This window comes from Eucalyptus grandis, chromosome 5, assembly GCF_016545825.1.
Source record: "Eucalyptus grandis isolate ANBG69807.140 chromosome 5, ASM1654582v1, whole genome shotgun sequence".
Classification (NCBI taxonomy): Eukaryota; Viridiplantae; Streptophyta; class Magnoliopsida; order Myrtales; family Myrtaceae; genus Eucalyptus; species Eucalyptus grandis.
This window is the reverse complement of record NC_052616.1, coordinates 20,688,406-20,759,653: the sequence shown is the minus strand read 5'-3', so window position 1 is coordinate 20,759,653 and position 71,248 is coordinate 20,688,406. Positions and strand designations below refer to the sequence as shown.

Sequence of the window (71,248 nt, the reverse complement as noted above, 5' to 3'; positions counted from 1 at the left end):
CTTAACTATTTGAGAAAATAAAAATCTGGACTGTTAGATTGTTGATGGTTGTGATGAATGGAAACACTAATGGCAATTTCATGATATTGAAAATACCTATTGCATGTGTCTACTAAAATCTTATAGTATATAGATAAACTACTATTTACTGCTGAATGTTATAGTTAGACATATGATGCTCACATCCCTTTCCTATTATAAATTAAAGTAGTTGCACTTACCATTGATTGGAAAGATCTCCAAAGACAATTAAACTCATTCATTTAGCACTCATATTGCCCGATATGTCTCAATATGAGAGAATTAACAATAGAAGAGCAAGCAAAGAAATAGATGCGGCGAAATAAATTTGTCTATATAATTCACTGTTAGGTAACCATAAGTGTTGCATGTAGAAATTATGTTTTCCATATATAATGACTGTTTATTCAATATATATTAAAAAATTTAGTTTTATTGAATGTCAATATGAAAAGAAGCAACTCTTATATGAATGGAAGCATTACTCTCCAATAAATATTACCCTTGACAAGAAGACACAACCATATCGGTCAACTTTGAAACACATTATTTATAATAACAATAGAACAAGATATATAGACACGGAAAGTCATAAATGGATTTCAAACATTATATCTCATGGTTATTTCATCTATCCAAAAGATGAAGGTAAATTTCAAAGAACATTGGAAACAAATTAACGTTTCTAATTTCGACGTTTAAAAAAAAATCTTAATATTGAGCTTATATTGATAATTTAAATCGAGCAATGTCAAAATTTTAATCAATATTATTCCATTGAAAAGATATATTCCTCCGACGTAATCATATCATATGCCTATGTCACTCTTCAATAATGATAATGAATGGAGAAGGCCTCACTTGTGCTAATGATCTTGTTGCTACGCAAGCATCCTTTCCTGGAGCTATAATTCCTCATTGTGGAATTGCATATTATGTTTCGTGATAGATTAGATATTCCTGTAAAGTCAAATTGAAATCTTAAAAGGGACAGGAACAATAAGATGAATTGGCATAAAAATGAGCATGTTTTCCTTCAAGTATTCCTAAACACAGTTTTATCTCTGTGGCTAGCAAGTCAAAATAGGCTTGCCTAAAGCAGTGGAATGCTGAAGCGCGGTTATCTCGTTTCTGCTTCTATAGTTTTCTGCGGTTGCATTCTTGAATCAAGCGACGTGTTTTAATTGCCTATTAGCAAGCACATCTGGCAGCATCCATTAGCTTTATAAAGCATGATAAGTGGGGAATAGAATTTTGAGTTTGATCGACTCAAAAGGGCTTTGACAGGGAACGCCTTCCTTCTTTGCTCTTGAAGTTGGCTTGGAAAGCAAATGCAGACCATGTTTGAATTTCTAACACTACTAAGTCTCACGATACATCCATTTCTCGTTCAGGTGAGTTTGGCTGGCTCCTGTCTGTGATATTAAGAGGAAGAGAGTGACATGTCATTTAAACGAGTCTTGTGTATTAGATGGGGCATTTCCATGTAATCCATTCTGATGCCACTTTTCCGATATCCAAGTAGGAAATAGCCATCCAACTTCCTTTGGATGAACTAAGAAACTCATTAAAAGAAAAGGAGAACCAAGTACTAACAGAAAGGAAAATACCTTCATCTTCTTCATCATAATTATCCATATCAAGCTCCCTCAAACCATCCGTTATATCATCAAAACCAGATCGAACTTTGTCGTTTTGGAACTTCTCCCTAGCACAGGGACAGGATATAATGCACTGGAAACTTCATCAGCGTTTTCAAGAGCAACCGCATCCATGTTTTCCATCATCCTTCTCACCGTCAGCGTCTCCACTGCATGGAAATAAAGCACAAACCATAACTACAGAATATTTGCAATTATTGTTTCTCTCTCAACAATTTCACTGAAGCAAACAAAGCTGTCTCTCTGAAATAAGTTCTCCAACATACATTGGACAGCAGCATTGAGCCAGAAGGAAAGAGAATGCAAAGACTATCCCCATAAACTCTATCATGATAATTTTGGCCTCAGTGCTCTTGGAAATATATGATGTTCTTACATGCCCAAACAGGCTGAATATTATTCTATCTTAATTAACTAATATAATATACATAAACAGCTTTATTGGGTACTCCTTGCTAATTGCTAGTACTTCAATTCCACTGCACTGTTCTTGGTCACCGATTCAGCTTCATTTCACTGGACACAAAACAAGAATGACAGTCCACCTTAAAGGACAGCATTGATCTAATAAGATAGTTCAAGAACTTCACCTGAAATACAAGGGCCAAACCTTACATTAGTCGTTTGCACCAACACACCTTCAACTCTAAAAGGAGAGACCTTTTTTTACCTTCTTTCCAAAACTCCACTTGTCAAAATCTCTCGAACTTCCTCCTTGGAAGGCCATTCAGCCACCTCAGAGACTGCCTTGAAGCTCCTATAGGGATCCAAGATATCACCAATTTCATCCCTTTAAAAACGAATGACCTCAATTCTATAGATGGAGCACCTTCCAAAATCACCTCACTCCAATACCTCAGCAATCAATGATGAGTACAGAAACCAAATGTAACACACAGTTCAAATGGAGTGCCTCGTCGGCTTGTGGGTCAACAAGAACGAGACCAGCATTCCACCACTGAAGAGCCAGATGTGGAGTTCAGAGAACGAGAGCCAAGAGGCAAAGGTTTCCAAATGCCACAAGGGTTTTAGTCTATGTGGCTGGCAAAGGTTGTAGTAAACTGGGTGGACATCGAACAGGTCTCTATGCCGGTTGGCCCAGAGCAAATGGCAAGGAGTTGAGAGAAGAGACTTAGTGGGAACAAGTGGAAATAATGCTGAAAATAAAAAATTCAACACTCACAATTAAGCGTGTTTGAGTTCAATATTCATTGAGGTTCATTTGAGTTAAAATTCACTTGGGATATCAAATAAAGGAGTTTCTTAAGTTTATTCAATAAGAAGAGATTACTGAGATAGTACTGAGTGCTGCGGGTGAACATATCTCTTGGCTCAGCCTCTCTTCAGGCCATGCTTTTTCCTGAAAAAAATATAAACAGACAAAGCTGTGCCAAGCTTTTGTAGAGAAGGAGAAATCATGAGGAAAACTAGAAATATACTCCAGAATCTGCTGCTCCATACAAACTATGATCTGGGTCATTCAATCCTGAATCGAACAACATTGTGGAAAATTAGAAAAGACCAGAAAACTTTGATTTAGTTTTCCGGTCTTTTCTGGCATTATCATGGTCCAAGTCCAAAGACCATGATAAGACCATGATAATGCCAGAAAAGACCAGAAAACTAAATCAAAATTTACACTCAAACAAGAATCAACTTCAGATCAAGCTGCTGCTCATGCTCACAAGACCAGTCATGGGGTGGCATCAGAGTCAAAATTATCAAATGCATTGGAATCCTTTGGCTGGTAAAGTATCTGATCAAACATATCCTTTAAGTTTTTGCTGGAAGTCATCTCCTCCAAAATTCTGTCTTCAGCAACCAGACTGGACATTGTTCCATCACCAATTTCCTTGTCAGCTGGGGAGAAAAACAGCTTAGACAATCTCTCTTTCTCCATCTGTTGGCTGAACTTGTTACATTCCGAGGTTCCTTTCATGATCAGATGGTAGGTATAGACTACCTTCTCCTGGCCAATTCTGAAGGCACGGCTGATTGCTTGCCTCTCAACCGAAGGATTCCAAACCACATCAAGCAAGACAACTCTTGATGCTCCGACTAGACTTATGCCCTCAGAGCAAGCCTTAGTTGAAGCTAACATTACTCTTGCTTGGCTCTGTGGGTTGTTGAATTTTCCAATCAAACGTTGGCGTTCCCTCAGATTGAGGCTCCCATGCATGTGTAGAAGCTCTTTTCCTGGGAGGACCACTGGAAAGTCAATCTCAGTTGGTCACTGATGAAGGACAATGGCTCTTTGTATTGGCTGAAAACCAGAACCTTCTCACCGAGTGCTTCGCTGAGCCGGATTAACTCCACTAGGAACCTCGTCTTTATCCCAGCATCTGTGTGAGTCTTCAGATCTTCAAGCTTCTGACGCTCATGACAGATGAGAGGTTTTTCATTCGCATATGCATTGCAGCTTAGGATCAGAGAAGGGTGGATGCAGGCCAAAGACAGCTTGAACTCATACTCAAACGTGCATTGAGATCTTTGAATGTTCTCGACTATCTTCTTCTGCCTATCCCCTGGGTTTAACACCACTATGCACTCTTTTATACCAGGAAGATTCTCTTTAAGAATGCTCCCTTTGTGAACGTGAACAAACGGAGCCATGATAGACCGGAGATTCACAATTGCATCATCAGCCACTTTGTCATGTGGCTGAACAAGGGAATTGATATCATCTGTTTTAGCTCTTTTCCATTGTGTTGTCTGGCAGAATTTCTTGAGACTCAGGGGTAGTTCGTTGGCCATTGTGGGTCTCACTAAGCACAATGTGTTATAGAGCTCTAGAAAGTTATTCTGGAAAGGGGTGCCCGAGAGGATGATCCTCTTCTCAGTCCGAAGTTTTAGCAGAAGCTTCCAAATGCTGCTCCTCTGGTTTCGCGGCGTGTGCCCTTCGTCAAGAACCACTACACCCAGCAAATCAAGAAGAATCTTTCTCATCTCTTCATCTTTCTTTTCAATCTTTGCCTTCTTCACTGGATCCTTTGTGCCTTTCCTATTGTGTACTGCAAGCTTCTCATACAGATTGTAACTGATGCCTAGTATGCTGCTGTTCTTACTCCAGGAATAGACCTTGATCACCCGCATCACATCGCTACATCGCTTGAGGTGGCTATTTGCCTCCACCATTCTCACAGCTTCTGGATTTTCTGCCCCGGAGAACTCCGGATTATTCAAGTTGTGGAATAAAATGCTGGTGTCCCATTTCTTGTTCCACTTCTTGAACTCTTCTTCCCAAGTGAGAAGCAAGCTTGCAGGAGCAATAACCACAGGCCGGGAATTGGGGAAGAGTCTGAGATACGTGTGCAGAAAAAGTATGGTCATGCAAGTCTTTCCTGTGCCTGGAGCGTGAGATATGATGCACCCACCAACGTCGTTAGGCTCAGAGTTGGACAAGTCTTTTAGGTCAGTAGACCCTGCTATGTTCTTCCACATAAACTCAAATCCCTCCAGCTGGTGCGGATACATTTTACTGCTGTCGCAGGGGATGAGATCCAAAACAGAGCCGTTCTGATGAGAGAGTTTGTCAGAGTCATCTCCAGAAGGCTGAAGACAATCCTCTTCAGACAAAGACACATTCCCTCTGTTGAGTGGTATTTTTGTGCCTGACGTTTCAATGGAGAATTTTTCCTACAGAATAAAAGGCAAAAAAAAAATAAGGAAACAGTGGTTTTCGAAGATTCTAGAGCATAGACATACATTGAGGATGGCAGTGACAGAAACAGTTAATCCAGGGAAGTGAGAGTCGATAACATAACTAAGCCAACTGTGAAGTGTGGATGGTGTTTTGAGAATGGATATAACAGTAAAAGCCACAGTACTTGGTAAACCAACAGAACTTACAAAAGATGGTAGAAATGGTGGCAAGACATATTTTATCTCAAGCACTATCTGATCACAGAAGAGGCAAATTAAACCAATTTCCTCATCGCAAATGAGCTCATGCTTTCCTCCTGGACAAAGGGTGGCTTGACTAGTTTCAGTTTCCTCCTGAAGAGAATCACAATAACACTTTTAGAACAACTAAAAACGCAAGAAATCTCTATGAAATTATGCTGTCAGTCTTATTTACTACTTTCCTATAGCTATTTGCCCTAGAAAAAGGACCAGTTGTAATTGCAAGAAAAATATATTTTTGTTTATGCTCTAGCAGCGTAACTGGAAATTATTTCCAAACTAAGAAAATGGCAATGTCGATGCAGAACAGCAATACAACAGCAATAAATATGACAATAATAGGAGTAGATTCATAAAAAGTAAATGGGATCGAGCTAAGACAGCTGGAAACAAATTATGCGAGATTACGGACCGCTTCAGATTGATCATTTAGTTCGAATTGGTCACATAATCATTCAACTTTCTTAGCTACTGAGTTTGATAGTCTCAGATATTCAAACCATGTGTGCATTGAGGATCAACTATCAAGTAAATAAGAATCTTTCTCATGGCTTCTTCTGTTTCTCATCCTCTTCCTGTGTTTTGCTTCTCATAAGTTCTCTTCTTGAAAAGTTTCCACAGCAACATCTTTGAATTTATATGGCTCAAAAAGAGACGATACAATACAGCACAAGCAAATGACGTCAAGTTCATATGGCTTAATATGAAAGGGTATTACTGTATTTTCCATAGACCGAGGAAGAATGCAATAATCATCAAATGAAGAGCATCCTCAAATATGATTCGGATGATATGCACATCAACATCAACAATGGAAAAGGAAGGCAGAAATAAACACAGCTCACACATTTTAACTCTGCAAAAGCAAGAGATGAGAATCTGGGAGTTGCGAGACATAGAGAGGTTGTTATTTTCTAATTTAAAGGATGAAATCCCATGATCAGTAATCTATAAAACTCTCTTAGGCCAAAGAGAATTAATTCAATCAAGCCACACTTTGACATTTGCAAACACAGCAAGAAAGTTCCTATATGCGGAGCTGTGACCTTATGCTACACATTTTTAGTCATAAGAGTGATGAAAAAAAAAATCTGAACAAAAGGATCAATCACTTCAATAGTTAGCAATCAGGTATGGAACTCATGATGGGCAGATCACAGCACAACCGAAATCGAAAAAAATTGTCAATTGTCTTATACAGACATCTCTGTTCATTTTGAGGTGAGCTTAGATGTAGTACTTCTCACTCAATCATTAGCTCGAACTTATTTTGACAAGGTCACTTCAAAGGACCATATTCCCGTATAAACAAAGTAATGTACATGTGCTTAAACAACCAATTCACTTCTATGACAATTAATTCGCATTGGTACCTTAACAACATATTTGAATATACACAGAAAATTCAGGACAGGTCAGTACTCAGCAGATAAGATTAAATCTATATTCGGTCTGTTTTTTAAGAAAACCCACTCATCTTTGATGTGCCTTTAGGTTGCTAGCCGGTGTCATGAAACTTACCAGGGGTCCAGAAGAACCAATTTCACCAGCTCTAAGATAAAATTCCATCTGGCTCCACATCTTGTCCATCTCCTTCTCTGCTTCAGATTTTGGTGCCGGTTCTGGTTCCTCATCACCCCAGAAGAACTTCACAGGAAGCGGAGGCACTTCCACCCGTGGCTCTATCCTACTTGCTGTCTCCCACACAACTTCCTTCCGACCAGCATCATCTTTGTTATCTCTGAATTTCTGAGCAGGACGTTTGAAATATTTGAGTTCTTTCGAACTACCGGATCTCTCCCAGCGAATGTGATAGTCGCTGGTGCTCCTACAATCTTCTCTCACTTTTTCCTGATGCACCCCCACACCCTCTTCATCTGACTTAGTCATGATTTGACCGACTTTCTTCAGCTCGTACATATTATTTGAGCAGTCTCTTTTGATGTTGCTGGCTGTTGTGCCAAAAGTCTCGAACCCTCTGTGCTTTCATTTCTCTCTTCTTCCACGGCACAGTCACCTGCAAACTGTTTCTCCTTCTCACTTTCCTTCTGTATATTGTCTTGAAGAATCTCATCCTTCCCCCATATGCAATCGGCGAGTTTGGATAACGTATTTTCCCTTGATTCACAAGCTCTCTCTCTCTCCTAGTTCTGGATTCCCAGTTGCCCCTACAATCATTCCTCACAGCCTTCTTGTTACTTTTGCAATGGTGGCCTATAGAACTATTCGCAGCATTTGTGCTGGCTACCTTGCATGGCTTGCTCAAGGTTTCACTGGCTGTCCTCAGTTGCATCACGGGTTCAGCACCGCTTCTTATTCCTGTGGCTTGCTCCCCAAGCAACTTAATTACCTTTCTCTCTTCCTCCATAGTACCATTTGAAGCCGACACTTGCTCTTGCTCAGCATTTTTGTTCACAAATGCTTTCTCGCTGCTACAATCCTCATATTTCCTTTTCTTTTGCAGTTGTTGGATGCTACAGGACATGCCCGAATTCCTCTCCTTTCGACCTTCTACTTTAGAGGAAGTCGCGTATCTAATGACAGAATCAAAGTCTGACTGTACATGCTTCCCATGTCTTTTCTCCTGCACTCTCCCGTTCTCATCATTGGAAGGACAGTCGATTTCTGCATTTAATTGTTCAGCATTATTCGCTTCTTCCCCTTTCAACTCCTCCAGCAACCATTCATTGACCCACAACACTCTAAATTCCACGTTCTCTTTCCTTCTCACATCGTCAATCACTGGATTACCCATGCACTCAATATCATGCTCAACATTAATCGCTTCTTCCTCTTTTTCCTCCTCCACATCATCCTGCAACCATTCATTGACCCACGAAACTCTACGTTCCTCATCCTCTTTCTTTTCTGCATTGTCAATCAACTCACTATCAAGCTCCCTAGTAGTTTCCCTTGCCCTGTATAAACTACTCAACTCGTCCTCGTTTTTTATCTTCTTCCTTATCTCAAGAATATCCTCACACTCAGTGCCAGACACGTACTCTTCCGTGCCCGAAGAAGTTTCTCCATCTGCGCTCAAGCTTTCTTGCACATTTGCGATGAAATCCTCATCGCTGGTGTTGTCAGCCTCAGTTGATCTCGTGGATGAAGAGGACAAATAATCTAAGCTAACATAGGTCTCACGACCATCATCAGTCACTGATGGAGTCCTCTTCCGGGACACATTTGGCGCATAATCATCATTCTTTGACCGACCAAAAAAATAATTATTCTTTGATTTGAAACTTCTGTCATTTCCCTCACCCTGTTCGCCCAAAGCTTTCTCCTTATCGGAGCACAGCAAGTCATCATCAGAACAGGCATTAGACAAGAACTTGTCACCCCTAAACCTCCCATTTTCACGGCCACCTACACTCTCGTCAGACTCAAAGTCTGTGCTGTCCTCTTCATCAGAGTCAATCCTACCGTCAGCAACAACAGCAGTTTTTCTACATTTATGAAAAACCCGGTTAGGCTCAAACCTCCGTGCTGTCTGAGGTCTGTAATCGCCGGACTCTTCTTCCTCCTCACCACTTCCACTCACGGAAATAGTTTTGTCACTGCCGTCTTCACCGTCTGTAATAACAACGACCTCATGGCTGTCATCACCGGCACTACCTCCGCCTCGGCCTCCCAAAGCACCCGAAATAGAAGAGACTCTTTTTCGAGGTCTGCCTCTGCGCTTTTGCCCCGAAGATTCGCTCTTCTGTCTTCCAGGCGAGACTCTTTTTCGAAGTCTGCCTCTGCGCTTTGGCCCCGAAGATTCGCCCTTCTGTCTTCCAGGCTCCGCCTTGGAGAAACGTTCGGCAAAGGAGTCTTCTTTCCTTATACGGGCTCTGGTCCTTGATGCTACAGGAAGGCCAGAAGCCATGTTTTTGACAAATAAGGACAACATACTCGGAGAGCAAGAAAAATGGAGAGAGGAGCTACGTTGATGCAAACGAGAGAGAAAGAGAGAAAACGAGAGAAAATGAAAGAACTGCAAGAGACAGAGGAGAGGGAATGTACTCAGATAGAACAGGCACTGGTTGGCTTCGCATGGAAGAGAGGTTCAAAGTCAAAGAAACAGGGGAGAGAATATTAAAGCTTGTTTCAGACCAAGTCTTTCCATTTTGGGCTACAAAATATTTTCTTTTGCTGCAAACAAATAAAAAGCAAGAGATCCTGGGAATTTATCAAATGTACAAGTTAATTTTTTTTTCTCAGTCAGGGCATTGATAATCTCCTCAGTTGTTGAAATGCATCATGTATGATGCAGATCACATGCATGTTGATGTTGTATTGATGGTTAATTTTGGAAGCAAAAATAAATAAGAATAAGGAAAATGGTCTTTGGGTTACCATTCGCTTTTGGTTCGATTCGCAGGCTATATCCACAAGGGCAATGATCTCGTTTTAAGGCAAAGTGTCTCTTAATTTAGCATATCGTGCTATAATGCAAATTACTTTATATTACTCTGTATAAAGTCGTAGAACAAGTTCGTTTACTTACATGGACTTCAATTTGTCCGACCATCTCTCGTTATTGTCTTGATTAAATAGCGATATACATAAACAAAATATATACAAGGCAATCTTCCTTCTTCTCTTGTAGTTTGGCGAACTAAACAGTTAAACAAAATTGCTCAACATTAGTGTTATTGAAAATAATTAGAAATAATCGTTGTTGTTTTGAACTATAAGAGTTCACTCCACTTGTGTATTAATTATGTATGCTAAAATTTCGTATATAACTCTTTAGGAAAGATAGTTTCTTAGCTTGGAGAGGGGGAAAAACCGTACATGACCCATTTTTATAATTAGTATCATCTTCTAGTATAGAAACTAGACCGTATGAAAAGCAAAAAAAAAAAAAAAAAAAACTATACTATAAGGGGTTGCTTAGCATTAAAATTAATTTAAGATTACTTCTATAAATACAGGTAAGTTCAAGTCATTTTTCGGAAGCTAATGCTGTGGCATAAGACTTGTATTTGGGAAATTATTTTAGAAGTTCTATTGATATAGCACTTTGTAGTAATCTTTTTCAATAGGGGTCATGCATGCACGGAGATCTTATTCATCGTCGTAGTTGGTAGGCCCCCACTGATATTGTACGGTTCTTTAGTGGAAAGGAAAGGAGCGAAGCAATAAAGTAATAATTATTATTTAGTTTGGTTTGCAAAATGAAATTTTATTTCAAGACCATACTCTCGTTTGGTCTGCCCTTACACCGTAGAGAATAGGCAGGAATAGCAAAGAATTCTCATAAAAAAAAATTGATGATAGATAGTCAAAGCCCAATGTCTTTTATCATCATGTTTTTAAAAATCATGAACAAAAAGATATAACAATTAATGTTTAATACGTGATATTAACTAATTATAATAACGTTACTTGGGTATAATAATATAGCTATATTTTAATTACGAAAAATAATATCGCTTATGATTATAGTAGGATACCATCTCATAATTAAATAGTATTTAAATATTAGTACAATAATGCAATTATGTTAAGTTATAACTAACAAACCTAAATCATTTGTGGATGATTTTGATTTATTTTAGATGCAATTAATATATTAACAGTGCAGGGACATTTATGAAATGCAAAATGGAAAGCTACTCCTAGTTGCAGGATAGGAACAGCTATATTTCACGACATGAAGCTTCACATGTTCTTCATCCAATTTCCATTTCTGCGCCTGAGCCTTGTCAGATCACAGATGGTCTCAGGGATAGCGGATGAGGCATTCGGACAGCAACATTAACATGCGCCCTAGAAATGTACCTTGCCTAAGACCAAAAAGGAAAAAAGGATGGCAGTGAAGTCAGACATTCAAATTAAGATGGCTGGAGTTGGCTTGAAACCAAATCGATTTTTTGCAGCCTTTTATTCTCGACTCGCAGTCGACGCTTCCTATATTTATATTTATATTTATATTTTTAAATTTATGTGGGAACTCTCATGACATGCTTTTTTCTTTTTTTTTTCGGCTTTCCATTTGCTAATGGGGAACTTGATAGGAAGGTGAATGGAAAGAGACAATCAAATAGATTGTAATGTCGTGTGGACATTATGATTCGCAATTGTGGCTTGTACAGCTCTCCATCGAGCAAGTCAACAGCTTAAACAAAATAAATAAACCGACCTTTTCCACCTATCAATGGGGCAAGTAATAGGAGAAATATCCGAATTCGGTGATAGTGAATGGATGAGTATACGTCTGTAGTTCTCATTTAATTACATTTTTTTTCTTGCATGAAATCAATAGTTCTTAATGCGAAGTTTTTAAAGATTTTGCCTTTTCGTGTACGGTCGCGGACATAAATTTATGTGGGTTGATTTTTACAGCACAAGTAATAAGCTCTTTTCTCTTTTTTGTTATTCATTTTGGGCTCTTCAAATTTGCTGATGAGGCTATATATATAATTGTTGAATCTCGCACTTCTTATTCATCTGAGGAAAGCGTGGGTAGGATTCTAGGAGCTAAAAGAAATCAATTTCGTGAAGATAATATTTATGATGTTCGTAATTTCGGAAAATTAAAAATAATCGTACACGCTTGTAACAATTGCTTGTATTCTGGTCCTTTTTTATGCATAATAACCTTGTAATGTGGGGGCTGATTGGGGAGGCTAATTAACAAGAGTAAAGAAGCATGGTGCCATAAAAGATGAAGGATTGTATAAATAGGCAAATATATTGGCCATACTCATTATTATTGTGGATAAACTTGCACATTTGCATTTAATACATATTTCCATAATAGCAATTGTATAAATGGTAGGTCTATCAGAATGGTCCAGTCCAAAAGGGTGTTGCACATTTATTCATTGATGTATATTTAGATTTAAAGGAAATTTGACTACCAGCCTTAAGATTTCGAGAAATCACTACATGGTAATTCGACATATTCGACATGTAAATGGAATTAGTACATAGTATACGAGGTAAAAATGGATGTTTTTATCTCTGCAAATATTTCACTTGTTCTATAGGGCTAATTTAAACAATATATTATGTTTTATGCAACTAAAATGTGGACTCTTTTGTGTTATATAATATAAATGATGAACGATATCGTGCATATCATTATTTGTGTTCGAGTATATTGCTGAGTTCAAATGAAAAATCGTTGCATGTACTTGATATTTGCATTGTACGTCCATTTGAACTTGCGGTCTAGTTTCCAATTGATATACATGAATAATAGAGGGGTTTTCTTATATTGTAAACCAACATTTACTAAAACTAGAAAAATTATGTCACATATTATTTAAGTTCCTTCTAGTTTGAATTAATCAAAAGTACAGATGGGACTTCTGAGCAACATAATTAGGAGAGAATTCACATCGGATTTTGTTGATTGGAAAACAATATGAAAGAAAACATGTGCCAAGATCGCTATTGCTTCAAGATTTTGCTACTGTCGCAGTATTAATAGGATAATTGCTGCAGATTCAGGTCACATATTTCATTAGCGACTTAGAAAATGTTGGAACAACACTAATCGAAGATTTGCACATAATACAAGAAAGTAGATGGATGTTCCGTGTAATAAAAATTTACTTCAAAGTAACGCAAAAATCAAGGGAAGCTTACTCGCTATATCAAGCTCTTATACAACTTTACACGTAATAATTGCAAGTGAATTTCACCCTGAAATAGATCCTATGTTCTCTTCCCCCATCTATCCATTGAAGGAGTTCGCTTTGCAAATCGAAGTTCCATTGGGACAACGTAGAATCTGCACATACTTCACTCGCCTTCAACGGAAGGCGATTTGGAGGAGAATTGGCCACGGGCATGGTAAGGAGCCAAGGTGGAGAGTCGCCAACTACGGTGCCCTCGATTATACTTCAAAACTTCTTTCCGGTTGATTGTATCTCAGTTCAACTCTTAAACACTAAGTCCACCTAGAGTGAGACACCACAATCTGCAATTTGCGAGTGATGAAAAGTTAGACCAATCATCCAAATCGCACGTAGGAACAATATTTAGTTGGATTGAGATAAAAATAATTTAAGTTGAAAATTTGTCACTTTTTGGAAAACCATACCTTTAACAAAGCCAACATTGAAAATAGATTATTTTGGTAAATCATTGATCCGACTTTCGAGGTTAAAGCATTTGACGATGCATCTCCTATCGAAATCAAGAGTGTTTTCCATATGCGGGCCATGATCTTTGACGAAGCAAATGGATTGTTATTTAGATGCATCAATGGTTTCTCATGGAAAAGACTACGGTGGTTGACTGGAAAACTTCATCAATTATCAAAAGAGATAGTCATATATGAAGAGAGTGGTGAAATTGTGGCCCAACAGGAATTAAATATTGAAGCTTGGAGCATCACAAGATGAGAGCTGTATAAATAGGAAAAAAAATTGGCTAGTCCCATTATTGGTGGATACACTTGCATATTCTGCATTGGATTTATTCCCATACAAAGAAATATGATAAATGGTAGGTTAGGTAGGAATTCTGTAATCCACTAATGTGTCAATGCATATCCTTTGATCTTTACTTGACTTTTATAGAAAATCGATGTGTCAAACCTCATTTTGTTGATACTTTTACTTGATTGAAATTGCTGAGATAACTCGATGATCAATATTCAATGTTGTTATTGGATACACCAATAAAATGTTGAAAGCCACGTACTCAACTTCAAGGTTACTATATGCAGCTAAAAGCCGTAGATTGTCAATTTGTTTTCTAAGTACCATCTTTGTGAATTAGAGGATTTCCAACATCAAATAAACTCATCGGTCTTGCATATATTAATCGCTATTGGTCCGACATAGGATGGAGAGAAACTCTAAAAGCATTTAGCGACATATTTATGTGAGAGAGAGCATGCGATGCTAATATCAATTATTGGCAAAAGAAAACTTCACATCTTTTTTAGCAAACGCAAGGTAAACATATCATTATGATGTTATTACATAAGCAAGCACGTTTATCTTCATTTGGGATTTAACAATTCTAAGGTCGTAATATTTTTCTAAAAGAAGAAAAGGTGTTTGTTACTTTGTGTTTGCATATTGATTGGGTTGAGGAGAGTAGGGAAGATCGAGCTTTTTGGATCAAGGTGTGCAGCAAAAGTTTTGTGAATTCCGCTTATATTTAGATTAATATTTCACTCTCAATTTGGGTTATGGATAAGAGTATCAAAAGTCCTAAAACGTATCAAGAAAGTGCAATTGAGTCCTATAAATTGCAAAAAATACAATCAAATTCTAAAACTTATCAAATTTCTATAATCAGGTCTCTCCTCCATTAACTCCTTCTAAATTAGTTAACGGAAAATACTGACATTACTTATTTTAAAAATTTCTCTCTCCTACATGGTAAATGACTTAAGTGATGAACTCCATGTGTGTAAAACGTTGTTGTTTTTGCACTTTGCCTTGAATTGAACATTGAGCCCCGAATCATAGGTTTGCCCCGAACTTGTTCACCTTCTTTGTTCAAGCTGTGGTCTTCTTATCGATCTTTCGTTTGTGTGAGATCTCTTCGTGCCGGTTTCGTTCTTGTCCGAGTCCTCTTCTTCATCTACATATTGCCCCAATTTTTGTTCTTCGTTCGAGTCCTCTGCTTCGTTTGAAGGAAAAAATTTGCAGATCATCGACATTGCCATCGACGAAGCTGCAATTTACGAAGGTGGAGATCATTCAAAGCGTCGTTCTAAGCCGACGAAGTAGTTTCATAGTTTGCTTCCCGTGTATGGGTTTCCGGATGTGCACACGGAGGACTTGGTGTGGCGATTAATTTTTACCTCCAATTTCTGTGGTCATACTTGCCAAATCTTCCTTCTCTCAAATGGAAAGCTGGTTTCTTTTTCCGAGAGGTTATGTACTGGTAGGGAAATGACTATTTAAAATTTTACAGGGTGGCTGAGGCACTGGCAAGAGTGAGCCTCCTCAGTGGTCAGCAAGATTGTCCTCGCCGACCCGAGGCTCTAAAAAGGAAGGAGGAAAGAAAAAACAAAAAAGACAAAAAAGGAAAAAATAATAAAAATTATTACGTCAATGGCGGCCGGATGGCCAGCGCCGACCTACGTCCACGTCAATGCCAGCTAGCTAAAATTGAACGAATTGACTGAATTAACACAAATGCAAAAAATTAAGAACTGAATTAGCCAAAAAAAAGTTTATGATTAAATTTGCACAATTGTAATAAGTTTATGACTGTTTTGGTAATTTTTTCATTTTTTATGTGTCTATATTTTGTCATTATATTGATTGTACAAAATGTGAGAGTTGGTGGGAAGTTTTTAAATCTTCCATATTTCCGAGTTTCTAAGCTGGTTTTGTTACAATGCTATATACTGCTGAATACAACAGTGAATCTAAACTTCAACATTGCATTAGAGGAGACCATCACACTCCATCAAATTGTATTCTAACTAATAAAAGCTATTGCTAGTACTCGAGCGCAAAGTTACAAAGAAATTGAGCCGAGTTATAAAAGGATTCCACGTCGAGCTTGAATACACATCAACTGACTTTGAACGTAAATGATTAATTGAACTAGATACGACAGCGCTTTTCGAAAGCCGTACGCCTTGCCATGAACCATGATAAAGCTGTTCTGTCTGACAACTCGAGAGCGTAGTCATTTTTAATTTCAAGACCTTATCCAAGTACACAATAATTTCACATTTCCAAGAGGAAAAGGCCCAACTTTGAACGACCAGCTTTCGACAGAAGAAGATGAAAAGCGTTTTTATGAGGGGGCCACAAGTGAGCTTTCCTCTAATTGAAACTCAATTTCTAGAACCGATTCGCAAGGGTTCCTGAATTTAGCACGAATTTGCCGAGTTGAGAAGACAAGGTACGAAAAGCATCTCACTTTAAAAAAAAAAATTCCTTTCAAATGAAAGAATTTTTTTTCTAATTACCTTTACAAAAGCTGTGCACGAGGTATTCTCATTGAAGACTCTTCTAATTTGTGCTCAACTGCTATTATTCAGAGATCTAGCTACAATAGTGGTACAAATTGTCATGCTGCTATATATATACATATCAACATTGGGAAAGTGCTGTTCCAAAAAAAAAAAAAAAACATTGGGAAAGTGAAAATGACGGCTCTATGAGTCGTCTCTGCTGAATGAACACGATCTTGCTCAGCTTGATGCTACCTACACCAAGTGAATTGGTCCGTTGTCCATATCGACATGTTCAACACTCTTATCACCAAACTTCATGTCCACTTGAGAAAAAAAGGCAGAGGACATGGTGGGGTCTCTTGTTGATGTTCTGAAACTTTCGCAATGCACAGCTCCTGAAGAGCTCTTTCAATCTCCTCTTTTTGAGTTTTAACAAAATCACAAGTGAGTAAATATTACTGCTTCTGCTGGATGAAATTAAAGAGGGAAAAACAATAATTTACAAGACAGCAAGCAACGCTTGGACCTGTCTCAACAATTGACATCTGCAGGATGCTGAAGTTCAAGTTGGCCTTTCTTTTGATCCTTTTGGAGGTGAAAACTAAGTGCTGAACCGAGTATGCTGCGTGCACATCCAGAAACCGATATTTGGGAAGCAATCTACAAAGCTGCTTAGTTGGGGTTTGAACGACCTTGCCTTCATAGATTGCAGCTTCGTCTATGGCAATGTCGATATCTTGCAAGTTTTTTTCCTTCGGATGAAGCAGAGGACTCAAATGAAGAACAAAACTAAGGACGAAGAACGAAATTGTCCCAAAGAGATCTTGGACAAAAAAAAGATCAACAAAGAAGAACACTACTCGAACGAATTTGGGGCAAACTTGTCATTTAATTATAGCAAAACATTTTTTCTATTATTTGAACTGAAAGCATGTACCCTTGGTTAAGTTCACGCGACAAAAGTCGTAAAAGTAGCCAAGAAATGTGATTAATGACCATGTACCATGTGATAAAATTGCGTTGACATAAATAAATCGATTGTCATCCAATGTTATTTGCAACATCCTTAACCGTGAATGTCTCCCAAGTCTCAATCAAGAATGAGAAAATCAAGACTAAATTACTTGCAGAAATTGCAGTATGCTCTCATATCCTTTATTCCATGTCTTGAAAGATTTTGTTTTTTATGATGGCATTGCCCCACGGAAGTATGCAAAACCCGTCATTGCCACCAACCGCGGAACGGTTTATGGCCTAGATGTATATCCACCACTAGATGAATCGTTGAATCCAATGGTTTCTATATATAGTTCATACTCATTTGGATGTATACCCCAAGAACATCTTCGGAGAAGATATTTGATGTTAAAGAAGTTAAAGCTGGGTCTTTAAAATCGTGGATAGCCTAATATTGGTCCTCAAGAACATCTTCGGAGAAGATACTTGATGTTAAAGAAGTTAAAGTTGGGTCTTTAAAATCGTGGATGGCCTAATATTGATTATTCTCATTATTATTGGTATGGATACACTTCCTATTTTATATATGATACATTCTAAAAACCGGAAATAGTATAATGGGCAGGGTTTGTTATAATTGATTTACTCCGCAAACATGGCAAGATACATCCCAGATGATTACTTAACTATATGAGAAAATTAAAATCCAGCCGCCAGATTGTTAATGATCTCTATCCATGGAATAACCAACAATAATTCAACAATACAATTTTGAACATTGTTATTAGGCGTATCTAGTAAATATTCAAAGCAGAAAAAGTTAAGGAGTAACATTTCCAGCCAAAAATTATAAATCGTGATGTCAAACTTGCATGCTTTTCTTATTATATATCAAATGTAACAATGCTAAGTATTTTTTTTTTTTTTTTGGGACAAGAGGAACCAGCTTGCACCGGCAGTGCGCCGTAAACCCCCCGGCGACGCTAGCGGGGAAACCACCACCCCGACGTCACGCGTAAGTCACCTGTAGTAGTTAAGCCTGCCTCCCTGCATGCAGGGGATTCGAACCTTGGCCTCCACCGGGGAGGTCCAAGGCCCTACCAGCCACGCCACCTTGGTCGGTGGTAACAATGCTAAGTATTGATCCAAAGGATTTCCACAAACCATCGAATTCATTAATACATCTAGCATATGTTATTTTCCTATCGTACTTCACAGGTCATTTGTCCGATGGAAAAAATTCTCAATGTAAATTAATATAATCAATTGAATATTACTTGCAGAGGAAAATCTAATAAAAGGTCATGGTAGTCCTACAGGGTCACAATCATTCTCCTCATTTTCTTTTCCATGATAATTTAATTTCTACGGCCAAAATAATATAGGAATTTCTAATATTCTTTGAAAAAAATATCAATTCAAATTTTAGTGTTTCCAAGAATATTTCCGATTGCAATCCGAAATGCCCTCAAATGTGCTGACTTTTATTAATGGTGGATGAGGCCGCTTTTAAAACTTTATATTTAGATCAGCGGTGTACCATTGATATTAATCCTATTTCACATAAAGAAACTAAATTTGCATTCGATAATACTTCTATTCTTAAACATAATTTATTTTCATAAATAGTCCTTTTCTTTATCTATTCTCTAGAATAATTTCTAGGTAAAAGAACGCATTTGAGAACTACATAAAATTTATATTTTTGGAATAGAAATGTGTTTGGTACAACCTACAAATTTTTTTGTAACTTAGATTTTTTTTTTTAAATTTCTAATATTTTTTTTATATTTTTCTTGTTTTCCTCTACTTCTTCTTCTTGCTCCTTCTCTAGGAGGTGGTGGCCTACAGTCACTGACTGGTGGCAGGTGATGGGCGGCAAGAGAGAAGAAGAAAAGAAAAAAGAAAGAAAGAAAATGACTTATTTGTAAAATTGCTCTCGGAAATAAGAAGTTACTTTTTTTCTATTTCTTATTTCTGTTTAAAATCTATTCTCCGACTACTTTTTTATTCTAGGAAATAAAATAAAAAATACTAGTTAAAATTACCGAATGAATTTATGTTCTTTTTTTTTTGTTTTGGAGAACAAAAGAACAAAAGAGTAGAGAAAGTTGGCAAGTTATAATGCAAAGCCTAATACTACTGAATACTAAATCTATATGAGTCCAACCATTTCGATATTCATGTTAAACTAAATAAATACAACTAATTCTAAGACGATGTGCAAATCACACCAAATATATATATATATATATATATATATATATATATATATATATATTCTCATATCTCCCAAAATTGTATGTACTAGGAGTAACGCCATTTAGTGCATGGCTTGTATTTACATGATACCACAACTAAGGGTTTGATATGTTAGTCTCATAAAATTTTGCAATAAAAAAAAATAAGAATCCATAAAAATTTATTGCCTTCGAAGAAAAAAAGTTGAAACATGAATTTTAATAGGTAATAAAAACATTGATTCTTTAATTCAACTTTGCTTCTTCTTCTTTTCAATTATATGATTTTTTTTTTTCAATTTTCTGAAAATTTATGTTTATTTTCAGGAAATTTGTTGAGTCATAATATCAAATGTTGAAAAATAACACCGCCCAGCACATTAGAAGTTAATGGCAAGTCATGAAACGTTAATAAAAAGGGTAGATTTGCTAAAATAATATAATTTTCAGTGTGCTTTTAATACATTTATGTTCGTTTTGTGGAAAATGTGGCGCTTTTGGAAAATATTTTCCAATAAAACATTTTCAAGAAAATATAATTATTTTCCAATGTTTAATTAAAACCTGAAAATGAAAAAAAAAATGTGTCTGATATGGAAAATGTTTTTCTCTATGCATTTTTTTGATAATTTATTATTATTTTATTTTTAAGATCAATTTTAATAATTTTTTATTTTAAAAATCAATTTTTCATTATTTTTCTTTTCTTTATTTTTATCTTCTTCTTTTTTGGCTGGTTGCTAGCCGTAGCAATGGCCAACGACCGGCCGAAGAAGAAGGTGGAACAAATAACGGAAAAAAGAAAAGAAAAATAATTAAAAATTCAAATTTTTAAAAAAGAAAAAAGAAAGAGGAGGGGCCAATAATGTATGAGATAAGAGTGAGTGAGTAGGGAAAATGTTTTCCCCAACTTGAAAAGTGAAAGATATGTTCCCCTCCTTTAGAAGACTTTTTTTTCTTCGGTGGAAAATGTTTTCCACAAGTAGTTCATTTTCCGTAAGACAAACATCGAAAAATCCAGAAACATTTTTCTAAAAGTTATTTTCCGCAAAACGAATGGAGCTCTTTTTCTTTAAAGGTGCAAAGTCCTTAGACTTCATATTTGGACTGAATTGCTCCATTTTTTTTTTTTTTTGGTTATTTGTCATACTTTTTTTTGGTCGAAAATACGGATGAGATATATTAATTAACCGAGTACTTGGTAAATACATCACGAGTATCAGCACATAGTAGATCTAAAAGAGCAAATGTGGGTTGAGAAACCCAATTTGTCATACTTAAGAGTCCTTATATTCTTTAGTACTCAATTCTACTTTGTTGAAGATGTATATATATTTTGTTATACTAAAACTAGCAAACTTGTGATATAATGTTAGGTTTGGTGAAAAAGAGCAAAGCATGACAACCATAAAAAGAAACCATTTGAAAATCTGCTAATGAGGGCCTAACGACATATCAATAGAACTCAACCTTGCAGGAACATTTCCGTCGAGGAACCGTAATAATTTCTTGGATTTTTTCCCTTTTCCTAATCATAAATTTTTATGACAAAATATCTTCATATTCTACCCACAAAAAGTAAATGGAAATCCAAATTGCTCGATTTTACATACGGAAACGTAAAGATGTATTTATTCAATGTTCAGTGAATTATGTCATTACCAATAGTGAAAAAATAACTAGAAATTTGACCATGAAAATAATAAGGTGGAAATTGTTAGAAATATGCTGTAAATGCAGTGTGAACTCATTATTTGACAACTTAGGACTTTTTTACAACAGTTTGTCGAACATGACACAGGTCATGAGTTTGTCCCTCAACTTTATTATGCCTATTCTATTTTCCTAATCATTATCGGTTGACTTGTCGATATACTTACAATGAATTGACTTAATCAGATGACTTATATTGATAGAATTAGGGGATAATGACTACAGGACTCCTAAAAGTTGTGTCGATTGAGCAATTAATCCTAAAATTTATTTGCGTGCAGCTAAGTCATAAAATTCAAATACTTTCGCATCTTAGGATCTCTATTAAATCTATTCTTTTCGTGCATTTAAGTTCTAATGGAATGACTAAAAAGTCAAGCAAAACCAAGTGTTCGAGCTGAATCGCACGGAAGGAAAAAAAAAATGTTTAGAACTAAGGCGCCTCCAACCGCCACAATTTTCAGACTTTGTGTTTTTATCCCATAAAAAAATCGTACTCTTTTTTTATATTTAAGGCCAAACCTCTGAAGCAAATCTGACTTCACATCTTTTATAAAACACATATCCTAAACTTTAAAATGTACAGCGAGGACCCTCAAAACAACTACCCCTATGAGACCGTTAATTGCTATATGCAGCTGAGATGACTCATTATTACCATCGTCAGTTGTCAGACACGAACCTTAAGATAAAACATTGAAAATTGAAAAAGAAACAAAAAGAAAGGAAGAAATGGAGTGAAAACAAAAGGATAAAAAAAAAATTAAACAGGAGAAATAGGGAAGGCAAAGGGCTGGTGGTGGCCGATGACCACCTCGGCCGCCCTCGGGGCTGGACGGCGATCAGGCAGCCCTCGTTAGCCGGTTGGTTAGGTGAACCCTCGCCCCACCACAGTAGCGGCCGATGTTTACCGGTCTTGGTGAGAGTCATCTGCAGGCGACGGCCGTTGCCCTCCTCTTCTTTGCTTCATTTTTGAGTATTTTGATTATATACATTTTGGGATTTTCTTTTTCCATTTTTCTAAAATTTATGTTTATTTTCCGGAAATCTTTTTGAGTTATAATATCCAAAAAAGAAATTATAACACTAAAGTAATGATAGGCCCCTGCTGGCAACACGTCCTAAGTTAATGGCAATCTATAAAATCGAATAGTAAATTTGCTAAAATAATATAATTTTCGCGTCTCTTTAATATATATTAAAGCTCAAATATTTTTCATTAAAAGCAAAAGTCCTAGAACTTCACATTTGGGCTGCAAATTGCTTCGTTTTTTTAAGAAATATGTCATACTTATCACATCACAAATTCTAATTTCATTTTCATTTTTTCGAAGAAGAAAAGCTACTTCAAAATCAAGTGAAGGAAATAAAAATGCATTTAGTGAACATGATTTATGTGCTAAAATGTATTTAGATCGCTAGATTTAGTGTGATCCACAATTATCAGTAGCATACTTTTCATAACATTAATAGAAAAGTTATAGTTTTTTGGCAGAATTCCCAATTTCATGTTTGTTCTCCATGTAACCACGTTCCAATCGAAGAGATGACAAACGTCTACAGTTTGCTATACATATTTCCTTACAATAATTTCACATTCTAAACGGGGTTGTTCTCGGGGGATCCCATATCGACACGTCGCCATGTAATTGCAGATCTTGCGGAGGATATAATGGGCAACGTAAGTTGTAGGACAAGGTTGTCTTTTCACTGGTTCCAACCACCGTTTCCCCCTCCACTTTATATTCTCCCCTGGCCCTTTTTGAATTGCTCATTAAGGAAGCTTTTAATCAAACTTAACAGACTTATTTTCGTCACTCGATTTTGTTGCCTAAATTATACTTATGGAGACCGATCCTTGGCTTCCTAAATTTGAATATGACAAAGGAAATGCATCTGGTAGGACCATTTCACAAGGCTGATGAGGAGCGTGACATCATAGCATTCTTACTAATTTTGTTTTCTATATGGCAAAGCAAAGATTACCTTAAAGTAATGACAAAGCTTATATTTAGAAATTTTTCACCTCACGATTGAAGCATGATAAAGCTTGGTCAAAACAACAATTTTCACTAAACTAAAAATCGATGATCATCATTATAATCTATTAATAAATAAAGGAATAGAACTGCGAGATAATCCATTAGAGCATGCATAAAAGCGAAATTTATAAATAAATGAATAAAAAAGGCGTCATTCGCCACAAAACAACGGTCTTGCATAATTTGGTAACCAAAATCCGATGCGGATAGAGACGACATTGAATGATTGAGACGAATAAAGCAATAATTGAAGATATACTTCCATATTCTCGCGATACTACTTTTTTTAGCATCCTTACCGATATTGCAAACCGTGTGCGCTTAAGAATAATCCATAAAAAAAAAAAAAAAAAAAAAGGAAGAAGAGAAGAACTATGCACCTGATGATTTCTCCAAAATCTCCCAAAGGAAAAAAAAAAAAATCTTTGGAGGGAGGAGAAAACCCACCTTCAAAGCAAGCCAAAAAAAAGAAAAAGAAAAGCCCAACAAAGGTTCCCAATTTGAGGAATTGGAATTGGAATTGGAATTGGAATTGGATCTCCCCTTTCTCTCTCTCTCTCCTTCCTACAAAACCTGCCCTTTAGCTTTGACCACCTCACTCCCCTCTCCCTCTCCCTCTTATCTCTCTCTCTGTAAAACTCTCTCCTTTTTTCTCTTTTCACGCACCACCCACACAACACAACACAACCCCACAGCACACCAAAAAAAACAGTGAAAGAAAAAAGAAAAGAAAAGAAAAAAAAAACCCACACGCGCACGCCTCCCCTGCCCTCCCCTCCCCTCCCTTCTCCACCCCCTCCTCCCCCTTCATTTCCCCCATCCTGCCTTCTCTCTCTCCTCCCCCCCCTCTCTCTCTCTCTCTACCCTCGCGCGTGCGCTTCTCATGACCGCCGATTGAAACCCTAGCTCGCCTTCCCCGGTCCTCCGCGGCTTCCTCCTCTCCCAGGTAATCCCCCTCCCTCCCTTCCCCCATCGAGCTTGCCCTAATCGGGTCTCTTGTTTTCCGGCGCTTGCCGTTTCTCCGATTCCCGGCGAGGCTGATTTCGAGCTCGTGTCTTTTTTCTTTTCTTTTTCCGATCCGTGTTTCCGGCGGCGGCGCGGCGGCGGCGGCGGCGGCGGTGGCGGTGGACAGGGTCAGGGATCGGCCCCGGAACGGAAAACTCGGCGCGTGGGAGGATCTTTGCAGTGTCGGGATATATGTCCTTCAATCAAGCCAGGTACCAGAAGAGCGAGGCGGCGCAAGATCGTAGAACCGGGCGATCCGCGAGCTTCAACCAGCAGCGGAGCTCCTCGGGCGGTTACAGTAAGGGCGGCGGTGCCCCCGCCCCTCCCCTTCTCTCTCCACCAATCGGAGGTATGAAAAAAAAATAGAAGAGAAAAAAGTTTCGGGAATCCGCCGGCCGTCCCCCCTCCCCGTCCGGGGATTCGGGTTCGGGGTCGGGGTTCCTGTTTTCGTAGGAAATTTCGGATTTTGATTTCTGGGTCGTGCGAGTTCGGCTTGTTTTGATTGACGGATTGCGGCGTTTCGCAGTTACAAGAAGTCGAATAATGCGCAGGGAGGCCAATCTAGGGTAAACGTACGGCCTCCGAATATCCCCTCGGAGCCCGCCGTGGGTGCTCCTCCGACTCAGCATAATCTGCAGAATGGCGCCCATGTACAGCCCCAGCCCCAGCCCCAGTCGCAGGGTACGATGTCATCCGCGGAATAAATTTCGGAACTTTCCTTCAGCGTGTCGGGTGTCGTTTGTTTTTGATTGTGTGCGATTGTGAGAGGAAGTCAGGCTGATGGAGCCGGTGTTCTTGGGGAAATATATGTCTTAATGTTCCCTTTTGCTGGTTATGGCTGATTTTGTTATTCTATGTTTCCTCTGCTGCATTTCAGGACAATCTGATGCTGGACATACGAGCGCCACTGCCAAGCCTGCTGAAACACCTCCAGCCTCCAATAGAAGCACCCGAGCTCTTCCAAAGGCTCCAACTTCTCAACCACCCGCCGTGAGTTCGTCTGAAATGCCGCCTCCCTCAACACCCCAAAAGGGTATGTGATTCTGCCTTTCTTGGTTAATGCAAACTTGAGCTGATATGATACTTTGCTATCTACCAAATATGAAATGTATATTTTTGCTGCTTAATTGATTTTACCATTTCTCATGGAATACTTATCCAGAATACGTCCAACTGGCCAGCGTGTTTAATTACTAGTTTCGCTGATTACAAGGACTTGGCTAATATTCTGAATTTTCTTTTCTCTTGGCATAGCTCCTGGAGATGCCTCTAAAGGATTTTCTTTCCAGTTTGGCTCCTTAAGTCCCGGTCTCATGAATGGAATGCAGGTAATCTACTATTTTGAATGCTATTTGACTTCTTCAAATTCTTGTCTGATGGTGCTGGTTCCTCTAATGCAACTTTTCCCGCAGATTCCTGCCAGAACGAGCTCCGCTCCACCAAATTTGGACGAGCAGAAACGTGATCAGGTTTTTCCTTTTCTTTTTCCCCACTCTTCTGGTTCTTTACTTGTGAAGATTGGAATTGGTGCACCTGCACCAATGCACATGTGTGCACATGCACGGGCTATTGATTTACTCTTTGCTAAGACAATGAAAGTATCGCAATGCATATTGTTAAATAATTTCTTGATGTCATTTAAGCTTGTCGTCTTAATGCCAACAGGTGCGCCATGATGCTATAAAAACTGGTCCACCGGTGCCAGTTCCTCCTGCTCCCAAGCATCCATTACCAAAGCGAGATATGAGTGCTTCTGACCATTCTATTGCTGGGGACAGCCATACTGTTTCGAAGGGCAAGAAGGATCAAGTCCCGCCCATTCCCCCATCAGTACAATCACAGAAACCTTCAGCCCACGCCATATCTGGAATTCCCATACAAATGCCTTTTAACCAGCCACAAGTTCCTATTCAGTTCAGTGGCCCCAATACTTCGATTCAGTCTCAAGGAATGGCATCTGCTTCCCTTCAAATGCCAATTCCAGTGCCTATGCTACCTGTGGGAAGTGCTCCTCCAATGCAGCAGCAGATGTTTGTTGCGGGTCTGCAGCCCCACATGATGCAACCTCAGGGCATCATGCATCAGGGTCAGGGCTTGAATTTTGGGGCTCAAATGAATTCCCAATTCTCCCCCCCGTTGGGAACCTTGGGAATGAGTATCGGTCCATATTCACAACAACAAGGAGCGAAATTTGGTGGTGGTCTTCGCAAGACTCCTGTCAAAATAACTCACCCAGAAACACATCAAGAGGTGAGGCTTGATAAACGAACTGAGGGGTTTTCTGATGGAGTGCCATCAAGCCGGTCTCATCCAAACGTATCTCCTCAAGCGCAACATATATCTTCATACCCACCAAACCATCCAGTCAATTATTATACGAACAGTTTCGGGGGCCCTGTATACTACGCTGGCCCCAGTACTCATCCTCTATCTGGTACTCAGATGACCCCCACCTCTCAGGCATCAAGATTTATCAACCAAGGGGCTCAAAGGATGACATTAACGAATTCCCAAGATAATTCGCAGCTTCCTGAGAGGACTGGCATCTCTATCCGAGCAGCTGTGGAGCCACCCAAGCAGGATCAAATGCAAAATTCCCTTGCTCCTCCTTCAGCTCTTGCACAGGGGACATCTAAGCCCAAAATTGGTTCTGATGGTGAAAATATTACTGGTTTATCTTCTGCAAATCTCTTACCTGCTTTTGATAAGGTTGAATCACCTAAAGCTGTCAACGTTTCTGCGAATTCAGCATCTAGAAATTCTGAGGTTCCAAGAGGCCCATTGTCAAAAGAAGCTGGAAGTCAATTAGGAGCATTGCCAGGGCTAACAAACAATATGTAGGGTCGACTGGTGCTTCTGGGGAACAGTCTGTAACCAGCTCTTCAACTGCCAATCGCTCTTCCACTGAAGTAGCTTTGACTAATTTCGCTGGAAGTCAATTAGGAGCATTGCCAGGGCCTAACAAACAACATGTAGGGTCGACTGATGCTTCTGGGGAACAGTCTGTAACCAGCTCTTCAACTGCCAATCGCTCTTCCACTGAAGTAGCTTTGACTAATGTTGCTGGAAGGAGAATGGAGAACCTTAGCAGGTCCAATTCTATCAAGAATCACGAGCAAGGAAAGAAAGGAGATGACCCACATCCAATCAAGGGATGATGTACCAATGATTCTCAGACTAGTTCTTGTGCAACCATAACCATAACTGCATTTAAAATTCTTCTAGGTCCATATCGTATTGTACTTATTAATTGCAGATTAGCATGTTAACATTTTTTAGCATTCCTGAACAGGTCGATGAAGAAGGAAACTCAGTCTCAGCTGTAGCTTTACGGGAATCCTCTCATAGTGGGGTGCTTGAGAATTTGGAAGCTAAGACAACTGACACCTGCCCATCAGGAATTTGTGAAGATGTTCCAGAGTCTGTAAGTGAATTGCTTTCGACGACTGATGCTCTCTCTCCTGATATTTTGGAACTTAAGTGCAATGGTGTTGGGGAAGGCATTGTCTCTGTGTCATCTGAAATTTCTGCTGGTGTACCGGTTCTTGATAATTCACAGAGTTCTCAACAATCAATTCAAGATGACTCCGCCGAGAAAAATGAAATTTTGGATAATACGGATGCTGACAGGGGTGAACTAGAAAGTACAGGGCCTGTTGTTGAACAGCCGAAAGAGTCTGATAGTTATGTGGTTTCTTCTGTCTCAGTCTCTTTAGAACATTCTGATATCATCAGGGGGTGACCAGGATTCTGCCCCATTGGTGAAGCTTCTGGGAAGGAGGTTCCAACTAGCACAACTGAAAGGACCGGCCTGGACGAAGAGAGATATGATCGAGGTATTGATAAGGCGAATTTGGAGATGCCTACATCCTCATCTGTGGATTTTAAAACCGGAGAAGCTACCCCTTGTGATGCTGTTCCTTTAGCTAGTGTTCATGGTGACAATTCTTATGCAGATGCCTCTTTAAATGGGAGGGATGAGGTGATCGACTCTTCTTCTGTTTCAATGTCTGAGTCTTTGAAAGCAGGTGCTGAGGATGATGGTGATGTTACGGAAAGTCTTGAAGACAGCTTGAAATCAGTTCAGACAGCAGTTCCCAAAGATAAGCCTGCTCCAGAAATAAGTAGGGCTTCAAGTAATTTAGCTAGAGGAAAAAAGAAGAGGAAAGAATTTCTCCTGAAAGCTGATGCTGCTGGGCCAACTCTCGATTTGTATATGGCTTACAAAGGTTCAGAGGAAAGGAAAGAAGCATTTAAGTCCTCCAAAGGCACAGAGATTCCTTCTGAGGACATTCATGACAACCAAGCAGCAGCTGAGACATCTCCAAAAGAAGCTGTGGTTAGCGATGATGTTGAGCAAATTAAAGCTGAGATAGATGACTGGGAAGATGCTGCTGATGTCTCTTCACCAGCATTGGAACCTTCAACTAGCGGGCAACAGGTTGATGTTTTTGTGCCTAGCAAGGAAAATAGAAATGGGTTTGTTGGAAGAAAATATTCTAGAGATTTTCTTCTGAAATTTGCAGAGAGATGTACTAATCTCCCTGAGAATTTTGAAGTGACACATGACATAGCCGAGGCATTCAATCCTTCTGTTAATGTTTCGCGTTTTGCTGACCGTGATTCTCACCCCAGTCCTGGGAGAACGATAGACAGGCAAAGTGGGGGTGCTCGGCTAGAGCGCCGTGGAAGTGGTTTGGTTGATGATGACAGGTGGAATAAACTGCCTGGTGCTGGTCCTTTTGGAGGTCCAGGGCGCGATCTGCGTCTTGATGTGGGCCTTGGGTCTAACCTAGGTTTGCGATCTGGCCAAGGAGGTAATTACGGTGTTTTGAGGAATCCTCGTGCACAGACTCCTGTCCAATATGCAGGAGGGATACTTTCTGGCCCAATGCAGTCCCCTGGATTTCAGGGGAATGCAGAGAAATAACTCTGATGCTGACAGGTGGCAGCGTGGTACTGGCTTCCATCAGAAGGGTCTGATGCCTTCACCTCAGACTCCATTACAGGTGATGCACAGGGCTGAGAATAAGTATGAAGTGGGTAAAGTTCAGGATGGGGAAGAGGGTAAGAAGCAGAGACAGTTGAAAGCTATCCTAAACAAGTTGACTCCTCAGAATTTTCAGAAATTGTTTGAGCAAGTGAAAGCAGTTAACATTGACAACGCAACCACTCTTAGAGGTCTTATCTCTCAGATTTTTGATAAGGCTTTGATGGAACCCACATTTTGTGAGATGTATGCTGACTTGTGTAGCCATCTTGCTCAAGAGTTGCCTGATTTCACTGAAGATGAGAATAGGATTACTTTTAAGAGGGTGCTTTTGAACAAGTGCCAGGAAGAATTTGAGAGAGGGGAAAGAGAGGAAGAGGAAGCCAATAAAGCTGAAGAGGAGGGTGAGATCAAACAGTCTGAAGGGGAAAGAGAGGAGAAGAGAATTAAGGCCCGAAGAAGAATGTTGGGAAACATCAGATTAATTGGGGAGTTGTACAAGAAGAAAATGTTAACTGAGAAAATAATGCATGAATGCATAAAGAAACTGTTGGGGGTTCAACAGGAGACTCCTGATGAGGAGGACCTTGAGGCATTATGCAAATTAATGAGTACTATTGGGGCGATGATTGACCATGCAAAAGCAAAGGACCACATGGATGCATATTTTGACAGGATGGGGATTTTGTCAAACAACATGAATCTCTCCTCAAGGGTTAGGTTCATGTTAAAAGATTTGATTGATTTAAGGAAAAATAAATGGCAGCAAAGGAGGAAGGTCGAAGGGCCAAAGAAGATTGATGAAGTTCATAGAGATGCTGCTCAAGAACGACATGCCCAGGTTGGCAGAAATTCTCGTGGGTCAGGGATCAATTCTTCAAGAAGTAGACAGCCAGTGGACTTCTCTTCAAGGGGCTCTAGTATGTTGTCCTCTCCAAATGCCCAGGTCAGTGGTTTCCGTGCGTTGCAGTCACAGGTCCGTGGGCCGGGCAGTCAGGATGTTCGGTTTGAAGAAAGACAGCCCCATGAGCCCAGGCCATTGGCAGTTCCTTTGTCTCAAAGGTTAGGTGATGATTCTCATTCAATCACCCTAGGACCTCAGGGTGGGCTTGGCAGGGGCATGTCTTACAGAGGGTCGTCATCAATGTCAAGCACTTCAGTAGCTGATATTTCCTCCAGCTTGATGGACTCTCGAAGAATAGCAGATGGTTCGAATGGATTTAGCTCTGTAGAGAAGACAAGCCATGGCTCAAGAGAAACTGGGACAAGTTCTATGGCAGACAGGCTTTCAGGCTCTGGTGCTTATGACCAAACCGGTGTGCATCGTAATAGGCCTGGCAGCCGAGAAGGTTTTGATAGATCTGGTGGAAATTCTCCTTCACTACGAGTACAGGGAACGAGTTTCTCTCAGGATATTTCTTCGGAGAAAGTATGGCCTGATGAGAAGCTGAGAGATATGTCCATTGCAGCAATTAAAGAATTCTATAGGTACATATTAGTTGCCTTCTCTTTTGTATATTATTGTCAGGATTTATCATTTTGGGAGGTTCAACCGTCACTGGGATGTCCATTTAACGACTATATTTTGAGACTTCTTATGTTAGGCCTTAATAAGCAGCCAAGAGAGGAGGAGAGAGAAGAAAAGAGGAGGGGAAGGGGGTCGTTGAATTGGGAAATGTTTTTCAACACTTCAATCATTTCCTTCCCTCTTGATGCTTGTGTACTCTTATATTGGCAATTTTGACTGCTCGGTGCTGAGTTCAAAATCTTCAATCTGTGGGCAGTGGTCTCTGGTTTGGTTATATGTGGTTTGCTGCCTTAGTTTAGTATGATCTAAGAAGAATTTACGTGATCTTGTTACCATAGCATGTTAAGTCAGGTCTTTAATGCATAGTTTCTTGCCATTTTTTGTGGATTAACTTAACTGAAAATGGACAAGGTGCACTTGCCCTTTGAGTATCACTGTTTATCCCTGCTTTCATCCTAGCACTGGGAAATGTTTTCCAACACTAGGTTAATCATTTCCGTCCCTCTTGATGCTTGTAGACTCTTATATTGGCAATTTGGGTTGCTCAGTGCTGATGTTTGAAATCTTGGATCTGTGGGCAGTGGTCTCTACTTTGGTCATCTGTGGTTTGCTGCCTTGGTTTAGTGTGATCTAAGAAGAAATTATGTGATCTTGTTATAGTAGTATGTTAAGTCAGGTTTTCAATGCATAGTTTCTTCTTGTTTCTTGTAAATTAGCTTAACTGAAAATGGACAAGGTGTACTTTCCCTTTGAGTATGACTGCATCAACCCCTGCTTTCATCCTACACTTATACCTCCAGTATCCAGGCATGACAAGCTTCCACTTTTGATTAGGTCAAGCCACTCACCACACTGTCCATGCAACAATATCATGGTTTAGGTTGCCCAGTGGTTCTTATTTGCTGTGTCATTGCTACCCCTTGGCTTGTTCTGACCTTCTTGGACACAAAATACTTTTATGCTCCAGCAGATTTGCGGCAACTTCAGTTATATTGTTATTTTAAGTAGGCAATTGTTCATATTCACTGAAGCCGGTAGCTTTTTAGATCATTTCTGAAAACGGTTGGGGGAAAAAGAGGAGAGAAGAATCCCTAATAAAAGTTGTGCTTGATGTAATTTTGTTATGCAAGCTGCATTGGGTACCTCTTTATAGTGATCAAGTGTTACTTCAAATTGGACAGTTTATAGTGCTCAAGTGTTACTTCAGATCGGACATTACTTTCTTGTGTAAGCACATATTGCATTTGTAAGCTGATAAAGATATCTGTTGCAATTCCTTTTTAGGTTGTTTAAGACCACATGCTAATATTGTTGTGTCTACTTTCAGTGCCAAAGATGAGAAGGAAATTAGTTTATGCATCAAGGACTTGAATTCTCCAAGCTTCTATCCTACCATGATCTCTCTGTGGGTTACAGACTCCTTTGAAAGGAAGGACTCGGAAAGGGATCTTCTGGCCAAGCTTCTAATCAGCCTTATTACTACTGAGCCTCAAGAGTGCATATTAAGTGAAGACGACCTTAAGAAAGGGTACGATGTTATGTTTAATTTTTCATTTTGAAGATTAATGGATGAAATGCACATATAGTCATTGCACTCTGCCTTTAAAACTGTACCAGGTTCGAGTCTGTGCTCACTACTTTGGAGGATTCAGTCAACGATGCCCCGAAAGCAGCTGAATATGTAGGCCGTATTTTTGGCAAAGTTATTGCTGAAACCATGATTTCATTGAAGGAGATTGGGCAGTTGATACAGAAAGGCGGAGAGGAACCTGGACAGCTTCTTAAAGTCGGGCTCGCGGCGGACGTCCTTGGAAGCACTCTGGAGGTGATCAAATCCGAGAAAGGTGAGACTGATTTCAATGAGATTCGGTCACGATCCAACTTGCGGTTGGAGGATTTTCGGCTGCCGGGTACTAGAAGCTCGAGGATTTTAGACAAGTTCATTTAGATGATTAAGATGGTGCTCGTTGTATCTCTCATAATTGCTATTTAATATAGAAAGTTTTTTTCTAAGAGTTGCGCGATAATCTGTTTTGGTTGGCCTTGTCCGCGCCATTGAATAGTTTTATTCTTTGAAAAATCAAATGCAATTTCCAGAGGTTCAATGGAGCATTAAACCTTGAGCTAAGTATTTGTTTTCATACAAGGGAGAATACAATATGGTCAATATATAGTTAATTAGCAATCTGATCTCGTATCTGTGGAGGTTTATCTTTTTAATCATATAATTTTCGTGGAAAGATTAGGGCTCGGATTGAATGCTTTTTTTAGTTTTCTTGTGGGATGGTTGTGAGTTGTGATCGCTTGGAGTCCAAGGAAACTGTTACTTGAGGATTTTGCCTTTCTGTAGTTACGATGTTGCTTTAGAAGGAGAAAGTGCTTCTGAGGTTGGACTGTCTACTCTCTTCCGGAACCTATAGGATTCTTGGTACAGATTAAGTAGGGAAACACTAGTTAATCGTCTCCTAGCCACTCTTTTTTATATATATTTAAGATATTGATAATTGCTGAGGACGTGCTTCTCTTCTCGTGAAAAATCTGATGAATCTTTGGATCCGGGGGGTGGTGTTGGAGTTCCGAGAGTTACGACAGTTGTCGACTGGACTGTCGGATCTAAGCATATATGTTATGTACAATCCAAAGGCATGACCTCGGAGCTCAAGTCGCGCGGGGAGGTTTTGTAGAATACCCTGTGGGCCTCGTGAATTGGGTAAAATCGGGATTTTCAGCTTGCGTTATTTGACCTTGTTTGGTCCACAGGTTTGAGTTTCCATCGAATTTCTTGTTGCGTGCAGCTGGACATGATGGAACTTGTGAGGGATTTTGAGTAGACAGACTGTTAAAAACGACCAAACGCCATCCCAGTCACATCGCATGTCGGTATTTCCCTGGCCGAAATCTGAAATCTCGAGGCCGGGCTTTGCTTGGACTGTTCGTTCTTAAATACCCATCTTCGCTTTCGTCTCCTTGTGCAGCTTGTAGTAGTTTTCCTTGGATGTTCGACCGTCTTGTCTAATAACAGTTAGTTTAGATCATGCCACAAACTTAATAAAGTGTGATTAAGAGTGCATTTGTTTCCTGGGAAAATATTTTCTGTATTTTTCGATGCTAAGCTTGCTTAGAAAAATGATTCAACGAAAAATACTTTTTTTAGTCAATAGATAATACTTTTCTATGAAAATTTAAATTCAAGAAAATGATTTTCCTTTAAAAGAATCGGAGATCGTTTTCCCAAATATTTTTCTAGTTTTTGGACCCTTGGTTAATGAAACTTTTATTCTAATAAAAATATTTTTTTAAACACCAATTTATTTTTATTTAATTTAAAAATCAATTTATTTATTTATTTATTTATTCTTCTTTTCCCTTCTGCTGCTTCCTCCGCTGGCCACATGCCTTAGTGATGGCCAGTGGCTCAACGATTGGCCATGACGTGAGACAACGAGCTCGAGGCTCAACCGATCCAAGAGAGCCTAAGCTGGCTGAGGCAACTGAGCTCAGGCTCGCCAAATCCAGGCCAGCTCATGGCTCAACTGAGGCCAGTAAGCTTGGGACTTGCTAGATCCCAGCAAGCTCGCAGCTCACCCGATGCTGGTGAGCTTAAGGCCAGCAAAGCTCAAGTCCGCCTATGGTGATCATTGCAGGGCAAGCCTCAAGCTCGCCTATGGCCATCGCCAGCTGATTGCAGCAAAGGAAGTCCCGAAAAAAAAAAAAAAAATCGATTTTTTTTTTTTTCCTGAGATTCAAATTATTTTCCAACGAAGTCCAAACATCCAAAAATGTGTTCAATCATATATCACCAAAAAAAAAAAAAAAAACCAAGGAGCCCAGCAAAAGCCGAGCCAACCTTTAGGAGAGACTTCGGGCCACCATGTCCAAGACCAACTTCTGGCCATCGTCATCAGACAAATCAATTATTACGTGTACTACTCTCGAGCGTAGGCAAGCCTTACTCAAGGCTAGACATAAGATATCCCTTCGGCATAACACAAGTCATCGGAAGGACTCACTAAAGCACGAAAGCTAGGATATGAATTCATCTTTGGCTAGGTCGTGCTTTTCAATTTTGAGACAAATCTCCGAGCCCACCCATTCGCATTGCAGGCCTGGACTGGCCTAGCGGCTGCCAAGGCCTTGAACAGGCGTGTACTCCCATACTCCATGTTAGTCCTTGTACTCAGGCCGAGCTTTTCACTATGTTAGTTCAAATCACGTTCCATGGAAGGCAAGCTCACCGTTCACATGTAATCAACGCACTTATTATACCAAGGGGAACACATGTTGCTCCAGCAATATAATCAATTAATCAGTCAATCCGACAAGCACGCAAGAAATAACATTTCACAAGTAGAAACTCACGCCCTCCTAGTCCGTCTATATTGTACTTAACTGTGCTCTTAACTGTACTGAACCTATATGGCAACGAAAATACAAAGACGGCAATCGATGTACTTGCTGACTTCATAGGGAGAAAGGTTTTGTGTACACGTCAAACGTCTGGCAGGCAGTTAATTGTGGCTCCTGTGGAAAGAAGAACATTCAGAAATCAGTCCAGAAATCTGAAATCAGTATGTGGTTTCTTATGAAGTCCCGTGCAATGTTCCAAATATTCATTCCCCTGCCACTTTCTTTGACGATGCTAACCTGAATTACCCATCTCATACCTTTTCATGCCGGGTATCACCGCTAAAAGAGTGAATCTATCTTTTATGTGACGCCAAAAATTCTATGGAACTAAAACTAGAGTGAGACTATACAATATCGTTTTTAACTATACCACTAAGAACACATGCGTTCAGTACCATCACATCTTGCGAAGGTCGTTGACTAGGTAGTGTGCCTTTAGTTTCTCTATCTGAAAGAAATATATATCAAGAGGGCACTGTTTTCTTGAGAAAAGGAAGGACACTATGAGGAGCCATGACTGTCTCTAGTACTGACTATTACTAAAATGTGGATCATGCAGTAGTCAACACAACCATAAGGAAGCACCTGTCTTAGCCCACCGCCAATAGAACTACCACCAGCCACAAGCATGGTAATCAAAGATGTCACAACACCACCTCCAGCAAGACCAAGACCACCATCATTTCCTGTATTTCGTATAGTGGTGCGCATGGAGCTGAGTATGCTACCATATGTAGATCCATGTCCACGCTCAATCGCTTGGATGAAACAGAAGGTCATAGCTCCGGTTGATGTAATCCGTGACAAAGCCTGTATGGAAAGACACATGAAGTTAAACAAATTCCTTTATTGCATTCTGAAGCTGGATACTGCAATTATGATGCTCGTAGATATTGTGCATACTCTCTTGTAAATACTTACAGATGTGTCTGCTGAAGTTTGGTCATCATCGCAGCCACTGAATGAAATGACTTCTCCACCATTTGTTCCCTTGTAAATACCAGATCGAGGGCGATGATCCTCCCATATGTAACGGCCAGCCCTTTAACCATGAAAGAATATCGCATTAAGGATGTAGATAAGAACTGGCATCACAGCTTAACATTGTAGCCAGAACTTGCATGTTGGATGTGGAACAGAATTACTATTGACGGTCCAAAAATGATCCATAATTTATGTGGAGAAATCAACATGCTTTCGGTCTGGCAATGTCAAAACCAGAATCATTATTTTTTTCGGATAGAAAGATGTCATAATCTCAGTCATACCTAGTAAATAGTAATAGTGAATAGAAAAACTGACCTGTCCATTCGGCAAAGGAACGATAAATCAAGTACAGTGCCGCTATGGCAGGCATCTATTATCGCATGAAGCTTAACACCATGAGGAAGAGGTCTCACAATCGTTGCATTAATCTCATCATCGACAATCATACCCTGGGTTTCAAAGTCAAGGGGACACAATGTTTCATCATAACCATCAGCTTCATCACCATTATAGTTTCTTTGCCGTGAACCATGACCTGAGTAATGGAATACAAGGGAATCTCCAGGTTGAAGGCCTTGGACAAGCCAACACAGTGCCATCCTCATGTTCTGTTTCGTTGGAATTCTGTAAGGGTCGGTTTCTTCTTCTGCAACACAAGTTTAAAAGGACAACTTCCCTTTTTAAAAGGTGCATGCAGTGATGAAGAAACTCGCAAGCTGACACATCCAGAGGAGGGTTCCTCATAGAACTAGAGTCCAGATTACAGCACGTTCAAGAAAATGACACAAATTCTAAACCACAGTGAAAGAGTGTCCCGACATTCTCGGAGGCAAAGTTTGTAATTTCGCTACACTTGGTTGGTTATTACTGGCTTTCGCAGCATAATGCTTTCCAGAGAAGACTTTCCATTGAGATGATCAGCGGATGGTCACGAAAACAAAGCTCGGTTAATTTCCACAGAACATGATCAATGCCTACCCACTTTTTGAAGCCACGCATTGCAGTATTACTCAGGAAAAAGCCAGACTCATCAATGACTGATAAGCATCAAAGTATCCGCTCAATAATGTCATAAAATCTACAGTAAAATCATAATTTTTTTTTTAGGGTCGAACTGCAAAATCAGGATAGTAGCTAGCGAATCCAACATCACCAAACGATTTCCTTTTTGGCCTAAACTATCGCATAAATAATCAAGAAAGATAACGTGCGATTAGCGCCGAAATGCAGTTAATGACTCAAAGGCCGAATCTCCAAAGCGAGCAAAAGCAGCGAATCCAACCCTAGCGTCGGCCGACCTACGCTTCTAGACGGATGGATGGAGATACCGCGAAAGATTCTAACGCGCGGAGGATTTGATCGAAGCTCGATCGCAGCAATACCTGTAAGCATGAGAATGGATTCCTGTGGGAAATGGAACTTGTTGATGAGCAGGTACCGCATGCACTTGGCGTCGTTGAGGCACCCCTTGAGCTCGTGCCTCGAGTACTTGTACGATATCCCGCAGATCACCGCCCTCTTCCGCCCGTGGGGGCTCGGCGGGGCGCCCGGCGGCGCGTGGCCGTAGGGCGATGGCGGCGGGGCGGCGCGTGGGCAGCGTGAGGGGCCGGGGCCGGGGCCGCGAGGGGAGGGGCCGCGCGGTGCTCGGCGATGTGCGTGACGGCCTGGCAGATGGCGCAGCGGATGGATCGGGCCCCCGGGGCAGCTGCAGCGGGTGCTGCAGCCGGAGCAGGTCACCAGCATCACCGGCAGCGGCGGCGGATACATGTCCCCCTCACCGTACCTCGCCGGAGGATCGGGGCGCGAAGGTTCCGGTCGTGGTCGTCGCCGGCGGGGAGGCGATCCGGCGAGCGGGCGGCGATCGGAGGGGCTTTTCTGGACGCGTCTTGAAGACGAGGAGGAAGAAGGGAGGAGGAGGAGGATGAGGAGGGGCGTAGCTTCGATAATTAGGAGGAAATCGTCTAAATGACGTTGACATTTCGCATATGGCACGTCGTTATCGTTGACCAGTGTGATCGGAAGGGATGGGCGGGCGGGGCGGGGCGGGGCGCCGTGCCGACAGTAGGATCCGACCCGACCCAATCGCGTTCAAGGCGTAACGAAGCCAATATCAGCCCATGGTCCGGATGAGCAATTCCATTCTAGAATTTATGAATCCACTCAAGAATTGGACTGCACCGTGAGTCCCACTAAACTTCACTAGATAAAGGTAAAGAAAAAAACAAAGAACTTTCATATTGCAAAATTTGTAATATCGGTAAAAAGATCAAACTCATAAGCCATGAGTCGATGTGTGTTGAATTTGAAAGTCGAAGCCGTGAGTAAGAAGAGATAGTGAGACGAATCAGACAAGGTAAGAGTGAGACCAGATGAGCATTCAATTAATGGGTGTTGAGCTTCAAATTAAGGGTTTTAAGGTTTTCCTTTTTCTTAATTTGTTTTTTGGTCAAAAACTTTTCTAAATAATTAAATATATATTTATATATTACTCATCTAGTTCGGATTGGCAAGTGAGTGGTTTCACACCAAAAACAAAAAACCAGATTAGTACCCACTAGTTCTAATAAATTGGAATCCAGCTCCCTTGAAACCACTAATTTCGACCCGATTCTATTTGGTTCTAGACGGTTCCCGATTCTTTGTACAATCCTACCTGCCAATAGCACTTTTTATTTATTTATTTATTATAAAAGTAATATTGTTATAAAAAAAAATGGCCCCAAACTTGGCAAGGGCTATTAATTAATTATGCCTAGAAGATATGCTGCTCTTAAAAATGTGTTTTTTTCTTTTCGAGTTTCGGAGTAGGTGGATAATGCGTTTCCTTTTAAACTTCTTTTGTTGACTTTCTTAAAATAAAAATAAATGCGAGTTCGAAAGCCTGTGATCAGTGTAATTGGGCCGGAATTTATTGTTTCACTATAGCCGAGATGACAAGTACTTGTCAAGACACTAATTAAGCATACTTAATTTCGAATGATCACACATGACATGAGGAGATTGCTTGAATTAATTACTCCGATAAGTAACTATTAAGGCGCTTTTCAACAAAGCACTTGTTAGATAAAGAGGCCATCTCGAGGCGGTCCGAGAATATTATCTCCCTCGAGATTCTCGTTCAAGATCACACTTTTCAAAAATTTTATTTATGTTCAGGGACCGCCGTCAACACTATGATTGGAGTACATCTTGAATAGAATATCCCAAGGGTTGGAAAGGGAACTCTGGATAGACGTGACCCTTTTCTCAAAGCATGACGCGTTTTTTTATTCAACATTTCATTAGATCCCGAATATAATAACCCAAGAGAGAGTCTGGAAAGGGACTTTGGATAGAGGCAGCGGGCACGACCTCTTTTCTCAATGGACTTTAAGAAAACACAAAAAGGGAAAGTTCCATTGTGGTCCAAAGTTAGGGTTGACGATGGACCTTCCCCAACTTCCCCATCCTCGCAATGACGTCCGATGGTCTACCGCATCAATCTTTAAGGCAACGCTAAAGAATTGCTTGTCCGAGATCATACGCTTTTAGGAGGGAAATTACACAATCAATCCTAAATTTGTATGGAAATTAATTCGATCTTAATTTTTTTATTATTTTTTTTAATGTAGCCCTAATTATTTGTGTAAAATTTTAACGAAGCCGTTTGACCAATTGCCCTGTTGTCAATGTGCCAAGTAGGACGTCGCGTTAGCAATTTTTAGAGGCAATTGGCCGAAAAAATGGCATTGGCACTAGCGCAAAGGTTTAGAACTATAATGATAAAATTGAAAAATTTAAGACTGAATATACATCCTCATAATAGGTTTTGAACTGATTGGGTCATTATCCTATGTTTTAAAGTTCCGTAGCTAGGAAGCAAAGCGGAGGATAACAAAGAAGCAACTGGGCTTTTAAAATGGATCCCGTTCCCGTCTCAAAATCCTTACAATCTAACTGGGCTCTGGGGGCGAGATAATTTTCTTCCATGGGGCACCGGAAATTTGTACGCTGCAGGATTCCGGACAGTGCCCGGAATGGTCCAAAATTTTCTATAACCCGCAAGACATTACACCGAGTTAAGGGGAAGGCAACAAGCAACGCCGGGCAGGGCAGAGCGGGTATTAGCGTTATCATGACGACGGTCGACCACCATGATGACAGATAACACCCCATTGCTATGGTCACCGTTGATAACGGACAACAACAAAAGCGGAAGCAGTTGACAGGAGAAACCACGGTCGCTCAATTCGGCCAGAGATCCCGATCGAGAGGCCGATGCCAATCTACTCTCCTCAACTTCCTTTTATGGAGGTGGCCCCTCCCAAACGACAACGTCCACCACGACAACAAATGAGATCATTGTCTTCTCAACGGATCAAATTTTTATTCATCGGAGAACTTGGAAACAGTTTAAAAAAACGATTGTTGTTGCATGCTTGATATTGAGGCTTATCATACATTCATTACGCCATAACTTTTTTTCTTTTTCAATAGAAGAGTACCGTAGCAAACTGCTTATCCGATTGAAAGAAAATCTGAGAGTTATCGCGACAGGTTTAGGACAAGGTTTGATTACCCATACCTGTCCCACTTCCTAACGGCCTAAGGCCAGGACATCAATGACTCGCATCAGAAGATTCTCTCAAGAGGAGAAAACCTTGCCAGAATTTCCGTCGCAATCCCTGATTACTTGCATGTTACAGAAGGAAAACAGCAAAAGGAACAAACTGCTGAACTCTAATGTTGAGACCAGCAAGAAGCCCCCAGGGCTCCAAGATCATCACCACCGTGCCCAATGTTAGAACTTCATTTCTTCACCAAAACAAATGAATAGATTTGTTACTTCACAGACAGATAAAATCCTAGCCAGCACACATGTATGTTGGAGTGGTGACCGGATCAAGCATGACATCAAGAGCACCAACCAAAGCGAATCATGATCAACTCATGAAACCTACGACTGCTCTAGTATGAAAGAACACACACCTGTAAGACTGTTTAGCCCGAGCCATAGTTCAATCAGCCATCAATATAAACGAAATCTATTCCAGTTGCTGTGCCCATCAAGGTTTGGCAAGTGTGCTAAGCCTATGGTCATGCCCGTGGATCTGCAAAGATTCAGAGACTTTTACAAGCATCGGTACCCGAATTATTAAAACTCCACGGGATGGTGCCTTCCACTTCACACGTTAAGACTTGTGAATCTTGAAGCCGAAAACTCTTGGAACATAATTCTGCACTGCCTTTTGAGGCTTTAGGTGCCCATACGTCATCAAAAATAGATGAGGAAATGTTGTTCCAAAATATGCTCCATCGATGTCTTGTTCAAGTTAAGAAATTTCTCAGATGAAAAAATAGAGGACACAACAAACTTGTCAAGTATTGTAGGCAAATATGGTGCATAAAACCAAACTAAATAAACAAAAGACAGACTAGAATCAAACTTAAAGAAATCACAAAATATATATATATATTTCCAATCTGCCATATTGGCCCCTAATTATGGGTAAACTACAACTGACTATCTGCCCTATAAATCATAAAGCAGCCAAATATACCAGCCATAGCAATGGCGGCTATCTCCTCTGACAACTCTTTTAACACTAGCAACTTACTTGCAACACGTTCTAGCAGGAATTTTCTCATGCATTTTTTTTTTAATATCATAAGATTCTCCTCAAGTAATCCCACGGAACTCTACTATAAATCTGGGACTTGCTAGCAAGTATAACCTAGAAGTTGGCTACAAGATAAATCGACAGAGCATTCACCATCCAAGACATGAAAATCATGCCCAAATGCATGACCATAGAGTGAGCCTCAACCAAAACTTATTGTAGCATCTAACTCTTAAACAGCTAAAATTTCAACGGTCCAGTATATGCTAAGATCAATATGAAACAATCCATCCAGTGTTGGGGTTCTGTATCTTTAGTGAGAAACTTTACTGAGAGTGATGAAAAACGTTTCAGGACAAGCATGTCCACAAATTGGTTGTAAGCAAGACAGAGTAGCCAAAGAGAAAAAAAAAATGGCATTAGAAATAAAATAAAATAAAACAGAGAGAGAGACCAGTTTCATTTATATGCTTAACAGGCCTATCCCATCAAAGATCAACAGTAGTCAGGAGAAAGAGACATACAGCCAGAGAACAACCTTAAAACAATCAATCAGCTTCACAAGAAAATGTCAGGGTGGCCAGTCTGCAGTTGTACTGTCTAAGAACTACTGCTGACATTGCCTGGCTTTTTTCCTCCTCTATGTGCAAGGCTTTTTTATTCAGCAACCTTATATATGTAAAGCACCTACCAAGTGTTCAAGCTTGACAATTATGTAATCAACCAACACTAGCATTATGACTGAGCTTTTCAGTTCTCTAGGCCCCTACACCTCTAATAGATTTATGACTTTTTACCTATAATTCAAAAAGAAAGGACATCACCGATTCACAAATAATATAATCTCGTGAGGAGAAATTCATAAAAAATTCTCATGTGAAAATAAGGATACTGCCTTGGTACTTGGACCGTGGATAATAAATATCTTCACATTTGGGACAGTAGATCTTCACAGTGCTTGATCGAGGAATGTCTGATTGACCAACCGGAAGGCATGGTTGACCACAACAGTAAACTCTAGGACATCTGCTAAAATCACAATTCCTGTACTTCTCTAACTGCATCAGATGCAATTGCAACATTAAAGAACAATAAATTGCATGAAGAATTGATATTTCTTTGGCAGATGAAGAAAGTACACTCGGGTCTTACCATTGCAGCCATTCCCTTGCTAGTCAAAATGTACCTAACATGAATTAGACCATATAGCATCTCTGCTGCTGATTCAACTAATTCGTTTTGTTCTTCAGTGAACATATCACCTGAGCATACATTTATAAGAGAAGTTACAGACAATACCACCCATATCTATAATCAACAATTCACCAGATGTTAGTCGGCATCTCAGTTACTGAAAAGGTTGGTTATAATAGAAGTCATTCGTTCATTAATATTTAATTAGAACTTCAACATTAAACTTAGATAATTACTTTGAAACTATAAACCAACTAAATATTGAAGTCAAAAGTGAGCATACACTTATACCAAAAGTCACAAACCATACCACCCATTTCTATCAGGTGACTGACAATTCAGCAGATGTCAATCAGCCTTTCAAATACTGAAAATTTTGATTACCTCACTAAAAACTATAATACAACTAGAAGCCATTCAAGCATTAATATTTAATTTGAACTTCATCATTATTTAATTTGAACTTCAACACTGAACTTAGATATTTCCTTTAAACCTATAAACCACATAAATATTTAAGTCAAAATTGACAAGATGCCATTGGACTAATAGAACAACCTTCCACATGCTATAAAACAGACGAGCAACGCAACTAAGTATGGCTTTCTCCAGCGCCCTCCGAATTTAGGGGTGAACTAACATCTTCAATCCACCCCGTAGGGAGATCACTCAATTATACTAGAGAGATCTTATGGTTAAGAAAGAAGCAACTTTTTCTCCATGAAATATTTACAATAATTTCCTGATGCTGAAGTACAAATAGAAGAGTAGTTGGGCCCGTTTGGTTCAACTTTGGGGAAATGGCTTTGCATTTCCCCAAGTATCTTTGAGTGAATGGGCATTTTGTGAAGGCAAGTGCGTTTGGAAACCCAATTTTTTGTGTATATTTTGCAAAGCTACTTCAAGGTGAAAAGAAAAATGAAAAAAAGAAATGAAAAGGGAGGAGGAGATGCAGCTGCAGGGGAAAATCGTGGGGGAGCGGCTGGTGGAGGTGGCGCTGGCGCTGGTGGCGGTGGGGGAGGCGGCTCACCTGAGGTCGCCGACCTTAGGCGACGCCCTGGGTCACTCGACCTCAGGTGACGCTGCCTGAGGTTGCACGGCCTCAGGTGGTGTCGCCCGACCTCATGCCACCTCGCGTGAGGTCGCACGACCTCAGGCGAGGCTTCTCGGCAGCCAGATCTGGCCCGGGGGCCAGATCTCCCCGGCAGCCAGATCTGGCCGCTCACGGCTGAGCACCGCCCGCCGTGGTGGAGCAGCAAGTTCCTTGAAGAAGACGATGAACAGTATTTTCGAGGGCCAAAGGGGAAAACATGGGGTAATATTGGAAAGAAAAAAATTCATTAAACCTCATAGTAGCATTCCGAAAATGCTGAAAGCCCAAAGTTCAGCATTCTAAATGCTAGCATTTGGCCAAGGACACCTCCAAATGCTGAACCAAACACCTAAAATTTTTCCCAAGGGGCTTTCGGGGCTGAAATCCCCTTGGGAATTGCTAAACCAAACGGGGCGTTATCCTGTAGGCTATAACTGAGTCAGAAGCAAAGGATTTGTCTATTCCTTTGGAAAATGATGGAATGGCATCTCAAGAGGTATTACAGATGTAAATTGACACCACTAAATAGAGAATATCCAATCTTCTCCACCATTCAAATAACTTTGAATCCACAATATCTGAGTTAATAGTCCAGTCCACAGATAAAACCACCTTCAAGCATAAATATGTTCTCAATCTCAATTCATAAAGGCGAATCCTTAAATTAACTAAATTTTGACCTGAGGTAATAGAAAATGCAGTCCTTAGTTGTTTTAAAAAATCTTTAATTGACAAGTGTTCTCCAAACAAAGGTCACTTACAAATGGGTAAAGAACATTCCCTGCATCAAGATAAGCAAGATCTACACGTTGCTACACTATATATTCACAAAGCCAATGTAAAATGGCATTCAAAAGCCTATTTAAACGCTTGGAATAAATAAACTGAACTCTTGGCCATATTCAACAGAGTACTTTGTTTGCATATACTCTTGATTGCTATACTAAAAAGAGCTTTCTCCCGATCTACTGAATATGAAAGTGGTCCTTTCTAGCAAATCCAAACTTCATTATTCTTGTAAAAGAATGTTGAAAACGTAACTATCCATTTTGCAGCCTCTAGCAAATTCAACATGGAAGAGATGTCCAAATGGTAGCCACTACTGCAGTGATTGAATGTAGCATATACCCCTAGAATTTAAGCACTGAAAATGGAGGAAGATTCAAAACAGACGAGGAGATCAATGTCAAGATAAAGGTCAGGATGAACTTACTATGAGAGGATTCAACATCCAAGATTAGATCAAGTGCATAGTCATAGTATGGAACTTGACTACTCAACCCACAAAGGTTAAAGTCATCTTGGATGTATTCGTCGTCAACTTCACAAAAAAATTCATTCCCTCTCAAGTTGCAGAACCATGAAATCCATGATGTGTCATCTCCATCAGAACCACTGACATCGGACTCTTCACTGTCTGTTTCATGTTCCTCTGTTCCAAAAGGACATGCTGGTTAGTAATAACCAAACAAAACAATAGAAGCTCTCTCCCCTCCCTAAGAAAATCGTACAATACAACCAAAGCTGTTTCTTCATTCTGTTACTTCACACTACTTAATATGAACTTCAGAAAGCTCAATAAAAAGCATGATGTCGGCATCAATCATTATTTGGCAAAAAACCCAAAAAATAAAAATAAAAATAAATGAATCACCAGAAGCATGAACCATAAGGGATATAATTCACTCTGAAGAAATACTTTAGGGGTCAGATAAATGACATTGAAAATTAGACAGTAAGATTCAGAATTGCATATGCGCCATAATGTCCCATAGGAGGAAGCTAAAGGAGCCGATTGGATAAGAAAGGCCTCCGTTAGAAGTTAGAAAGAACAATGTCTCAAACAAGAGGAAAATTTTGCATAGATAACATAGATTAACTGCACAGAAAATTGACAGCAGATTCACGTTTAAGGTGGAAAAAGACAAAAGGCTAAAAAAAATGCAGGATAGGAATTGTTTGTAGAAAAAACAAAAGGTTGAACGAAAGAGCAGTCCAAATCTTTTAAACTAATTCGACACAATAAAGAATATGCCAATGAGTACAAAAACCACATCTGAAACAAGGCAATCATGAACCTTGTATCTACCAGCATTGAAGTAGAATCTCTCAGTCATGCAGTGGATTTCTTAAGAGGCGGCACTCCTAAATGTCAACTAGCTCAAAAAACTCCACAGTATAAAACTGAAAAGGGGCTAACAGTAGGGAACTACGAGAATGAGACCAAAAGGTTCTTTACCACCAGCCACCATACACAAGTAGAAAAAAAGAATAAGATCAAAATGGGAACTTTCCTACCATACAAGTGAACAAGCGAGGTCTGATTGATCTTTGGTCATGGCAGTTTACTCCATATAATCGACCAAAATATTTATCGAACAACAACTGACACCAACTTAGATACATGAGCGAACTAGAGCTTCAGAACAACTGAGCGTGCTCCACATTGCAAGCTAAGACATAGCAAATTCAAATCTAAAGCGTCTGGCAAAAAAAAAAAAAGCATCCTCAACGAGTTAACCCTTCGGTAAAAGGCTAACCGACCTTTTTCTTCCCATCATCACCTGATGAGCTAGAACGAAACCTAACAGGGTTTATCAACCTCCACCACACACGCACACACGCCATCGATCGCAATGCGCATCGAAATGTCAGGGAATAATAGCCAAACGGAAGCTGGAAATGGCATTAAACCCAACAGATCCAGGGCTCGAGGCACGAAAATTGCCCCCCAACGAGAACCACCGCGGACCTCACACGCCGCGCAAAATCCGCCGCCCGCGAACAACAAAACCAACCGAGACGCCGAGAACAGCCACAGAGAGAGAGAGAGAGAGGAAGCGAAGCTGACCATCGGAGCACTTGCTTTTGGACAGGGAAGTGGCCGGGCGAGGGTCGCGGTGATCGAGGTGGGAGGACTTGCCGGCGGAAGTGGAAGGGACGGGGATCCTCTCCTTGTCCTTGGATCTCGAGGTGGAAGGGGAGGACTTCTCGAGCTGCTTGTCCAGGGCGTCGTTGATGATCCTCCTCCGATCGACCACCTCCGACTTCGACGAGCCCCCGCCGCCGCCGCCGCCTCGGTCCCTGTACATGTCGATCCCCCACCGCCGGGCGGCCGCCGCCGACGATCACAACGGTGTGAGCAGCTACGACGACGTCGGTGGCTGCGTCGAGACGGCGTGCGAAGGGGATGCGATGCTCCTGCGCATCGGGAGGAGACGATGCTTCGGGGGTCTGAGCTGGACCTCGGAGATGGCGAGGCAGAGGCGAAGTATCAGAGGAGAGAGAGAGAGAGAGAGAGAGAAGGGGAGCGACGGAGGAAACTAGGGTTTCTGGAGAGAGGGAGCGCAGAAGACAGGGAAGGGAACGCAGGGTGCTGCATCAACCCCCCCCACCAGCTTACCCGCAGAGAAAAGTACAGGGGAAATGACCAATTTGTCCAATTGCTTTTGGACATTCTCGAAGTATTGTTGTTTCCGACAAGCAATCATTCCTGTAAAAAAGATTTTTTTCCCAAATAAATGGATTCTGAGGTGTTGTGTTACGTTATTGTGAGATAATCTCATGATATGTTATCACAATTTCTTTTTGTACTTAATCACGTTGAGGAAAAATTGAGAATAAGGGTGTAAAGTGACTTTCTTTTCTCATAATAATGATACGAAGTGGACATTATTTCAAATAAGCCGTGTTAATCTCTAATAAGGAGTTAAAATGGTTATGACAGCTTTGAACAAGGGTCTCGCATCACCAGTCACAGGTCGACTAGAGTTTTCGACTAGTCAAAGTCTTTTTTTCTCAAAATATAATCTTTTTTATTTTATCTTATATTTTTTTTATTTTAATGAGGACTCGCCTTGCGCAAGGCGAGGGTTGGCTTGTTGATGCAAGGCCGTCCCTCACCTATGGCAGGTGAGATGGCTCATGCCTAGCCCTCTCTGATGGCCGGCCATCGTTGGAGAATGGCCACTAGTGAAGACAACCAAAGAAAGAAAAATAATAAAAGAAAGAAAATTTCGAAAAAAAATGTAAATGATGAAAATGCCCTTGATCAATTGGAAAGTTAGGTCTTTATCTGAAACTGAATAATTGCCGTGAGTCCTTATTTAAAATAAATCTACTTTAGATCATTGTTTGATAAAATGATAGCACTTTAAACTCTTATTTAAAATAATGTACATTTTAAGCCCTTATTTAAGAAAATTATGGTATTTCAATCTCTTATTCGAAATTTTCCCATACGTTAATGCGTATATAAGCCAATTTTGAGGTAGTGGCAGTTGCCGTTTACCTTTCAATTTTGCAATTTACCCCCTAATTCAATGAATTCATTCACAATGTACCGCTCGATGTCAGCTTCAAGGGCACTTTGGTCACAGCTCAAATATGTGACGGGATATGGAAGGTATATCAATCATAAAAAATATATACATAAAATGAGGGAATAATCAACATTCAAATAAATAATCAATAAACATTAGGAAAGAAAATTGAGAGAAAAAAAAAAAAAAAAAACAAGAGGAAGATGGATGAGCAGTTGCAAAAACTCCCATTGCCGTGGCCGGTGCGACGCGGTTCCGCCATCGCCACCGGCCGCACCACGGCCGTGTAGCCCTACATGTGCTCGTGAGAAAATGAGAGAAACATATGAAGAGACAAGAGTCGCTACCAAGGCGAGGAGGACTTCCCCAAGATTAAAATTGCCCTCGTTGGGCTAGTGCAACCCCAGGCAACCGGAACGCCACATGACGACCAAGGCGAGGGCGTCCTTACCCTCTCACTCTTGGAAACTTCCAAATAGAGTGCGACCACGAATCGTCCTTGGCCGCAATGGTGGAGCAAGCGCCACCGGTGAATTCGCCGTGGCATTGGCAGCCTTGGTACGAAGTTTTCAATGGCCGTGGCCGAATCCGACTGTTGCACCGTACCCGCGTGCGCATAGCGGGGGTCGACACATGCGTTGGGCCAAACGCGTCGCACGGCAAGGGAGAGCTTGCGACAATGACGGGCAATCATGTTACGTCGTGAAGGAGAGACAAGATACAAGATGTGACATAGAACAATAGGATCTAGGATCTATGGTGATAAGGGTATTTTTGAAAAGAAAATTACAAAACTTTTTAAGGAGATATTATGGATTAAAATTGTTGGTTTTAAACATCGAAGCTGCAAATTATGATAGAAGTGAAAGCTAGGGCTAATAGAATCCAATCGAAAAATCGAAAATCCAACTAAATTTTAGTGTATTTTCGGTTGGGTTTGGTTTGGATAATAAAATAAAATAACGCTTTTATTCTAGTTCAGATCATTTTAGTTCAGATTGGTAACAAACCAAATTGAAAATTGTCTCTCTTCTTAATATTACAATTTTCTCCTTTTTCACTAAACTTCTTTTTATTATTTCAAAAGAGAAAACCAAAAAATCAAATCGAGTCTTCAGTTAAGATTATCAGGGTGGGGTTTGATTCAAGTTTAATACACGCCCCGACCATGGAAACTGGAAACCCCAGTGAAAGTCGCAAAGGATCTTTGAAATGTTCCCTTTAAACAAACCAAGCGCCCGAGCACGCGCTGCGCAAATGCGGTTGCTTTTCACGCTCTTTTGAATTGGTTGATAAGATGACTAAAAAATCATGATTGGTTCATGATCTTTGGAACTAGTGGACAAGTTAGCATGCATTTCGCTCGCCGCTCTAATTTTTTGTCCTTTCTTTTTTGGCGCAAGTGATAATGGTTTAATTTATAATATGGGATTCCAACGAAATAATAAAAGGATAGAAAGGTTAAGGACATTTTTTTATGAATTTCGAAGGGAGCACTATAATCAAAGTTGGCTTTATATGCGATATAGATAAACTTTTAGGAACTCGTATCATATTGAATTTTGTAACGTATGAATCACATTGAAAATGACAAAATTATCTAAAAAGATCAGAACTTACTATACTTTTATCAATTCACTCCTAAATCTTTTTAATTGTGTCAATTAATTCTTAAATATTTTTGCATTTTACCAAATAAGTCCATCCGGTGAATCTTGATAGAAAATCTTTGGCGTGGATGCTAGCTGTCTAACATGGAGCGATCAATGCTCACGTGGACAATTTTTTAAAATTTTTAATAATTTTTTCGAATTATTTATTTTTTCTTCTCTTTTCATTTTTTTCATTTTTTTTCCTGTGGGTGACAAGGGTTGTTTGGGCCTTGCCCAGATCTAAACAAGGCACTGCCATCGGGTAAGGATGAGCATGATTTCAAAAGTGGAATCAAGAACTAATAAGTTCCAATGTGCTCCAATCCAATTTTCGATTCCAATTTTTGGGGAAACTAAACTGGGAGAATCGAGAATTCGAGTAGTAATATATCACCAGAACAAGGCACATCACTTTATATTCTAAAAGGCATAAAAAAAAAACTAGACGTATCGCGACGATATCAAATAGTCAATGACTCATCAACGCATCTTTCCATGAGGAATGCCTTCCAAATAATACTAAAGAAATGCTCGAGTGGTTGGTCAAACTATGCATTCCCAGCAAGATGCAAGCCAACGGACGATGCAGCACGATGCAATCAGTATTTCCAGGAATCTGCCAAGAACAACATAAGGCAGAAGTAAGAAACAGAGGAGCACAGTTATGCAACCAGTATTTCAATGTGTTAACTTGCGATTTGACCCAAAAAAAAAAAAAAAAGTATTGACATGCATAAAGGAAATTAGCTACTGTCAGAATTACTATTCAATGGTGACATCCATCAGTCCATCCATCAGTCTATACCCCAAATGCAATCCTCCTTAATCGAACTAGCTCAAACATTGTAGGTACAAAAATCTAATAGACAAATAAGGGATAAGAACAATAGGAGTGCCATAAAGTGCGTATTTGAGTGTTATAATTCTTTTTCGCTCACTTAACTGCAAGAAATTTAAAAAATCAATCACTTGAGTATTATCAGCGATTTGTCTCACTTAAAAATCTAATGTGGATATGAGTGATACATGATTTCACAAGCACTAATGCGAAATTTTTTTCTTTCTTTTTTAATATTTTGAATTCTTTTTATTTCTTATTTTCCCTTCTTTTTTAGCGCTGACAAGGGTCATTGGCCACCCTTGTTGACCATGATACCCTCACCCTTGACTGCGAAGGCCCCATTAGCCGTGGGCAGCCTCGCTTAGGGCCTTTGTGGTCGAGGGTGAGGTGGCCCTCGCCCAATTTGGGGAGGGTTTTGCAACTAGCAAGGGTTGTTGGTGACCCTTGTTGACCTTAAGAAAAAGTTAAAAAAAGGAATTCAAAAATTCAAAACAAAATTTTAAAAAAAAATCCATGTAGGATAATTTGCTTGAATTATCAATTAAGTGATGGATTTTACTCCAACACGACACTTAAATAAATAAATGAAAAGTTATGGAATTTAAGTGAGCACTGTATGAAAGTTATGGCAACATTTATCATTTAATGAGACTTAGCATTGGGTAAGAGAGACCGCAACGATTAGAGTTGAGCAAGCAAATGCAATGTTTTCAACACAGGTGGCCTATTTTACAATACTACCCGAGGAGACACTAAAACGACTTGAAGAAACTTATATGGAGAAGGACCCTGCAGCGGCTTCCTCGTTCACGAGCGATTACGAACCCCCTTCATTGTCCCCGGGGAATGTTCTTTCCAAGTCCTGAATAATCGACATTGCCGTATTTCAGCTTTTGGATTGAACTGGTTTCACATGATGTTCTTTTTTGGCATCATCGTTGTATTTGTTGGCGTCAAATATGCATATCGTGCTAACATTGGTGTCTTGTTATAATTTATATCATTCTACATCGTTGGTAGATTGAGATAAATTAACCTACAATACATCATCCGGTAAAAATATGCAATGGGAAATTTTCATTTTTCTTATTGCATTCAATTTCATTGTACTTAACTAAAAATGAAATCAAAAAAGGAACCTGTTATACCATGGAACCTGTCACATGATAAATTCTAGGGTATGAAGGATAGATTATATGTTCTAAGAAATCTGTTTTGAATAGTAGGTTTTACATTTTCAGGTGATACTTGTAAGGAACTTAAAATTGTCCATCACCTATCATTAGGGGTGTCAATGGTTCGGTTTTTTTGAAAAATCGAATCGAACCGAAACATTAGAAAAATTTTCTGAACTGAATCGAATGAGGCCTGAACATTTGGTTCGGTTCGGTTCGGTTTTTCGGTTTTGGTTTTCAACTCTTGGTTTTTTTTTTTTTTTTTTTTTTTTTGTTTTCAATTCTTTCTCTTTTTTATTTTCAATTTTTTTTTATTCCCTAAATCTTCTTCTTCCTTGCGTTCTTCTCTGTCCCCCATCAACCAAACAGTAATCAGTAATAACATCAAAATAAACAAAATTTATTACATAAATTTCAGCTTCGGTTTGTCTTGGTTCAAACCTGAAATTGCAGAGCCGTGTTTCTCCAACTTTTTGTCACTGGAGTGGAATTTCTCTGCATCTTCCAGGACGCCATTCCACTGGCACAGTCCGACACCGGAGCTTTGTCCACCAACCAATGCAGTACAGGAGGCGGTGAGTACGACACCTCGGAGCTGTTCTAACTCTGCTCTTCATCCCCCTCGCTTCTGATGTTAAAAATGCAGAGCTTGAGCTGCTCTCAGTGCCTTCGCTCTTGACACTCGAACCCTCCATTTCAGGACCCTTTTCTTCTTCTGCCTCTGCCTCAACACGACCAGGAGAAGCATGAAACACGGAGTTGTTCACTACCATGCCATTGTAGCCAAGCCTCCTCGAGCGCGACCCACTTAAGAAGCGAGCCCAGGAATGCAGCTTCCGGAGGAACTTCAAGACCAAGAGGCTGAGAGGAGATGGAGAGGTGGAGTTATGGAGCGCTCTGGGCGAAACGGGAGAGGACAAATTTTATCAGTGTGTGGTTTAGTTCGGTTCGGTTTGGTTAACTGATAAAAACTGAACCAATAAAAAAGATTTCGGTTTTTAATGAGAACCAAACTAAAAACCGAACCGAACCGAAAAAAATCAAAGTTTTCGGTTTGGTTAGGTTTTCGATTCGGTTCCTGACACCTCTACTTATTATCAAGCTTGTGGGCGAGGCAACCTTGTCTAGATCCAAGTGAGACTGGCCTTGCTCGTGGTTGGTGAGGCCCTAGCTCATAGGCGGCAAGGGCCTAGTGACTCTCACCAACGACAATAAGAAAAAGAGTAAAGAAGGAAAAGAGGAACACTAAAAAAGAAAAAAAAGAATATAAAAAAAGAAAATATCAAAATATTATTAAAAGGTATGCATACCAGTATTTGTCATGTTATGTAGGATGATCTGTATCCACGTTAATAATTTCTAATCAAAATTGACCAAGTTGACTAAATTGGCAAAGCATGGAAAATTCTATGACTTAGTTGATCAAATTGACTAAATTGCTTGCCTGATTTATTCGTTCCAATTCTTTGTGATTATTTGCCTCATAGTTATGTTTTGTTACAACCCTACTCTTAGCCAATCATGTTTAGGGAAAACTACCTTTTCTTATATGCCTAGGAAAATGAATTCACATATATAAAATTTGAAATGTTCATCTTAAATCAATAACTTGGAAATAAAAAAATAAAAAAGGACACCAATCTCATTATTCTAATAATCTTTATTATAGCGATCAGATTTTGCTCGGACTAGCTTTCACACAGTTGGATTAGTCCACCCCCTTGGTTGCGGAGGGAATTTACTCTTGGTACTCCCTCGGAATGGACTCAAGTTCACAATAGGAGGAGCAAACCTTTTGCTTTTTAGGCCAACACCTTGTGGGTAACCAACTAATAATTGAAGTCCTCTGTATAATCGTTCCGAAGAGGCAACTAACAGCAATATGCACGTGCAAACGGTGAGGGATCTATAATTCTAGTCCCCCCTTGGTATTGAAAAAAGTCATGTACTTTACGATGTTGAGTTGGACAAAAGAAACTCTCCTGAACTAATTAAGCCTTGGACCGAAACTTGTCAAATGGGTAGATCGGATCGAAAATGGTTAGATTCAAACTAACCAATTTTCATTTTTATGTAATACAAGTCTAGTGATTTATACCCGACTTGACTTGTATTGTTAAAGCACTTTGCGAGTGAACGCAATATCGAATGGGTGTATGATCAATTTTGACAAGTCTATTCGAACCTAAGAGTTTTGTTTATACTTATAATTTATGAATCCCTTGTGTCAATTAGTAATGTCCAATTACACAATATACATCTCGACACATTGGGTCATGAGATGAAGTAACTAATAAAGAATCCATTGAGAGAATAACGAAGACCGCATTTGTTGATTGAACCAAAACTTTTAACTAGTCAAATTAGAAAAAAAAATTGTTCTCTAAATTATTTCACGTTTCAAAGTAATATAAAATCCACCTAAAAACTTATGACCAACATAGAATTATTTGATAGCCCATCTCGGTGAGTTTATGTGAAATACTAGTCAACGCGGCACCGAGCGAGGGGGGAGTTGTACGGACATGTTGCTATTGGGCATCGTTTCTCCTTGATTATCATTTGAACAATGCATTTGTTATGCGAAAAACTTAATGATAAGTGAAAATGCTTTCATAAAAAATGAACACGATTGATTTCCCTTTTTGGGTGATATTTGATTGGAAATATTTTCTAATATTTGGATCTTATTGGAAAGTGATTTCAATTTCATAATTTTCTTTTAGGAAAAATCAATTTTTTAATATTTTTTTTACTTTTTATTTAACAAATAGAATTTTTTTCTCTTTTTTTCTTTTATATTATTTAAAATTCGATTTTTTAATTATTTTTAATTTTCTTTTCCTTGTTTTTTTCTTTCCTTTTCTTTATCCAACTTCCTTCACTATGACTACAGGTTAGGAAACACAAATACTCTCTGAGAGCCTTAATCGTGTTGAACATTTTGACATGTGTCCGACATTTTTTAATACTATCAGACACTCTCCAATACTCGATTAACAAGTGTCGGAAAATCGACACCTAGTCAACTTTCCAACACTCTTCGATACTTGAGTTGGAATTTTGACATGCGAGTTTTCCACACATGAAGAATTTTCAATAAATAATGGATTAAAATGTATGTATGTGAAAAAAATAAAATAAAAAATAAAAAATAAAAAATAATGAATAGGGAAAGAAGAAAAATCTAGTATTTTCTTCTCTTTTAACTCTCACTTCCCATGATACACAATTTGCTCCAATTTTTATTTTTATTTTTTTATCTTCTCGTCCAACACTTTTGACATGCGAGTCTAGGAGATGAATTACTTGTTTTTTTCCTCCAAGTTTATGAATTATGGGAATGGAGTTGAATTTGTCAAATTGAAACAATGAATGATATTAATAATTCACATCTAATTTTTTTTTTTCTCTTCTCTTCCAACACTTTTGACATGCGAGTCTAGAATATGAATTATTTTTTTTTCCTCGAAATTTTATGGATTTTTAGAATGGAGTTGAATTTGTCAAATTAAACTAATGAATGATATTAATAAATGGTGGATTAATGTTTTTAGTGTAAATTCATTCTAGAATTTTTATTTATTTATTTATATGTGAATTCAAATCAAATTAAGTTGATTGAAATAATCATTAAAATGATAATTTATTATGCATAAATAAAAATGTACATTTAACATATAACATGTGCAAATGTGTTGGAATTCTATTTTTTTAAAATAACTTGTCGGTGTATCGTGTCGTATCACGTGTCGTGTGACGGTGTTGATGCTACTTAACCTGCCAGTGATGACCACAAATGAGCTTGTCGGTCCATGTCATGGGCCCATGGCCGGTTGGTGGGCTACCGACCGTTGCCGAGGCACATTGCTGGTAGAAGTATAAGAAAGGAAAAAAGAGAAAAGAAGACAAATAAAACAAAGAAAAATAATAATAAAAAATACTATTTTTTTAAATAATAGTTAAAAAATCGAATTATAAGAATAGAAGTTTTATTAACCAAGGACCATAAGATTAGGAAAATTTTTGGGAAAATGTTTTTCGATTCTTTCAAAGGGGCAATTATTTATCTGAAATTAAGTTTTGATAGGAAAACATTTTATGTTGACTAGGAACATATTTTTCGTTGACTCATTCATCGAAGCAATTCAAACGTCGGAAAATGAGGAAATGTTTTTTTGGAAAATGTTTTCTGCGAAACAAACAGACCCAAAGATTCGAGTAGAACTACAATTTATTAAGGGTATATAATTGTATATTGTCAAGGTAAATCGAGACTTATCTTACCAAAAAATTAGATATCCTAAAAGGTCCCATGCTACATTTTTATTATCTCGGAATCTAGAGTAAATTGTTGCTCTAATTCTTAAATACGTGAACTCATCATACTAATCAAACGTCACTAAATTGATACTTAATATATCAATTAAAAAAAGGAATATCATTACATAAGATCCCAAGTTTGTACACTTATAAAAAAAATCTCAACTTTGTACACACCCGACACATTTTCTTGAAACTAATTTTTATGTCATAAAAAATTACAAATTGATACATTCGTGACAAATCTATCTTTCGTTAACTTTTGTTTAATATCCTTGTTAAACTGCCGACGGGGCAATGCCTGATGTGGATCTAACATGGAAATTCAACATAAATGGCTTTTTAAATGATGTCGTTTTGAGAAAGCTGAATTTAAACAAAAATGAATTGAGATTCGAAAAGGGCAGAATTGAATCTGCTCCTCCTATCTCTCCTAAATCACCAAAATTAGGATGAAATTGAGGCAAAATTAGAGATTTCAGCAAATTTCTATAACGCAAGGGAGCCCTTATCTGGAAGGAAAGCTATTGGAGATGGCAATAATAGAGAGGAGTTGCTAATGCTGTCTGCAGCACTGCAGTACGAAGGAAGTTATGACTACTAGTTTGGGATTTTTTAAACCAAAAAGTTAGTCGGGATAAATTGTATGTTGAGTTGGAAATTTTTGTGAAACGGAAAATTAGCTCGGGGATAAATGTGTCAAAGACGTATTGATTTGAATTTTTTTTTATGTTATTATCTAATTAAGGAAAAACAAAGACGTCAGCAATACAATCGTTAAAATGCTTGTCATGCCAATCCTACTCAAAGAAACATGTTCCCTTTATAGGATTATTTTATGACTTGAAACTCAGGGGACGAGTCAGCATTGACTTGGCAAATCATCTCATCAGCTAAAAAGCCTGCCTGGTGCAGAGAGTTTCATCATTGTGAAAATGAAGGCAAAGGAGAGTTCAATTCACTGTTTCAAAATGTAAAGTGACAATGCACGCATTTGGGAAAATACCTAATCAGTCTTAAATGTATTATACGGATATTAATTTATTTCAGTTTTAAACTTTTTAATTTAATCCGAAACATTTGTGCAAAGTTCCAATATAATCCTTTCGTTCAATTTTAGTTGAAAATTACTAACATGACAGTCCAATCATTATCGGCTATTCTACATAATACCCCACTAGATCAATGATTTCTTGTAAAAATTGATTCGAAGAATTACATTAAAATTTAGCGTAAAATTTTATCACTAAGTTGACAAAATTGGAAGGTTTATTAATGAATTGACATTCGTACAATAAATTTGAACTAATTGAATAATATTTGAAATTGTCTCTCGATACACATTACAATACAATACAAACTTTTGAAACCGATTTGAGCATTTGCACCAAAGTTTTGGGGTATTTTGCAATTGTGAAATCTCATGAGAGAGCTCTACCATATGCATTTGCAATTCTTATAAAAGAAAAACACGTGGCGAAATTCTGAGATCGTAAATTCAATCTATAGATGCACGTGGGAAATGTAGATGTACTAAGTATGACACGGCACGTATGTGCACATTTTTCTTTCAATTACATGTAAAGCATATACTTTCTAACTTCCACGACGACTATGACAAATTCAAACCCCTCTAAAACCTTTTTCAAACCCGTGAAAAAATAAATCAAATTTCTAAGCCTTTACCTACCAGTCAAATCTTGAGAATGTCAGATAGCAAATTAGTATAGTTTTGTCATTTCGTCGAAAATGATGGTGACAAAGACCACAATCGAAAGGACTAAAAACACTATAGATAAATCAATCAATTATAGTAATTGGTAATCAAACAAATAATAATTTTGAGAAGGGTCATCCCTAAAAAGAGCAAATTGAATTAAAATAAAGATAGATAAGAAGCTCTAGGATCACTGACTAGGTACGAGCCTAGTGGCGCGAGAAGGCCGGAAGTTGTCGCTTGCTCGAGCCTAAGCTGGCACGAGGAAGAGACGGAAGGTGGGAGCGGTTAGTGGTTAGGCATTAGCTCCAACCGAAACATGCCTAATCCCACCCATACACTCCTAATTTTTACTTGCCCTCGATGGTTCCTAATCGAATCCAATCCTTCTAGTAAAAGCTGCTATGTTCGACAACGCATTGCTCGCAACATTGATACAAGATTCTTTTGCCTAGACCCCGATCGACTAGGCCAGGCACCTTGTGCTTTCGTGGGTGACTTCAATAGACGTGCAAGTGTGAGGATTTGAACCGTATATTGAGCGGGAAATATGAGAGTTACCATGTATCGATCCGGTTGAATTGAGCCGTGCTATACTTTTAAGTTATAAGTAGTGCTCGAGGGTGCAAAATGGTTTTGTATACACCGGCAGGTGAAAATACGACACCACTATGTGTTATTCATAATTTGTAAGCTACATGATTTTATAACTTTCAACCACGATATATCTTGTATGGCCAGAGCTTATTATCATGTCATAGAAGCTTTCATGATCATTTACTCATCTAGCAATTATTGTTTTAATAACCTGATGACACACTATTCGCATGGAGAAAGCTCAATTATTTCCCTATTCCACCACTAGTAAGGTGATATTGCCCATCTAATTCTTTGCTTTCTCCACATTAGACTAGTTTATCGAGTCATGAGTCCCTATATTATAACTTATTTATCACAACCATAGTAAATAGTAATTTTTGAAAGCACAATATTGAGCGGTGTCTGGTGAGTTTCTGAGAAATTGCTGAACATGTATGAAAGGATGAAGGAAAGTGTTTGGTGCTTGAGACGAATTGATTTTGGAATAGAAAGAGAGTTTGCCATTGAGGCATTAAAGAATGTCATATTAGTTACCACAGAGAATTGGATAAAGCACTCACCTAAGAGAAATTCTCAAATAATATTAGCTCAAATCCGTATGCTTCCAATTGACAATGCACCTTATATATATTGACAAATTAAGACTAGGAAACACCAAATTAAAAAACCACTTGCATTAAGAAACCAACTTGAACTTAAATACATATTCAGAAAAAGAAATTTCTTCAAATATGGCCCGTAAATTTATTTCTTACTTTCTTTGTTTTTCCTTACTCTCTTAATTTAGATTTAGACCTGGGAGCTTTGCTCTCCCCATCTTAGACTTGTGAGCCATTCTCTCCAATCTAATTCTAGATTTAGGAGTTCTAATAAATAAGTACACCGCCTTCAATTTTAATGGTGTTCACGGCAGCTTCAATGTTGAATCTATGCTCGTTTAACTTGTTATTGTTAAAAGTCTTGGTGCCTCACGCTTGCTTAATGTCTCATTCTCACAAGTGTCAAATCAAGGCCTATTTAAGATTTATGTTGTCTTCGTACAATGATGATATTGTGGACACCAAATTTAGGCGCACATAGCCAAAAGGTAGAGTCGTAATTGAGATTCTGGTGTGCATTTATTACTATGATGTATGATTCGGTAATTGACTGCTATTCCTTTTGGCTGGATGTAATTGCAGATCTATTCTTGAGAAATGAACATGCGATTATCTGTACTAACCATGTTATGGTGATATCTTTGGTTTGTTTTAGAGCTCTAAGGGCTTGCTTTGTAATGGTAAATCTTTGAGGTTTCCTATGAATCCTTTCATATATCATTCAAGTAGTGAATTGAACTTTCTTTTGATCAAACAATATTAGGAAACTTCGTTCAACAAGGAAATCCACGAGGCTTTAATCAGGAAACAAACTCAAACTTGCAAAGTTACCCATTTAAAAGGATCAACTTATAATTAGAGGATCTACTCATATTAGAAAAAAAAAGACACTAATTAATTAGCCTACTAAAAATCTATGCATCGACCTGAACCTGAGTACAACTCTTCAACCTAGACCTAGCCGAGGTTCTCCAATTTCTAAAAACTCCATCTCGGACGCCTTCTTTTCTTCATCGGACCCCTTCTAGATAGCGATGTGGCCGGAATCTCCCTTCATTTGGCACGAAATGTCAAATGGCCTGATGAAAGTCATCAGGTGGAGTCGTGAGTTGATCGCCAATGGATTCAAAGTAAAATCCCTCTGTAAGGTATAAAAGTCACGGCTCCTCAGTTTTTTCATGGGCAATTTTCAGATCAATTAGCGTGTCTCTCTCTCTCTCTCTCTCTCTCTCTGTTTCTCTCTGTCTCTCCATGTTCGTGAGCAAACTGCACATCAACCGACTCTGCTGCCGTGAGTCTCACAGGAATCGAGCCCAAAGCTACAGACCCACCAAGAAAAACTTCACCTTTCGCGCACTCGCAATCGCGCTCGCATGGATCACTCCAAGAACTCCGTCTTGAGCCTCACCGTCCTCTCCCTCCTCTCCTCCGCCGTCATCCTCCTCTGCTTCCTCTCCGCAACTCGCTTCCCCCGCCCCTGCCCCGCCCCGAACCCGGTAAGTCGCTCGACCCCATCAAAGCTCTCTCTAAAATGTCTTCCGGCGTCGCTCACTCCGATCGTCTTCCAGGCCTCGGTGCACGCTCCGGCGGACGGCCTGGGGTCCGCGCTGGCCCGGGCGGCAATGCCGGACAAGACCCTGATCATCGCCGTCGTGAACGGGGCGTACGCAGAGCAGGGCGTGGAGTCGGACAAGACCATGCTGGGCCTCTTCCTCGAGAGCTTCTGGCTCGGGGAGGGCACGCGGGGGCTGCTCGACCACGTCCTGGTGGTCGCCGTCGACGAGGCCGCGCACCGGCGGTGCCTGTTCCAGCGGCTCCACTGCTACCGGCTCGAGACGGAGGGCGTCGACTTCGGGGGAGAGGCGGTCTACATGTCGAAGGGCTTCGTGAGGATGATGTGGGCGCGGACGCAGTTCCTGACGGAGGTGCTCCGGCGAGGGTACAGCTTCATCTTCACGGTACGCACGGCCGCGGTCATTGATTGCGTCATTGATTTCTCGATCTTCCGTTTCGAGTTTGAAGAGATTAGGGAGGAAGATCGATCGCGATCCGTTTCTGCTTGGCGGATATACTTCACCAGTATTGACGGCAATAAAGAAGGCTGGAAATGGAATTAAAGCTGAAATCATACATTGAACCACATTTTTGTAAAAATTCATTAAAGAAGGAAAATGTTAGGATACATTAGGGTTCTAAATGAATTAATAACGTGACATATAAAGAGATGTGTTACGGTTCTTGGACTATTATTTTTTTTTAATGAAGACGTATATCTTGGCTTTAGTATTGCGACATTAGTTTAACTAGTCGTTGGTCGAGTGTATGCGCTAGGTGCATGCTCTATGATTTTTGGTGACGTATTGAAATCATAGTTAATTGCTTCGAGTGTTTCCGACTATCTATTTTAGTAGGACTAATTACTATTGAAAGAACTACATTGCTCAATGTAATGATTAATTTTATGGGCGGTTGATTTTAAATTAGGAATGTTTGGAATGATTAAATTGATTCCAAGTTTCTTGAATCGAAGAAGTCAAATTTCGAAGCTGACCCTTTGTTTCTTTTTGTTTCATTGTTGTTAATAAATCATATTTATTTTTATTATTTGAAATGTATGAATATCCCATAAAAACCAAACATGATCAAATAAAATACTTCAACGTAAGAAAGTAGAAAGTGTTTTAGATATATAGATTTAGGTTTGATTTTAAACCGATTCCCAGGTATAACTGATAGTACTTGACAATGGAAACCAAACAATCTAGGTCTAGTCCCAAATTTTTTACTAGAATACGGCTTTGCGTGAATTGGCCCGGAACCGGTCGTATGAAACCTGTTCGATTAGGTTCGTGGGTTGAACCGGCCTGATTACTAAGCTTAGTGGATTTTAATAATTTTTAGCTTTATTTTGTTGGAATCAGAAAAAAAGAAGAAGCTATAAATATCATATTTTAGATAGTTTGAGAGTGGATGGCAATCTCCAAATCCCTCCTTTCCCTTTTATTGAGGGCATAAATGAGTTACATATCTAGCAAATCTTTCCAAGGGTTTCTCCACGTCGGTTTCAGATCAGCAACTCAAATTGTCAAATTTCACCTAAATTAAACTAATACATGACAATTAGGTAAACTGGATGCACCAAACTGCTAATTCAATATTATTTGCTTAACCATATACCTTCACGCTTCAAATCAGTCTCACTTAAAGTCAATTTTGGTATTTTTATTTGTCTCTTTTTCTTAATTTTTCCATATTAATCCAATATAATTTTATTGTTCTATAATAGGTTCAAATTTCACATGATCATATGCATATGTTGTTGTGTCAATATGCAGTAACATTTTTTTATCAAACAACGTTTCCCTTTTCGCAGGACACCGACGTAATGTGGCTGAGAAACCCGTTCGCAAGGCTGAGCCGCAACCAGAGCGTAGACCTCCAGATCAGCACCGACCTGTTCAACGGCGACCCGCGGCCGGAGAAGAACCTCATCAACACCGGGTTCTACTTTGTGAGGTCAAACAACAAGACGGTCGCGCTGTTTGAGGCGTGGTACGCCCAGAAGGACAACGCCACCGGGAAGAAAGAGCAGGACGTCCTGCAGGACCTCGCGCGGGAGGGCGCGTTCGGGGAGCTCGGGCTCAACGTGCGGTTCCTGGACACGCGCTACTTCAGCGGGTTCTGCCAGGACAGCAAGGACATAAGGGCCGTGTGCACCGTGCACGCCAACTGTTGCCGGAGCATAGGCGCCAAGACCTTGGACCTCACGGCGGTCCTCCAAGACTGGAAGCGGTTCCGACAGTCTGACAAGGAGGAGAACGCTGCCGTCGGTGGTGTCAATGGAACCGCGGCGCCATACAGATGGTCCGACCACGTCGGCTGTTCGAAGTCATGGAAGAGGGTAGGGAACAGCACCCTGATTTCATAAGAAGAGAGAGGGGTCCGATTCGTTTAACAGTACCAAAATTTGAGAGGAGAAACGTTTCTCATGGTGATTATCTTCCTTTTTGTATATCCCACCGGTACATTCAGTCATGCAATGTGTTTGGAAACTCACCAGTCAGAATTCAATCCATCGCTCATCTACGTCAAAACATGCAAATTCGGGCGACATGGCACTGCGCAACGATTTCACTCGGGACCCTTTTGCATTTTGATCTCGAAGACAGCCTTTTGATATCGTAAAAACCAAAACAGAACAGGCATTTCACCAAGATTTTGAACGCTATCAAGCTTGCAATATGACACAGCATTTCATCACGGATGCGGCAGTTAAAAAGTTAAATTTTTCCATGGGCCGACACCAAGTAATCAATGTACAAGTCCCACTGACAATTTTATCAGTCAGGACCGTGTGCAGACAGCAGGAAATGGAACCGTCTTGGAAGGATTAGAATCCACATCCAAGAGCTTCGGCTCATCCACATCTAAAGTAAAAACCAAAAGTTAACATGGGAGGCAGACGGCGAGATCAAAGCTACAGAGAGACTATAAGACCAACGTGCATAAACCACTGCATGTATCTTCAAGACTGATGTGCAAAGATCCCTCCAGGCATCAGACCCACATCAATTGGAACATCTGGAGGTCCATAAAAGCAAAGCTCAAAAGGACTTTGCCAAAGCGTGAATGGTACACTGAGCTGACATGGAAACCAGATAACAAGCTTCCCAAGCACATCAGACAGGACCAGGTAGAGAGAGAGAGAGAGAGAGAGGACCAAAAGATGAAGTGTGTTAAGATAAGCTTTAAATTATCCAACAAAGGTATTACCTTATGCATATTCCAGAGTCCCCCTATCACTAAAGACATCAAACAAAAAGAGAAAAAAAGAAAAAATCCCACTGCAAAATAGATCTATCTTAGCTCTCCTAACAATCAAATCCTACATAAAAACCAAAGCTTTTGCTCTTGCTCAGCTTTGTCCAACTCCAATCACTAACCCCTGATCTACAATCTTCCCTTAACCCTCTTGATGAGCGACCATCATCATCATCATTAGCCAACAGAAGCGGCAAGAAGCAACAGCAAAGTTCAGAAATTTTTCATCTTCCCTGCCTGTCGCCAATTTCGAATTCAGGCTTCCGGAGTAGGCATCCTCTTGGCCTTCTTTTTCCGCTCCGTGACCGCCTTGGCGAAGGCCTCGACGATCCGCTGCTGCGACTCGAGGATCATCTCCGTCCGCTTCATCTCCATCTCCATCCGCATGCTCTCGATCTCCCGGGCCATCTCCATCTTCATCTGCTCCATCCTCACGAACCCATCCCCCAAGACCTTGATGGCCCCTACCATTTCCTCCAGCGGGTCCTTCTCTCTCCCCCTCTTCCCCATCCCGCTTATTTCCCTCGCGACCCTAGCTCCATATCCGGCCGCGCCGCTGCCGCCACCGCTTCCTCCGAAATTAGGGCCGAAATTGGGGCTAAAATTAGGGTTCGCATCAGTGGCGGCAGGACCCATGTTGAATTTCTTGTCGAACTTCCGATAATTCACTCCGGGCTGAGCTATGCTCACTCCGGTGGGGATCTTGATACGGAACCCGCCTGCTGCCGATTTGCTCCCGCTGGCGTGCTCGGTCCCGATCCCGTTGTGGTACAAGGCATGGAGGTTTCTTGAATTCGCGGAGGAGCCGTTGTTCTTGAACTTGTGATCGAACTGGGCGCTGCCCAGTAACTCGCTCTCGTCGTCCTCCTCCTCGTCGTTGAAGTTGTCGTCGTCGCTGTCGGCCTTCTCGGCCTTGGCCAACGTGGCGGAGGCCTGGTTCAAGGAGTTGGAGCCCTTCTCCATGGAGTCCATGCGCTTGAAGTGGACCCAGGAGGAGATGAACCGGGAGACGGGGATCGAGCGGGCGCGCTGGAGCTCGGTGCGGTACCGCTTCCGGAGCTTCTCCATCTTGTGCCGGCACTGCACGGCGGTCTTGGCCGGGGACGCCGAGGGGCAGCTGGAGGACACCGCGTCGGCGACGTCCTGCCAGTGGTTGGCCTTGAGGTTCCCGCGGCGGAGGGAGTACCACTTGTCGCGGTACGCGTCGATGAGGGCCACCGTCTCGTCGTGGGACCAGCACGGCGGCGGGAGCCGCCGCGGGTTGGTGATGGCCGGCTGGGCCAGGGTGATGGTGGTGGGCTGACCCATGGGCGGCGAGGCCGGGATGGCCACCGACGTGGGGAGGGGAGGCGAGGACGCGGGCGGCGGCGAGGGGGAGGGCGACGGGGTGGGGAGGCCCGGTGGGGGAGCGGCTCCGGCGAGTCCTCGTGGGGCTGCGGGGAGCCGAGGGGCTGGACGGGGTCGGGAGGAGGGAGTCGGCGGCGGCGTCGGCGGCCGTGGCCATGGGCGGCGGCGGCGGCGGGGAGGGACGAGGGGGTCAGATCTGAGCAGATCTGGGGATGGGAGGAGGCGAGGGGGCGGCGGAGGGGCGGCGGAGGGGCGGCGGTGGGGGAGGTGAAGGGAGGAGGAGGCGGCGGCGCAGGATAGCGAGGGGAGGAGGAGGGGAGAGGAGGAGGAGGTGGGTGGTGGAGAAAAAGAGAAAGGCATGGTGGTGGAGGAGGGCGGAGGAGGATAAGGTTAAAAGAGGGGTGGGAGAGGGGAGGGGGTGGGCGTTGGGTGGGTGGGGGTAGGGAGGCGTGTGCGGCTGATCTTGAGATCTAGAGAGAGAGAGAGAGAGGAGGCCACCGCTGAGGTGGTGGTGGTGGGGGTGGGGGGCGAGGCTAAAGTGCGCGGGGTTGGGCCGTGTGCACCGCCACGGGCAGGGCAGCAGGCGGGGGGCGGGCGGGGGAGGGGTCCACCCTCCTGGCCACCCTCCGTGAAGATATGCATTGATGACGTCGGCGGCCACGTCCGCCGCCCGCGGCTGTGGATGGTGACGTGGTCGGCATTTTCAATGTGGTTGAGGTTGTGGTGGTGGCGGTGGTGGTGGCCTGGTCTGGTGGCGAGGCGAGAGAGAATGCTGAGGGGGAGGGATGATGAGTTTTTGGAATGAGGGGGTGAGGTACACTAATTTCGATCGTGGGGTTTCCGTGAAAAGAGCTCCTCCTCCTCCTCCTCCTCTTTGTCCTCTTTGTTTTTTTTTTTGTTTTTGTTTTTTTTTTTGGGTCGATGGAGGATGATGATGATGGTTCCTGCGATTTTATAACGGCATTTTGATCTGGAGTTGGATTTTGCCAAAGAAAAAAAAGTAAAAATTCGGAGTTGGATAAGTTGGCCATTGGAGCGTCCAAATGACGGAAAGCCCAGAATGAAAAAAATAATGACGCCCCCTTTTAGTTTGAAAGGACACGTTTGCCCTTCCGATTCGGTGAGGTTATGCGCTTAATTTTCAAATTGCGGGGGGCTTTAGGGGTGCTCCGTTTCGCACGTCCGCTAGTGAACACGGCGAATCCTGACCCTCAATCGCCTGCGACCCCCAACAAACCCCCCCCGTCCCCGGGGCGGCCGCCGCTGTCCTCGTGGCGGGGCCCACCACCGTTGACGAAGGGACCATCCCACCATTCTCTCTCTCTATAAATCGGGCGGCAAATAATGGCCCGACGCCCATTGGCCAAATTTTGTGAGCCTGGGAAAGGATTTTGAGAAACCGCCTCGAAGGAGGCCGAAAGTGTTCGTCTTTCTCGTCATTCAAGTTCGGCAATCTTTTTTTATTTCAAAATTACCATCGCTATTTTTTTTTAATTTTTCGATTTTAGCCAAGTTTATAACTACTTGTCATTTTCTCCCCTGTAAAGTTGTAAAGTCGACTGGTGAGGCTCGATCTAGTTGTCAGTGAGGTTGCGCAAACTAAGGGATTATCACCCGAGGTTGCATAACCTTACCTCCGACCCTAGGCAACCCTTATCAAGGTTGCTAGGGGCCACTTGAAGTTGTGTGATTTCAGATAATAGTCGTCGATGCCAAATCTCGATGGTTGGCTTTATTTGAGGGGTTGGGTTTTTTTTCTCCCTCTTTAATAGAAGAAAGAAAAGTTAATTGCAAGAATGTTTTTTCCAAATAGTATTTTATCCAAAATAGCTTCATAATGGATTTTTAACTTATAATTTACACTTAAGAAAAAAAACTACTTTAATTTACACTTCATTTATTTTGTAAAAAATAAATGATTTGAAAATTATTTTCTAAAAGACAAGTACTTGTATCATTTACGAAGTATGAAAATTTTTACATATGAATTGTTATAGATAATTAAAAAATTACCAATTAACTAATTATTTTAAGTAATGAAAGCATTAATTTGCAAATAAATAAATATATAAATAATTTATTTTTTTATGAAATAAATGGAGTCATAAAATCGTTCGTGGTTTTCTTTAAACTTTTCTCCGAAAGTCCCAGCAAATGCGATCTCCAGGCGGTGCGACCTCCATCCAGGGTCATGAAATCTTGTGAAGTAGATTCATCCCTTTTACTCCAAGAGGAAAAAAGAAGAAGAAAAAACTCTCGTCTCTTTTAAGCTTGTCCTTTCCTTCTTTCTTCTTCACTGCACATGGCCAAAGTTTTCCCAAACGAGCAAACCGAAGCAGAGCAAGCCAGGATCCAGAAATCCGCGAAATACCGAAGTTCATCGGTGGAATCTTTTCAATTAAAAACAAAGAAATACCGAAGTTCAGTGTTGGAATCATTTCAATTAGAGTCGTGCGATTTCAGACAATGGCCTGTTGGCGCCAAATCTTAATGGTTCTTTCCCTTTTTTTCTAAGAAAAAAGAAAAGTCCTTTGGAATCTTTTCAATTGAAAACAAAAAAATTAACTCCCCACGAAATCCTTGGAAATGGGGGACCAAAGAAAGGGACGAGGGTTTGCGACTGAATCAGAACCATCTCTCTCTCTGAGCTTCTGCAATGGAGAAGTAGAAGGGCCCGAAGTCATTGCTCTTTCGTTTGTCCCCGACCGTCCGGTCATCCATCCACGACCTTCCTTCCGTCGCCGCTGAGGATGATTTGCTGACCATCACCACCAGCACCAGCACCGACGGTGGGAGTGCGACTTGATCGAGGAATAGAAGTCGAGGAGGTGGCTAGTGGCGGAGACCGTCGGCGAAGACCCGGGTGCGGTGACCTAGCATTTCAGCAGTCATAGAAGATGAGCAGTGGCCGAGTGAGGGCAGGAACGGAATTTGATAATTAAAGAATGGCGGGAGCAATTATGGAGAACATTCAAGTTTTGAAAATTGCATTTCTAAAATGTTGGGAGTCAAGACAAGGAATTTGACTTTGCCAAAACCAATTTTCCTTCCAAGTGATTAAAAGGTAGCCGTACTGGAAGGTGTGGCTGGATCACCTCCTTTTCAGGGAGAGCTAATGCTTGTTGGGTATTTTGGTTTGAAAATTAGGTTGTTTTTTGGAATTTACTACCCAGGAAAGTTAAGCACACTGAGGCCTATTTAATTTCAGGTAGACCCTCTACTAAAGTCAATAAGCTATATAAGGAGTTTGTAATTTATTGGAATAGTTGATAATTTCTAAATGCTTAGAATAAACGCTAGTGAGTTAATAATTCACTAGACAAACGCACCAATCGCTTTTTTTACCAGCATTATGTAAAATTTACTGATCTAACTAGAAATTTACCTACATGATTTTTTTTTTCTGAATTTTTCTCCTATGGACCTATAGAATTTTGTGGGCGTGTATCGAACAAAGACAAGGGTTTGGCCAATACTCAACAAAACGACCCTAATTTTCCGATCCTTTGAATGGGTAAAGTTGTTTTCAAGGTGATTCGACTTAGTGACGACGATCATTAGGCATTGAGCAAGTGTTATTGTAACAAGTTACTGCTTTAGTCGATTGCTTGATCGAGCCCGGCTACTTTGCCATGAACTCGAATATGCCTTGGTAGAAATGCCCATGACTTCATCCTCTTATCCCGTTCAAAGGTGGATCGCCTTTGAACGGGAGGGGCTTGACACCTCCCGGTGTCTTGTCCCTCCTCGAAAGGGAAGCTGGCAAAAGAGAGATAAAACATAGTTCTCGCAGAAGCCGAGAGTGCAGGAGAGCCACCCGCCCATCGAATGTAAAATATGGGTTCTTTTGAAGTCAAAAAGTCAAAAGAAAAAAAGAGGAAAGGCAAAAATGAAAAGTTGAAAAGTCAAAAGTAGCAACTGCTCCGGATAAGGAAAAGAAGAAAGAGAGGAAGAAGGAAGAAGGAAGAAGGAAGAAGGAAAAGAAAGAAGGTGAGGAAGAATTTAGAGAAAAGGCCAAAAAAGGGGGTTCTGTTGTAATATCAACGTGCAGATATTCTTGTAAATTAAGTCAATGTGAAAATACTAAAGAAATGAATGATAAATAATAAAGATATTAAAGATTTACATGATTTGATATGACTATTCAGAGTTATAATTACTTGCATATTTGAATTTTTTCCATATTTAGCTTTAAGCTAGAATTTAAAGAATTTACAAATAAATAACTCGGATTGAGCAGGCGGCTCACTTTCTCAAGGAGCCTACTGGCTTTTTCTCGTGCGGCGCTGTTCACTGAGCAAGCCCTTGATTTTATTTTATTTTAATTTTTCTTCTTTTGTGCAGTTTCAAGGAGTCAAACGAATTGTCCCTTTGTTGACCGACCAATCGCAGAGCACAAAGGAGACGTTCATTGTACGGAGCTAAAGAGGATTTCTCTTAAACGCAGTCTTCAATATTTTCTTCAATAGAAAAAACTAATATCTTCATGATCAAATACGAGAACTTATCCAAGCGCGTCATATTTCGTAAATGGCTCAATTTGAAGACATGATCTAATAGGTTTTGTGCTAGAAACATCTTGATGAGCTGGATTTACTGCATATCGCAACCAGTAAGTGATATCGCTCTTCGTTCATGTAATCAAAGTAATATTTGAGGCTAGGGCATACGAGGTTTGTTTAAGGAGGCGTTAGCTATAAATATAGATAGCAATGATAGTTTATGATATTGCGAAACTGTAGGATTCTATGAAGTTCAATTTGAGCTTACGATTTGCTTGAAATAAAATTTTGAAATTGGTTGCAAGTGATGAATAACCCATGACCAATGGCTTTCTGACCCAATTTTGTTGATTTTCGGCTCAATTTTGGCTAGGCCAAGTTGTGGGTCTTCTAGTGCTACAGAAGATATCTCTCTCTCTCTCTCTCTCTCTCTCTCTCTCAGTTTTTTCATATACTGTAAGAGTTATGGTGTGATCAAGTTTCTCATTTAAGCTTTGTGTTGCAGATATTTTTGAATATCCGCTTCCGTTGAAAGTTTTGTTAGTATGGGTTGTTTTGTTAGCGTTTAAAATTAATATATTTGTTTCGTGTTTGTTGTAGTATTTTATCTAATTTTGATGTTGATTCTTATTTAATCGAAAAGATTATAAGATCATTGGCTCATATAGCTATGGGTTATTGGTTTTTGGGCATTCCTCGATGAGTGGCGGTGTCTCTTTTTTGAGTTTGTAAATCCATATTTTGAAAACGAAACGTATTAGTTATGCTATAAGTTAAGAATGTACATATTTCTTGCATAAATTGAATCGGGAATTTACTACCATTTGTGTATTAAATATGAAAATATTATCTTTGTATTATAGTGATTGCCTATAAATGGGCTTACGGAGCCTTTTGGAAAAGATTCATGAGAAGTCCTTGACTTTAAATATGGTTTATGAATGATTACATACTGATTTGTCGATTGGTTTATGAAATGGAGTTTGAAATAGTTTGGGAAACGTATCATGATATATGAAATAGTTTCTAGATTTGACTTTATGAATTTTGGAAGATGTTGTGGATTTGTGTTGATACTCAATATTGTTGTGAGCTCAATGAGGGGCTTGTAAATATGCATACTAGTTTT

At 40.2% G+C, this 71,248-nt stretch overlaps 6 protein-coding genes across 7 annotated transcripts; 2 read left to right on the top strand and 4 right to left on the bottom strand.

Annotated features, from left to right (window-relative positions):
- Positions 1–3,839: 3,839 nt before the first annotated feature.
- LOC104446387 (SNF2 domain-containing protein CLASSY 3) lies at positions 3,840–7,475 on the bottom strand. Its single transcript, XM_039313442.1, has 3 exons — positions 7,107–7,475; positions 5,388–5,678; positions 3,840–5,318 (listed from the first exon to the last, which is right to left on the bottom strand). Exons 1-3 carry the CDS (start codon positions 7,473–7,475, stop codon positions 3,840–3,842), a joined length of 2,139 nt encoding a protein of 712 aa, XP_039169376.1.
- Positions 7,476–24,613: 17,138 nt separating this feature from the next.
- On the top strand, positions 24,614–33,126 carry LOC104446386 (eukaryotic translation initiation factor 4G). The gene is given in 11 exon segments (XM_039313441.1): positions 24,614–24,633; positions 24,948–25,102; positions 25,299–25,454; positions 25,676–25,749; positions 25,834–25,890; positions 26,087–27,258; positions 27,701–28,065; positions 28,168–29,332; positions 29,334–30,899; positions 32,267–32,467; positions 32,557–33,126. Coding segments are annotated over 11 exon segments (5,262 nt in total). The 3' UTR covers positions 32,888–33,126.
- A 2,058-nt stretch (positions 33,127–35,184) lies between these two features.
- On the bottom strand, positions 35,185–38,268 carry LOC104444483 (metacaspase-1). The gene is given in 7 exon segments (XM_010058154.3): positions 35,185–35,460; positions 35,932–36,156; positions 36,268–36,388; positions 36,649–36,979; positions 37,716–37,956; positions 37,959–38,031; positions 38,033–38,268. Coding segments are annotated over 7 exon segments (1,119 nt in total). The 5' UTR covers positions 38,101–38,268; the 3' UTR covers positions 35,185–35,400.
- Positions 38,269–40,987: 2,719 nt separating this feature from the next.
- Positions 40,988–47,617, bottom strand: LOC104444482 (putative casein kinase II subunit beta-4). Of its 2 annotated transcripts, XR_725419.3 has the most exons (6): positions 47,072–47,617; positions 45,434–45,652; positions 43,086–43,195; positions 42,826–42,991; positions 41,302–41,635; positions 40,988–41,127 (listed from the first exon to the last, which is right to left on the bottom strand). XR_725419.3 is itself a non-coding variant. In XM_010058152.3 (5 exons), the coding sequence occupies exons 1-5, from the start codon at positions 47,310–47,312 to the stop codon at positions 41,505–41,507; spliced, it is 867 nt and encodes a 288-aa protein (XP_010056454.1). In that variant the 5' UTR covers positions 47,313–47,617; the 3' UTR covers positions 40,988–41,504. The 2 variants fall into 2 exon arrangements, 1 of the variants encoding a protein (XP_010056454.1); XM_010058152.3 differs by having other exon boundaries at positions 40,988–41,635.
- A 12,878-nt stretch (positions 47,618–60,495) lies between these two features.
- On the top strand, positions 60,496–63,524 carry LOC104444480 (uncharacterized protein At1g28695). The gene is made up of 4 exons (XM_010058151.3): positions 60,496–60,597; positions 60,754–60,945; positions 61,018–61,407; positions 62,823–63,524. The coding sequence occupies exons 1-4, from the start codon at positions 60,517–60,519 to the stop codon at positions 63,375–63,377; spliced, it is 1,218 nt and encodes a 405-aa protein (XP_010056453.3). The 5' UTR covers positions 60,496–60,516; the 3' UTR covers positions 63,378–63,524.
- A 641-nt stretch (positions 63,525–64,165) lies between these two features.
- On the bottom strand, positions 64,166–66,477 carry LOC104444479 (trihelix transcription factor ASIL2). The gene has a single exon (XM_010058149.3). It carries the CDS (start codon positions 65,975–65,977, stop codon positions 64,526–64,528), a length of 1,452 nt encoding a protein of 483 aa, XP_010056451.2. The 5' UTR covers positions 65,978–66,477; the 3' UTR covers positions 64,166–64,525.
- Positions 66,478–71,248: the final 4,771 nt, after the last annotated feature.

Bases quoted from the DNA above. Each gene is read 5' to 3' on its own strand.
- LOC104444480 (XM_010058151.3), top strand. From the start codon at position 60,517: ATGTCAAATGGCCTGATGAAAGTCATCAGGTGGAGTCGTGAGTTGATC. The intron at 60,598-60,753 runs GTATAAAAGTCA...TGAGTCTCACAG, and splicing joins AAGTAAAATCCCTCTGTAAG to GAATCGAGCCCAAAGCTACA. The intron at 60,946-61,017 runs GTAAGTCGCTCG...ATCGTCTTCCAG, and splicing joins CCTGCCCCGCCCCGAACCCG to GCCTCGGTGCACGCTCCGGC.
- LOC104444479 (XM_010058149.3), bottom strand. From the start codon at position 65,977: ATGCCTTTCTCTTTTTCTCCACCACCCACCTCCTCCTCCTCTCCCCTC.
- LOC104444482 (XM_010058152.3), bottom strand. From the start codon at position 47,312: ATGTACAGGGACCGAGGCGGCGGCGGCGGCGGGGGCTCGTCGAAGTCG. The intron at 43,196-45,433 runs GTAAGTTCATCC...ATGTATGCTCAG, and splicing joins GGATGTTGAATCCTCTCATA to GTGATATGTTCACTGAAGAA. The intron at 42,992-43,085 runs GTAAGACCCGAG...CATCTGATGCAG, and splicing joins GCAAGGGAATGGCTGCAATG to TTAGAGAAGTACAGGAATTG.
- LOC104446387 (XM_039313442.1), bottom strand. From the start codon at position 7,475: ATGACTAAGTCAGATGAAGAGGGTGTGGGGGTGCATCAGGAAAAAGTG. The intron at 5,679-7,106 runs GTAAGTTTCATG...GATTCTCTTCAG, and splicing joins TTGGTTCTTCTGGACCCCTG to GAGGAAACTGAAACTAGTCA. The intron at 5,319-5,387 runs GTATGTCTATGC...TTTATTCTGTAG, and splicing joins CTGTCACTGCCATCCTCAAT to GAAAAATTCTCCATTGAAAC.